The sequence below is a fragment of the Nicotiana tomentosiformis genome, chromosome 4 (genome assembly GCF_000390325.3).
Source record: "Nicotiana tomentosiformis chromosome 4, ASM39032v3, whole genome shotgun sequence".
Lineage (NCBI taxonomy): Eukaryota > Viridiplantae > Streptophyta > Magnoliopsida > Solanales > Solanaceae > Nicotiana > Nicotiana tomentosiformis.
In genome coordinates this window covers 136840046-136912134 of record NC_090815.1, presented here as the reverse complement: position 1 = coordinate 136912134, position 72089 = coordinate 136840046, and the positions used below count along the sequence as shown (strand labels likewise).

The window sequence follows — 72089 nt, the reverse complement described above, 5'->3', positions numbered from 1 at the left end:
AACCCTAAGGAAAACTACTCCATATTCATGGAGAAATTCATCACAAATATAATTAAATAGTAAGAAAGCATCAATCTAACATTACAATCCAAACTCCTATATTGAATTGATGGAAAGATGATGAAATCTTGTGTCTTGTAGCCTCCAATGCTCTCCCAAAGCTTTCGAAGTTAAAAGGCCTCTAAAAATCATGTTTTTGGTGTATTTATATCATATAAGAACGGGCCCGGACGAAATTATCCTTTCCTAGCCGAAGTAAGAGAAATACTCTGTAAAAATTGCACATGCGCGATGCCCCATGCGGTGCGCCTGTGGAGAAGTTCAAAGAGTTAATTTTTACACTCTGCAGGAATTTTGCACTGGCGCCCCGCGCCCCGCAACGCATGGCGCGGCGTGGTATTGCAATTTTCTCAGAATAATTTTTGTTTTCTCACTTTTTGACATCCAGACTTGGTAATCGCCTCGAACGTGATCCCGACTTGATTTCTTGGGCTTTTACTCAGATTTCAAAGCTCCAACTTGTTCAAATTAGCTCCAAACTGTCTTAATAGCTCGGAATCATTTCCTGCAAGGCATAAAACACATAATAAGCGTAAATCACCATTATTTAAGCTCAACCCCAAGTAAAATGCAGTGATTAGAGTGAAAACTATGACTAAAATACGGGTTTCTAGCCTACCATCAATACCCTACTTTGGGACTGTATTATAACGTGGAATGGAGTAATTGGAGTAAAATCTCCTCAATTTTATTGACAAACGACCTTGGAATGAAAAATAAATAAGATAATTGCGTTTTTCCTTAAAAATATTAAAAAGAAAGATTTTGCTTATATAAGCACGTGTTTCAAACAATTAAATGTTTTGAGATCACTGAACCATCTACAACTAGAGCCCTGGTTAGTCATGGGTGATTTCAACACCATCCTACACGTAGAGGATTTACAACACAAACTCTATCTTATAGCACCAGTCACCAATGATGAGGTGTTTCAAGCTCTAAAGGGTATAAATGACCTAAAGGCACCAGGGTGTGATGGCTACAATGCTTTGCTCTTTAAAAGAGCTTGGCCAGTTGTTGGGGAGGACATTACTAAAGTTGTTTTGAAGTTCTTTTCATTAGGATGTATGCATGAACCTGTAAATTGCACAACTATTACTCTCATACCTAAAGTAAAGAACCCTACAAGAGTGTCGGAGTTCAGACCTATATCATGTTGCATTATACTCTACAAGTTGATCTCAAAGATTCTAACACACAGACTACAACAAGTTATGGATATGTTAGTTGATTCTAGCCAGTCTGCATTTGTGCCAGGAAGATGGATTACTAACAACATTATCACGAGTCACGAATTGGTTAAAGGGTACGGAAGGAAAGGAATCTCGCCTAGATGTATGTTGAAGATTGATATGAGGAAAGCATACGACTCAGTGGAATGGCCTTTTCTGGAGCAAATTCTTAATAGCTTAAACTTTCCGGTATTGTTTGTGAGATGGATAATGGTATGTGTTAGTACTGTATCCTACTCAGTTATCATTAATAGTGTACCTACTGCCCAATTCCAAGCAAAGAAAGGACTCATGCAAGGGGATCCTCTATCTCCATTTCTATTTGTTTTGGCTATGGAATATTTGAACAGGCGATTGAAGACATTGAGAAGGCAACCTGATTTCAATTTCCATCCGAAATGCGAGACGCTTAATATAACCCATCTTGGGTTTGCAAATGATTTGTTGTTTTTTTTGTAGAGGAGACCCTATATCTGTTAGAATGATGTTTGACTGTTTTCAAGAGTTCTCTAAAACCTCTGGTTTGTCTGCGAATGCCGATAAAAGCTCCATTTATTTTGAAAGAGTATGTAGAGAAAATCAAACTGCCATCTTGCAGACCTTGGGGTTCTTACAAGGGGAGCTGCCTTTCAGGTATTTGGGGATCCCACTAAGTACTAAAAAGACTAATGTGATGCAATTCAAACCATTGTTGGACAGGATGCTGAGCAAAATCACATCATAGACTGCAAAATTCTTATCTTATGCCGGACGAGTGTAGCTGATAAAATATGTATTATTTTCAATACAAATCTTCTGGTCGCAAGTTTTTGTCCTACCAAAGAAAGTCGTGCAATTGAATGAATCATTGTGTAGAAGGTTCCTATGGACTGGTGGGGCTGACATATCAAAGAAAGCATTAATTGTTTGGGACCGAATATGCTATCCAAAATCTGCTGGGGTCTAGGACTACTTGATATATATGCTTGGAATAGAGCTACCATATGCAAATATTTATGGAATGTGTGTGGGAAAAAGGGCAAGCTTTGGATTCGATGGGTTCATGCCTACTATATCAAACAAGGTAGGATATGGGATGCAAAGGTTGATAAAGCTTCATGGGTGGTGAAAAAATTTTTGCATACAAAAACAGTATTTGAACAAGCTAGATATACTGAAGATCAGGTAACGCAAATGACTATTTTCTCCACAAAAGAAGTGTACTGCAAGATTAGAGGGACTTCCAAAAAGTCGATTGGAAGAGACTAATTTGCAACAATCCTGGGTCACCAAGGTGGGTGTTCATCCTTTACATTGCTATCCACAAAAGACTACTCACCAAAGATAGGGTCGCGAAGTGGAGGCCTGTTGATGACTTGAAATGTCCTCTGTGCAATAATGAAGATGAATCTATTGATCATCTATTTTTCCACTGCCATTACTCTGCTACCATCAGGGACAGGATTTTGATGTGGCAAGGGATTGCTAGAAAGTCCATGGGGTGGCAGGAGGGGCTAGATTGGGTTGTGAGGTATATGTAACTCTATATAGACTGAGGTATATGTAACTCTATATAGACTGACGCTGGCTTGCTATTTATATTGTGTATAGTATGAGAGGAATATAAGACTGTTCCAGCACAAGTGGTGACCTGCTGAGATGCTGATAAGGCAAGTTATCCAATATGTTCAGTGCAGAGGCACGAGGGTACCTAGATTGAATAGGAGGTTGGATAATCTGAGTTTTTACCCTTAGTGTTGGGTAATAGTTGTCTTAGCGTGTAGATTATGTAATGATGTTTGCTGGCTTGGGGCTCAGTGGCGGACGCACATGGTAGAAAGCGGGTTCAACTAAACCCGCTTTGTCAAAAAATAATACTGTATATATGTATAAATTATGATTAAAGTTGCATAAATTTTGTATAAATATTTTATTTGAACTCACTTGACAACTACTATTTTACGACTAAAGTTATGTATTTCTAAGATTGAACCCGCTTAAGGGTGGCAAGTGGGCCGGGCCCGGTCCTAAGTGGGCTTCGCGGGCCCGGTCCTAAGTGGGCCGGTCCTAAGTGGGCCGATCCTATGCGGTCCGGTCCTAAACGGTCCCGGGTTTCGCGGGTTTATTGCTGGAACCGGCTCGGGACCGGGACCACAAACTAACGGTCCCGGGTTAAGTGGGCCGGTCCCGGGCCTAAACGGGCCCAACAGAAACTTTGTATTTTTAATTTTTTTTTTATAGAAGTTAGAGAAAAAAAATAGTAATAAAGATATATAAGCTATATTCGATTTATATACTATATATACATCTTAAAATATATATATATATATATACTATATTATATATACATATTATACATCTTAAAATATACTATATATACATCTTAAGATATACTATATATATATATATATATATATATATATATATATATATATATATAGTATAGTATAGTAGATCTTAAGATATATATACATCTTAAGATATATAAGCTATATATATATATATATATAGTAAGATGTATATATAGTATATCTTAAGATGTATACTATCGAATATGACTTATAAACTATGTATATATATTATAGTATATATATACATCTTAAGACACTATACTATATATACATAGTATATTCGATATACTCGATATACATATATATAAGCTTATATATATATACTATACTATACTATATATACATCTTAAGATATATAAGCTATATTCGATTTATATACTATATATATATATATATATACACACACACCTATATATACATAGTATATAAGTCATATTCGATATATACACAAACACACACTATACTATATATACATCTTATATACACACACACTATACTATATATACATAGTATATAAGTCATATTCGATAGTATACATCTTAAGATATATATAATATATATAGTAAGATGTATATATATTATATGTATAGTATAATATATACATCTTAAGATATATATATATACATATATATATATACACACACACACACTATACTATATATACATCTTATATACACACACACTATACTATATATACATAGTATATAAGTCATATTCGATAGTATACATCTTAAGATATATATAATATATATAGTAAGATGTATATATATTATAGTATAGTATAGTATATACTATATATACAACTTAAGATATATAAGCTATATTCGATATATTCGATATACATATATATATATAAGCTTATATATATACTATACTATACTATAATATATATACATATTACTATTTATATACTATATATACATCTTAAGATATACTATATATACATGTATATCTACTATATATATATATAGTATATCTTAAGATATATATATATCTTAAGATGTATATATAGTATAGTATATATAGTATATCTTAAGATGTATATATAGTATAGTATATATAGTATATCTTAAGATGTATATATAGTATATCGAATATAGTTTATATATCTTAAGTTGTATATATAGTATATATATACTATACTATACTATACTATAGTATATAAGCCGTATTCGATAGTATATATATAGGCTTATATATATATGTATATCGAATATAGCTTATATATCTTATGAGATGTATATATAGTATAGACTATAGTATAGTATAAATATAAACAAAAATATTGTAAAGAGATATTCAAATCAATGCGTTATATTTTTATTATAGCATTAAAAATCATGGCAATATCTTTCTTAGTCTTCCTCCCCCTATGGAATGAGCACAACAAGGTGCTAATACCACCATTGAGAAGAAAAAGAAACTAATCAAGATGTGCCAAAATACAAGTTACATATTAATTTACATGGTATCTCTTACAAATTTCATAAATCCTTCAAGGTCCGGAGGAATTTCCGTTGGTGGTGGCGGAAATGAAGCTTGGTCATCACCGCTTCCAGGCGAAGCATCATCCTCCGCAAGTTCAGCTAGCATTTCTTCGTAAGCTTCGTCTACCTCCGGTTGTGATTCAGCAAGTCCAAAATATCTTCTTTCCGAACGGATCCAATCTCTGAAAAGTACTGATTTTTCCAAGCTCTCCCTCATAGACGCTCTATAATCAACGAGTTGAAATCTTGCTTGACTGAAAACGCTCTCTGATGCTACTGTTGAAACTTGAATAGTTAAAATATCTCGGGCCATCCTTGAAAGAATCGAAAAGTATTTTTCTTTGTCCTTCCACCATTCCAAAATATTAAAGGAGCCGTCGGGATTTACTTCCTCAATTCCCTGTGACAAATAAACTTCAAGCTCATTTAGTTGTGAAAAATCACTAGTACTAGAACCTTGAGAACCCCTGAATCCTGCCCAAGCACTAAGTGCTCTTACTCCCGCAGTTCTTTTAGATGATTGAGAACTAGAAGAAGAAGAAGAATGAGTTGGAACATTTGGTCTAGCACGATCTAATGCAACTTGATAAGCATTATAAATAGTTTGAACATTTATTTTAATTGAGGCTATTGCGTTCGGAAGTTTAGACAACTCCCCATCTTCAAGTGCTAAACCATTATAAACAGTTTCATACCAAAATTGAGGACCTCCTAATTTCATAGTAGGATTTAACAATGCAGCAATACCATAAATAAGGGGAATATGGAAAAAATATTTTTTAAACTTTTTTCTCATGGAATCAATAGCAAGTTGATAAATTTTCCCACCCTCTGAAAAATAATCAAACAAATTTGCAAGTTCTGCAATATAAACTAAACAGTTGGAAATAGTAGGATAATATTGCCTAGAAAATTTATTTGTAGCAATATGGAATTTTTCTAAAAAATCTACAAGCATTTTAACATTAGCCCAATCCGCATTTGTAAGGTGCTCATCATCATCACTTACATAAGCATTAAACGTTGAGTTTATGGGGTTTCTATATTCATATACAACAACTAAACTTTCATACATGTAATTCCATCTAGTTGGACAAGGTTTAGGAACCTTTATTTCTCTTAGGCCAAATTCATCGCATCTTTTAAAATATTCTCTAAGTCTACTTCTACGGTTTGAATAAAAAAGCCAATTAAGAGCCATTTTAACCTTTTCAATTTCAACATTTAAAATTCGCATACCATCACCCATAATTAAATAGTAAATATGACAAATACATCTAACATGAAAAATATTACTAAATACCGGACTTAGTATAGTGGTAAGCAAGGCTACAGCATTTGTGCTACTAGTAGCATTATCCATTGAAGCTGATATTATTTTATCACTAATGCAAAAATATCTACAAATATCCGCAATCGTGCTAGAAATAAACTGCCCTGTGTGACATGAATTAATTATTCTATAAGCAATAATGCGCTTTTGCATTATCCAATGCTCATCAATCCAATGACTGGTAACAGTAAGGTAATCACAGTCATTACCACTTCTACCAATATCAGTTGTAATAGCAAGACGATAATTTATATGAGTAAATAAATAGTGCAAATATTGTTCATATTCATGTTTATATTTATAAATATCACTCTTTACGGTTGTGCGAGGAAAATCTTTATAAGTAAGATTATAAATTTTTCTAATATAATGCACAAAGTGGGGGTTAGAAGGAAAACTATATGGTAAGCACATAACAGTGACCATTTTTGCCAATTCTTCCCGATCTTTTTTTGGATCATAATATAAAATACCACCGGTAACAGTGTTAATTCCCGGTTGAAATTGATTTGACCTGGTACTAAGGTCAGCCTGACTAGGTGCACTTGTCCCCTCAGCCAAAGCTTTCATATGAAAATATCTAGCTTTATCTTGAGGGTGTAGCAATATGTGTCTAGTCAAACTTCCTCTCCCCCCGACTTCCAATATATTGAAAAACTAACTCTTTGCCACAAGTTTTACACTTAACCCTATTTTTTCCTCTTAGTTGAGTAAAAAATTGTCAAACAAGAGATGTTTCTGCCCGTTTAGAAGGTTGTCTAGAAAAAGTAGGGGCACTAATAGGAGGGTCAGACGGGGGACCATTTAGATTATTATTAGTTGGGTTAACTTCAGGAGCATGACTAGTGGGTGTATCATCATCTGGTTGCGTTTCATCGAAATCTATTTCTTCATCATCATTTTCATCAATAGTTGGATTATCATAAAGAGCATTCATATATTCATGGTTTAATTGTTCACCGGGTGCAATATTATGACAAAATTGACTCTCGGTAAATTGTAATAAATTATTATCGCTATCAAGAATAGGAGGTGTAGGACGGGTAACATGTTTGGGTCGGGGAGCCGGAGGAAGTGGAGGAGGAACATATTGGCCACTAGATTCACGACTCTTCGATTTTTCCTTATTTTTACTAAACATATTTTTTAAGGAATAAGCCATCTTAATTAATCAAGCAAAGTAAATAAAACAAACAAAATTATAATATTAAAACTTAAGAGTTGGAACGAGTTTACCAAATTGACGAACAACTTGTTGGAAATTGATTGTCGTTGAAGACTTCAATTCACCAACTTCACAATTGTTTCACAAATTGTAACAATAAAGTAAGCAATAGTAGCAATTATAGAAGTAAATTAGAGAGAGATTGTGATAGATTGATGATTTTGTAAGAAAAATAAAATAATGATGGGGTATTTATAGTTGAAAATAGGAAAAAAGTGTAATTATAAAAAGTTTGGGATTAAAATAAAGTTGGGGGGTTAAATGGCTATTTCAACGGCTATTTTTGACAGCCCAACTGAAAAAAAAATAGCCGTTGGGCCCACTAGGCCCGTTAAGGGACCGGGCCGGTCCCGGGCCCTGGCGGACCAAACGGGCCCAAATCATAGGACCGGCCCACGAGACCGGACCGGGCCCGCTAAAACCGGACCAAACGGTCCTGGCCCATTTACCCGCGGTCCCGAGCCGATCCCGGGCCTGGACCGGCCCATTTGCCAGCCTTAAACCCGCTTGCACAAAATTCTGGGTCCGTCACTGTTGGGCGGTATGTCTAAGTCTGTAGTTTGATTTTGATTTTGAGTTGTACATATTATGCTTGGTAAATAAAATGTTTAGTTACCAAAAAAAATGTTAAATGTGTTTGTCTAGGGAAAAAAATGTTAATTGTGTTCAATTGTACAAGACACAAGAAAATCTGTTAGTTTTATTTTTCACCAATCTGTTAATTATTGAGAAACTAAAAACACAACTTTTTTCTCAAAATAGTAATTAAAACGCAGTTTAGTATAAAACATTATAATGCCGTATATAGTAGCTGACGTGGACCGTAGTGCGTTTAATCTCGCCAAAAATACCCAGAAGCTTGCCTTAGTTCCGAAACCTGAACATGGCGGAAACCGGCGACAGCAAGTCACCGGCAGCTAATCCCAACTCTGAAACTACCTCTCCGCCACCGCCACCGCCACCACCACATCCACTTCAACAGCCACAGCATCAGCCACAGACACCGTCACAGCCACAACTACAACCACCGCCACAAACACCGTCACAGCCACAGCCAGCACCACAGCAACCTCAAACTGAACTTTTGCCCCCAAAGTGTCCCCAACAACTGGAATCCTCCCCAAACCCAACCACCCCCTCCGCCACCGATTCCAAAGACGTGACCCCCACTACCCTCTCTTCCCGCCTCACTGAGCCTGATTATATTTATATCCCCAGCTACTCCCGTAAGTCCCATCTACTCTTCAGCTACTTTTTGTTCTTAAATTTTTTCCCCATATTTAATGGATTGATTAATTAATTAATTGATTGATGTACCCCGTGTTTTTCTTTTAGGTTGGTTTTCATGGAATAGCATACATGAAAGTGAGGTTCGATTTCTTCCTGAATTTTTCGACGGAAGATCACCTTCTAAGAACCCTAGGACTTACAAATACTATAGGAATTCCATTATTCGTAGATTCAGAGAAAATCCCACTAAAAAAATAACCTTTACTGAGGCTCGCAAGACCATTATTGGTGATGTGGGTTCAATTCGTAGGGTTTTCGATTTCCTGGAGACATGGGGCTTGATTAACTACACTGCTAACTCTTCCAAATTGCTGCTCAAGTGGGAAGAAAAAGAGTCTAAGTCTACTTCTTCTGCTTCCGCAGCTCCGCAAAATGCTGATGCTAATGGAACTACTCCCACTGATTTTACTGCCCCCAGGAAGAGACTTTGCAGTGCCTGCAAATCAGCTTGCAGCATTGCCTGTTTTGTTTCTGATAAGGTGATTCCAACAATCTTCAATTGTTGTGGTGTTTGGCTTATCGTGTTTAGAAGGATTAATTTGTTATTTAACAACCTTTGGAATCAAGTTTGAATCTTTTAACTTCTCCTCGACTGGTCATGCTTAATTTTGCTCTCACTGCTCAGCTCATAGGCCATAGCTTCCTACTTTTACAGCTGGTGGTTTCAATTTTGTAAAAAAGTTTTCCCTTTTTTGGGCTTACTCGTAATTGGTAGTTTACTTAAGTGTTGCTAGGACTTGTTGCTATGGTCTAAGAGTTAGATCAACTTTGTTTGTTTAAGTGCAGTATGATTTGACTCTTTGTGCAAGATGCTATGTCCGTGGTAATTTCAGAGTCGGCATGAATACTTCAGATTTTCGGCGCGTTGAAATTAGTGAAGAAGTTAAGACAGATTGGACCGACAAAGAAACTTTGCACCTTTTAGAAGTTCTTATGCATTATGGCGATGATTGGAAGAAGGTTGCTGAGCATGTTGGTGGCAGAAGCGCAAAAGAATGTGTGGCTCGATTTGTGAAGCTTCCTTTTGGTGAGCAGTTTATGGGCCCTCCCGTATCTGCAGAAGTGGATAATGAACCTGGGTCTGAAACTATACTTCTTCCATCCAAGAGAATGCGCCTCACACCACTTGCTGATGCTAGCAACCCAATTATGGCTCAGGTACTAAGTCACATTTCTTATTACAGGAAAGTGTTTAGGACGTTAGATCAGCATGTTCTATTTAGTACCATGACCATGAATATCAGACAGAATCTGGACATCATTAAGTGATAAAAAATTTGCTTGGAATGAAAATGTTTCCTGACCAACGATTCTCTGCAAGTTCAATATAGTTGCTGAACCAACTCCAATTCTAAATGATCAAAGGAAACTTCACTTCTTATGACTTTGGAATGTTATGTAGTGCTGGAGAAAGGCTGCAGGGTTGCTTTGATTAACTTCTATTTTATGTCTCAAAGCAGTTGTTATAGGGTCCTGCTTTCTTATGGACTAAGACTCTTTTGGGGATTTCTTGAAGGGGACAAGTTGATCAAGTAGCACTTGAGTGTTATTCAAGTCAGACCTCAAATGACTCCTTTTGTTTTTGAATCTTACTGCAGGCTGCTTTCCTTTCTGCTCTAGCGGGAAAAGAGGTTGCAGAATTAGCAGCACATGCCGCTGTTACGGCTTTGTCTGATAATGGTGAGGGAATAACGAAAGGGAGTCTAGGATCTCTACCTGGTGTTTTGGAGAAGAAAGGTATCTATCACCACTTATTACTTGTTTTGGTTCTGACGAGAATCCTTGTAACTGCAAACTGTGAGATACTTGAGGCATCTTAAGAAGAATTGTCTAAAGCTTATCTGGTTACAACTCTTGGTTTTTGCAGTAGTGTTATGCTGCAAATCTGCTATGTTAACTAATTTGTCTTCTTTGTGCATTGTGGGCTGCGTTCTGTCAGGGATTTCTGACAATATTTTTGCAGTATTTAAATGCCATGGATCATGTTTACTACCATTGTTGTTTAGCTGGAATACTTCTCAGTCTCTCTATTTTGACAGGATTGGCTTTCTTTTAGAGGGAAACATTAGTGACTTTGTACACAATTAAGTTAGAGTGATTAAACTACTCCTTGAGAACATTAGTGATAATGAGACTAAGATAAGAGGCTTTTGGTGTTCCAATATTGACTATGATGTTCCAATCTCGTTTTTTTCTGAAAATCAGTCTGACTTAATCCTGTCTAGATACTCAGGACTCTAAGGCAACTTTGGGAAATTTGCGGAACTTGCAAATGAGCAGACTTTTCCTAATTGTAAAGACAATAATCTCCCTCGTAGTGATATTGTTGGCAAATGAGGCAGATTTCCATGGAACTGCAATAAAATAAAATAGTGAAAACGATGATGAAACATTCATTTTCCAATTTTACAAACAATAGATCTTCTGGATGGCTCAGTGAACTCCTGCTGTAAATGACACGGTCTTATACTATGCAGAATCGGACGGCACTTCCAATGGGATTGCCAAGGATACACTTGAAAGAGCTCTTGTTGAAGCACGGTCTCAGCTTGAGGGGGAGGCACAGGACCTAGAGAGAGCCGTCTCCGATGTGGCTATCGAGGTATATACTCATACATGAAACAATTGCTAAATATTCCAAATTCCCTTTGATGAGGTCATCGGTGATGCTCAATACTTGATCTTTGTACATCTTTGCTTTCTTGCTTCCGTGCTTTACAGGCCAAGGAGATTGAGGACAAAATTGCTCGTTTTGAGGAACGTGATTTGCAGATGGAAAAGGAGTGGCAACAGCTGATGCAGCTTAAGAACCTGATCTTCTTTGATCAGCTTACTTTGCTGCTAAATAAAGTTGGTTCTGCAAAAGCTGGAGAAACCATTGGGGAGGAGGTGATGAATGTTAAGGCAGAATGACAAATCCCCTGGTATAATATGGTCTCTTAGTTGCTTACCAACATAGTGAGATCTAGTTATTTCATATTTGTCAAATATTAGGTAGTGGCAAATTCTAAGGAATCAGAAAGCAGAATGAATTTCTTTAGCTGCTAACCCCTGTTCTTTTCTATATTTTCTGACTTACATGATGTATTCCCCTCTCCCAGTTCCCTGAGAAGCAGCAACGTTGCCTATATTAAAAGAAAACAATACAAGGGATTTAAAGTCAGCTGGTCTTGCAGAACTTGTAATTTACATTTTTTATTGCGTTTTTTTGTTCAACAGCGGAAACCAATGTATGTAATGCTATAGAGAAAATGATCAAAATGGTCCTTAATGTATAGGGGTTGGAGTGTTTTGGTCCTTGATATATACCACTTAACAGGAATAGTCCTTAATGTATATAAAAGGTGATAGCTTTGGTCCTCAACCCTAAAACTAACAATAGAAAATAAAAATTCTGTTAAATTTAACCCCAATCCCTCAGAAGCAAAACCTGGCAGACCCCTTTCCCTCTCCTCTTCTATCTTTTACCGTGTCAAGCTCTCAATAAAAAGATCCCACCCGCATCTCTTCCACCTTTTCTGTTACTACCAAAACACCCATTTAAAAAGATCCATTCATGTTTGAGAGAGGGTTTGGATTTAAGGTCGTTAATGGTGAATGAGAGAAGAGGAGGGAGTCGGGAGAGATTGGGGTGAAGTTTAACAGAATTTTTTGTTTTCTACTATTAGTTTTAGGGTTGAGGACCAAAGCTATCACCTTTTGTATACATTAAGGACTATTCCTATTAAGTGGTATATATCAAGGGCTAAAATATTCCAACCCCTATACATTAAGGATCATTTTCTCTAATGCTATACCTTCTTAGAGGATATTGTCTTTGCACTTGTTAGCTTCCTGTCCAGTTCTGCTTTTAACTCTTTTCATAATACATTGTTCTCATCCGTACCTTATTAATTTACAACATTTGCAGATAGGGATGGCAAGCGGTCGGGGACGGGTTCTCTCGTAACCCGTAAAATTTCAACCCGCCCCGCCCCGTATAGCTCTTTTAACCCGTATCCATCCGCCCCGCACCACACCCGCCCTGCACCGCCCCGCAACTTTTTTAGTTATATGAAAAATGAGTATTTAAACTCATGCGAAATTTGCTCACTTGCTTAAAAAAAAATTCTTAAGCAATCTTACAGCGACATTCTTACACCCACATTCACCTCATCAAATTGCATTCACACAATTCTTTTTTTGGGCAACTTTCTTTTTCCTTTTTTACTTGTAGCTGACAAATTCAAACGAGGTAGTTGACGAAGAGATGGATCCGATCATGAAGCTTACCGCTTCATTTCTTTTTGTATCTTCATTTTAATTTGTAATTTTAAATTTTTGTATTATTCTTCATTGATATTTGTTATTTCCATGGATATTATGGAAAGAAGTTGAATGCCATCAGACGACTTTATAAATATATGAATCCAATTATCTTTTTTCTGAAAAGCCTTTTTGTTCAGAATATTAAAATATGATTTACAAATATTTGAAATAATAAATAAAAAAATGTGTCATAAGCTAATTGTGAAATTTTCTTTATAAATGCCCGAATAATTTTGCGTTAATTGATGAACAATATTCTTATAATTTTGTGAAAAATGAGTATTTAAACTCACACCCGCACCCGCAAAAAATTAAGTTTCTTTTAGTTTAACCCGCCCCGCACTTGCATATGTATAAAACCGCACCGCCCCTCATATGTCTAAACCTGCACCACCCATTGCCATCCTTATTTGCAGAAAACGAAAGGAATAGATGGGAGTATGGAAATTCAAGCTTGACATTCATCTCCGGTGGTTAGAACCTTGGTTCCTCCCATCGCTTGGGAGCCCTATAAGGGCGTTGAGACCATAGTATGTTATACGACAGTATTGTATGACCTAAAATTTAGATTTAGATTTTTATACAATTAGATTTATGAAAGAAGGGCTAATCTAAGTCAATATTAATATCCGAATGACAGATCTAGTATATTGATGAGGATTGCCGAACGTGTGTTATAAGTTAGCAATATCTTAAAATAATGGTGGAGCAATAAATGATTCAAGAATGTCAAGGATAGCAATAAATGATATTTAAGTAAATAATGAACCACGGTTCACCCGACATGGGTGAGATTTTTTCACTGATTCCTCTGACAATGATGGATAATGATAAGCACTAGAATATATTGATTCTTCTTGGATCGGGAGAGATAAGTAAGAAAACAAGTGTAAAGGCAAACTTTGTATGTAGATGATAAAGAGAGAATCTTTAGAGAATGCCAATATTGTTCTTTGCAAAAGTGTTCAATCCCCTTTCTAGGATTGCATCTCTTCCTATTTAAATGGATACATGGGCCACAAAATCCTAGATAGTACAATAAGAGAATAGTCTAGCGAATATTCTATAGGGAATCTAAATCTTTGAACTATCTGTTACTGCATGCCGAGGACAGGTGCTCGTCCTCGTTCTCGTTTTCCATTTAAGCTACCTCGACCTTATGATGTGTTGTCATGCCCATGCATAGTTGCCCTCAAAGTCTTTTATACCGTTGACCGAGTCAACTATGTGATATGAAGTTTTTCACCCATACAAGTACCTTTCAGTAGAAAAATAAATTCATCTCAAATCAAAAGATTTATTTATAGTTGATCAGTCCTCCACGGCAGAGCTTCTCGCTTTTCATGAATGTATTTCCCCCTCAACTGGATAGGCCTATGACAGTAGAACAAGTGGGGAAGACCTCCCGCATTGATCAATATCAATAAGAATAGAAACGAATAGCTAACATATTTATCCCGGTGAATTTGCCCGAAGAGCTTAGGGCAAGGTTGGATTCTTTTCTATTTGTTTTTTCGTTATGGTACAAACGCATACTGAATCAACCCGTATATCTAGGTAGATCTATTCATAGTTGTCAGTCCTCCACGTCGTGACTTCTCGCTTTTTATGAATGTGTCTCCCCCTCGACTGGATAGGCCTATGTCACTAGAACAGGTAAGGAAGACCTCCCGCATTGATCAGTATCAATAAGAATAGAAACAAAATAGCTAACATAGTTCTCCCTGTGATTTTGCCCGAAGAGTTTACACTAGAGTCAAATTCTTCTTCTAGTATGCAAACACTTTTGGATCACCAAATCTTATTTTGAGATTTGGTTGGTATGTGTTCCTATCTATTAATAGGACTGCAAGCAATAACTGTTTTTCAGCCACAATGGATGCATGTTTATGTCAAATTATTCTCAATCTCTTTCCCTAAAGGTAGAATTTTTTTCTTTCCTTCTCCTTATAAGCCCTTACTCTTGAACTACTTGAATAAGGAGAGCAGTCGTCTAATTCTATAATAAAGATGGACTTTAGAAATAACCATCAATTATAACCCTCACGTTACTTATAAAGTAATTACAGATAAATATCTAATGAGCATTAATTGGTAACTTAGAAAAAAATATTAACTAACAAAATTTTTTTTCATAAAAATATTTTAATAGATCATATGTTTATTAATTTTTTACTAAACATATATTTACTAATCAAAAAGTTAATAAAGTGAAATTAAAATAATAGTCATATAATAAAAAAATTTAAAAAATCATAAAACACGATAAAATCGAACAAATTCAAATCAATATAATTGATTTGGTTTGGTTTAGATAGAAACAGAGTTTAGAGTTTGTTCCGTCACTTCTCATAAAGCTCAAACAGTATAGAAAGCACAGAACTGATCATTACACCTAGCAAAAAGAAATATTGAATTTACTGAAAAGGTCTCAATAGTGGCATTATTTTGCAGAAATCTAAGAAAGACCCCGATGTAACTAGTCGCTAAAACAGGGTCAAAATCGACTTTACACTGCTGCTATCATCGGAGTTGAAACCGGGTTCGTACTGTCGTGACCGATCAGTTGAAATCTCCTAATTTCCCTCTCAATTCCAAGCAACAGTTTACCCAAAAAACAAAACAAAACAAAACAAAAAAAATATGTCGCAGCGACGCGATGATTATACCTCAATAGTTGAAGCCATGACTTTGATCGATCAGAAAGTTAATTTCATGGGCGTCGTCCTCGAAACTAGCTTTCCAAGGAAGACCAAGGGCACTGGTAAAAGCTCCTTTAATTTTCAATACTTTCAAGTTGCTTTCGTTGAAGTCTTTGGCTTTTATTTGTAAAAATTTGAGCTTTTTTCCTTTTTAACAGATTATTTCTGCTTGGTTAAAATCACTGACCAGTCATACCAAAGTCGTGCGCTTTCTGTTAATGTTTTCACTGAGACGATAGAGAAACTGCCTCTGGTACTCAATGCTGGTGATATTATTCTGCTTTTTAACGTTAGGGTAACTCTTCCTTTAGTTTTACCTTTGAACTTTATTTTACTATGTTACTAAAAATCTTGACTTATTTATGGTTATTGCACTTTGTGCAGATGAAAGTTCATAATTCCGTGGTTCATGCTGTGTTCAACAAATACTTCTCTTCGTTTGCTTTGTTTGATGGAAAGTATAGTACAACCTTCCTTCCCTATCAATGTCATGTGCCATATCTTCCTAGGGAGCGGGAAGAGAAACTTATACTCGGTTTAAGGAAGTGGTCGGTTGATCATCCTATTATAACAAGTACTCTCCTTTTCTGGTCTAAATGATCCATGAAAACTTGATATATTTAGGTGTTTACCCGAAAAATCGGATAGAGTTAGATTTGTGTATGGTTCTAAGGACACGTGATATAACTTGATACAAATTGTAGAGTGAAATGTAAATATCTCTATTCTTGCCAAATGGGATGAAATATAAGACATGGAAAAGGAAATATTGATGAACAAGGTAACCTGCCTCCTAAATGTGTTAACATCTATAATAATAAAAATACATAGTGGAGGTCCCATGATGAATTATCTTTTCTTCGATTTCCGCCAAGATTCTCTCCCATAGTGCGGTTGCAACAGCTTTTGTCTGCGAGCTCGATACTGGCTCGAGTTCGATTCTGACTTGGGGTCTCGATTTCGGGGTGAGTATTGGTCGGTCTATGCATCTTCGATTATCTCCGCCTTGCCTTGTAGCTCGATTTGGATATGAGTTCGATAATGATACCGAGCTTGTCATTGATCGGTCTTAAAGCTCGAAGCTCGACGCCCTTACTTCGGACCTCGACCGAGCTTGTCATGCAGATACCCTTTGATCGAAACATCATCGTCTCGACCAGTCCGTACGACTGGCTCAATCGGTTTTGACCGTACATAGATAGTCCCCTCGTTTCTCGGAAAAGGATGTGGCGAGAAACGATATGATTTCCCAACAGGGCTCGGAGAGAAGCTCTCGAGAAGGTCAGAGCTCGGAGAGAAGCTCTCGAGGAGGTCAGAGCTCAGGGCTTCGATATTGGGGCTGAGATTGAAGTTGCCAGGGCGGAGGAGAACAAAGCTCGAAGGTTGGCCTTTCATGAGGAGGACTCCGATGACTCGGGGGAGTCTGAAGATGAGGACGGTGCCGAGAATACGGCCTCCGATGACGATTGAGTCATTTAGAGCCTTAGATAGTTTGCTGCGTTCTTTGGATATCGCTTTCGGTTTTTGTATAAAGAACTTCCTTTTGGCAGAGTAGCCGCCTCTGTACAAAAAATTTGTAAATATAAATCTTTCTTCCTTTTGAAGCAAAATAGCCTTTCAAGCTAAATAGATAGTTTGAATTTTAATCTCTGTTGTCTTCGGACCTTGTGGGTAGTCCCCTTTGCTTTATCGGGCTCGAACATCCTTCAGGCTTAAATAGTCAAGTGTTCATTTGAATTCGAAGAAATGAGTAATTTTACTCGAAGTAAAGTAGCCCGTAGGCGTAATGGTCGAGTGAGTGCTTGCTCGAACTCGAAATAAAAGTAGCCCGTAGGCTTAGTAGTCGAGTGAATGATTCGAACTCGATGTAACGTAGCCCGTAGGCGTAATGATCGAGTGAGTGCTTGCTTGAACTCGAAATAAAAGTAGCCCGTAGGCTTAGTAGTCGAGTGAATGATTCGAACTCGATGTAATGTAGCCCGTAGGCGTAATGCTCGAGTGAGTGCTTGCTCGAACTCGAAATAAAAGTAGCCCGTAGGCTTAGCAGTCGAGTGAATGATTCGAACTCGATGCAATGTAGCCTGTAGGCGTAATGATCGAGTGAGTGCTTGCTCGAACTCGAAATAAAAGTAGCCCGTAGGCTTAGCAGTCGAGTGAATGATTCGAACTCGATGCAATGTAACCCGTAGGCGTAATGGTCGAGTGAGTGCTTGCTCGAACTCGAAATAAAAGTAGCCCCTAGGCTTAGCAGTCGAGTGAATGATTCGAACTCGATGCAATGTTGTCCGTAGGCGTAATGGTCGAGTGAGTGCTTGCTCGAACTCGAAATAAAAGTAGCCCGTAGGCTTAGCAGTCGAGTGAATGATTCGAACTCGATGCAATGTAGCCCGTAGGCGTAATGGTCGAGTGAGTGCTTGCTCGAACTCGAAATAAAAGTAGCCCGTAGGCTTAGCAGTCGAGTGAATGATTCGGACTCGATGCAATGTAGCCCGTAGGCGTAATGATCGAGTGAGTGCTTGCTCGAACTCGAAATAAAAGTAGCATGTAGGCTTAGCAGTCGAGTGAATGATTCGAACTCGATGCAATGTAGCCCGTAGGCGTAATGATAGAGTGAGTGCTTGCTCGAACTCGAAATAAAAGTAGCCCGTAGGCTTAGCAGTCGAGTGAATGATTCAAACTCGATGCAATGTAGCTCGTAGGCATAATGGTCGAGTGAGTTCTTGCTCGAACTCAAAATAAAAGTAGCCGGTAGGCTTAGCAGTCGAGTGAATGATTCGAACTCGATGCAATGTATCCCGTAGGCGTAATGGTCGAGTGAGTGCTTGCTCGAACTGGAAATAAAAGTAGCCCGTAGGCTTAGTGATCGAGTGAGTGCTTGCTCGAACTCGATCCTGTTTGCATAATAAATCTTGAACATAGAATATCGGTAAAGAAGAGGGCTTTCTTTGCAAATCATTATACATGTGTTCATGTTTTGCGTCAGGGCTCGGGCCAACTAAATAAGTATGGTTCGTTTTGACCATTTGGCTCTTACAACGTTTCCTGTCGAGACACTGTTTGTCATGAAATAACGAAGTAACTTCCTTGCACCGAACTTGATAATCATCACATATACGTTCAATGATAAAGCCCCCCAGTATACGAGGTTGATTTTAAAGAGGCCTCGGATACTCAGCAGTAGTATCGTTTTAGGCGTTACACGTTCCAATTGCTTGGTAGTTGATTGCCATTTTATCAGACCGGGTTTGGAGGATTTCCGCTATATGGCCGGTATCGATCTCAGGTCAACCTTTGCTTGGTAGTTCTTTTAGTAACGGACCTAGAAATCAACTGGTCATCTTCGACTCTTATTTTGGATTGATATCGATTGTGTACATCGGTCCAAGTAATAGTTGGGTACTCGATTAGATTTTGATTCAGCCGCCGTGAAGCCATCGAGCTCCGCTCGTTTAGACCTTGAGTGGAAGCTTGAACAACCCAATCGTCTGTGACTGGTGCAGATCCATTCGTTCCATTTGAAAACGAGATACGAACTCCCTTAGCATCTCGTTATCCTTTTGTATTACCTTGAACAAGTCCGACTTTCTGGTTTCGGCCTTTATGGCTCCGGCATGTGCTTTTACGAAGCAATCTGCAAGCATAGCAAAAGAATCAATAGAGTTAGATGGTAAATTATGATACCATACTATTGCCCCCTTTGATAGGGTTTCACCGAATTTTTTCAATAATACAGATTCGATCTCATCATCTTCCAAATCATTGCCCTTGATGGCACACGTGTAAGAAGTGACGTGCTCGTTGGGGTCGCTCGTTCCGTTATATTTGGGTATTTCGGGAATACGGAATTTTTTGGGGATTGGTTTTGGGGCCGCGCTCGAGGGAAAAGGTTTTTGCACGAATTTTTTGGAATCCAACCCTTTTATAATTGGTGGAGCTCCCGGGATCTGATCGACCATAGCGTTATAAGTTTCTACTTTTTTATCATTGGCTTTGACTCGCTTTGTGAGTTCCTCGATCAATTTAGCAATTTCGGGAGTAGTCCCCGATTCTTGCTCATTTGACTTTACTATGGCTGGCTCCGTTCTGTGGTTGATTTCTCGAGGTGGACTGGGCTCCGGCCTGCTTTGTTGTTGGGTTTGGCTCTGCAACTGAGCTATTGCTGCCTGTTGGGCTTGCAACATTTCGAAAATCATACGCAAGCTAACGTCGTTTTCCTCGACGTTATGGGTATCTCGAACTGCAGACTGAGTGCCACAATGGATGCTATTCTCGGGTTCAGCATGGAGGTTCGCCTTAATGGCTACATGCGAATTGATAGCTATTGGCGCTCCGATTCGAGCTCCAACGGCGTTTACAAGTGGCCTTTCGGTACGGGGTGTCAAGTTATTGTTCTCATCTTGAAGACCGGCTCCGTTGTCGATTGGTGAAGCCATTTGATTGGTAGTTAGTCGTTGCTAATCCGAAATCCAAGATATTTTCGGAACCGAGCGTAAAACACAACAGTGTGTTTCTTCAGATTCGTATCAAATAATCACTGTTATCCTTAGCCCCATGGTGGGCGCCAAACTGTTTACCCGAAAAACCGGATAGAGTTAGATTGTGTATGGTTCTAAGGACACGTGATATAACTTGATACAAATTGTAGAGTGAAATGTAAATATCTCTATTCTTGGCAAATGGAATGAAATATAAGACAGGGAAAAGGAAATGTTGATGAACAAGGTAACCTGCCTCCTAAATGTGTTAACATCCCCCTTTTATATTAGAGGGATCCTACTTTATCTATAATAATAAAAATACATAGTGGAGGTCCCACGATGAATTGTCTTTTCCTCGATTTCCGTCAAGATTCTCTCCTATAGTGCGGTTGTAACGGCTCTTGTCTGCGAGCTCGATACTGGCTCGAGCTCAGTATTGGATCGAGCCCTCGGTCTTGGTTCGAGCTCGATTCTGACTTGGGGTCTCGATATTCGGGGTGAGTGTTGGTCGGTCTATGCATCTTCGATTATCTCCGCCTTGCCTCGTAGTTCGATTTGGATATGAGTTCGATAATGATACCGAGCTTGTCATTGATCGGTCTTATAGCTCGAAGCTCGACGTCCTTACTTCGGACCTCGACCGAGCTTGTCATGCAGATACCCTTTGATCGAAACATCATCGTCTCGACCAGTCCGTACGACTGACTCAATCGGTTTTGACCGTACACATTAGGATACAACTTTAGAACCTGAAGTCTTTCTAAAATGTATCTTAGTCGGTGTGGAATCATCCGTTTCCATATAAGGATCAGAGCAACATTCTTACCCTTCTCATGCAGGGAGTGGGGTGAGAGAGTGATAACAACAACAACAACATAATACCCAGTATAATCCCACATAATTGGGGGGGGGGGGGGGGGAGGTGAGAGAGTGATAGATTTCCTTTTATAACGACTTTAATTCAAAGATCTGACTCTTGATATGCTATAATTACCTTAATAAATTTTCAATCTTTGAAAGATATCAGGGAAGGAGACGGCTTCAATTTGGTTTGCAAGGTAATACTAGTACGTGTACTCTTTATTAGCATGGCCTCCATTAAATTTATTTTGAAAATCAGTCAAGGAAACACGTTGCTGTTTTACGTGTATATATGAATAGGTTAGAGGATGAACTGCAAACCCCACTTCCTTTAGAGTCGGTGCCAGTTTGTCTGCCAAGAGACAAATTCACTGAATATTTTCATTGCAAATTTTGATGGCATGTGCAAGATTCTGCGTGTAGTTAGACAAGATGAGTGGATCCTTCTTGTGTGGGATGGAACTGACACTCCACCAGTTGCTATTAATGCAAGGTGAGTGTTATATTCATGCTTTTGATTGACCATCACGTTAGGTTTTCTTTTAGAGGATAGTATTCATTATTTCCTTTTCAAGTGGAGGTACTTTGTTGCACAAGAAGTACTGGTATAGTTGTGAAGTAGATTAGTTTAAACGCTAAGCTCCATAACAAATTTTGCCTGCAATTCATATTTGAAGTGGACCTCTTGAACTAATTGCATATCAGATTGAGCCATCCAACACTTGCTCACTAATTTTTGCGTTTGATTATGAAAGCTTTGTAAGTGTTTACATAGTTTTACGTGTATATATGAATAGGTTAGAGGATGAACTGCAAACCCCACTTCCTTTAGAGTCGGTGCCAGTTTGTCTGCCAAGAGACAAATTCTGCAAATTGCCATCTCTTGGAACTGTGCTGAGGGTAACTCTGGATTGTGGCAATGAGAAACTTGGAATGAACGTGCTCAGGACCAATAGATGGGTGAAAATTGATAACCTAAGATGTCAACTTCTTGACTCACTGTGGCATGCTGCCCTCTTCCCGACTACTAGGTTTTGCTATTTGCGCGATGAAGATCACATTGTTTCGCAGCGCATGAGGTTTTCTTCTCTGATATTTACATATTTTCTTGTAATTATGTGATACAACATAGTGCGTATCTAGAGGGGGGTGGGTGGGGGTCCGGGATCATGTGAAACCCATGTTCCCCTCTCTAGATCATGTATAGTAATGTTATACTTTATTAGAAATATTTAAATATATATATGTGCACCCAAGCTCAAAGTATCATATGATCTGATGGTTATTGAGTGCACCTCTATAACTGAGGTTAAGAGTTAAATCTTATGTCTATCTTGTTATTTTTTCTTTCTTTTTCTAGAATTTGGCATACCCATGAGAGATGGACATGTCTGGTGTCACTTCTTGCGTATTAATTAAGTACTTTTTCGTCTTTCTTTGTTTGGTGTGTTCTCTCAAAATTTCCAAGTCCGACACATTGAGGAGTATGTATGTGGAGTATATATATATCCACTCTTCGTAATAGTGCACCCATCTTCCCAGAATCCTAGCATGTCCTGCGTAGTCACTCCACAACACGTTCTCTTGTAGCATTGTAACTAATGCCTATTGCATAATCACCAGAACATCTAGTTGCAGCTTGAAGGTGTCATGACAATTTTTTTTTCTCCATCCAGTGCCGTGTTTTGCATCTCCATAACTACATCTACAAGTCTCATATCTGTAGGGAGTTTGATAAGCGTATCAAATCTAAATGGGGATGGATGCCTCTTTCAGCCTTACCTTGGCCAACTCATGTGACAGGTTTGATTGATGTGCTCACAACAGATCTCCATGTTAGATCTATAATAATATATACCAGCATTCGCCTAATAATACTTTGTTATAATAAATTTTCAGTGACCGACTATTCAGAAGTGCCCTTTGTCTCCTTGATGAGAGCTCTTGTGAATCCCAAGGTATCTTGCTGCTTCATAAAGACATTCATTTCTTCTTTTCCCTTTTTCTTTCTACTATGTGTTAGAGAGTTGTATTTACTCATTCAGTTCTTTTATGTCTTTGCGAATAATACATCTTCATGCCTGGTTGTTGCACTCAGGCATTATGAGACTTCATTTGCTATTGGACTTATTGCTGAAGGGCTAGAAATGCCCATGAATAGAGATGTCTCATAGGGGCTTGTATCCAACTGGGTGAGGTATTCCAGTTTGATCGGTTTGGATTTAGCTATGTGTTATCTGTTCGTTGTCATTTGCTTTCAGTGGCTTCTATTGTTGTATTTGTTTGCCACTTTAAGTTTGATTTTTCAAGGCTCAGAATAAGGAGAATGAAAAATCCCTTTTTATTGTCATTAATGCTGGTTAAGTGGGTACTATGTTTATGCTTGCACTAGTGATAGTTGAAAACAAAAAAGAAAAAGGGGGGGGGGGGGGGGGGGGGAGTTTTATTCCATTTATTTATGTCGTTGTCCAGTAGGTTGACGGTTATAGGATGTGTAGTTTGAGATGATTTTGTAATGGTCATGTGTTGGACCATATACTTGACATATTCAAAGTTATATCATTGAGCTTCTACCTTGTAGGTGGTCGGTAAATTCCATTGTGTCGTTCGGGTTGTGGCATCATTTCCTTGGATAGTTGAGGATTTTCGCTCCCCTTCTGGCGTTTATAGGATCAGGTTAACCATAGAGGATCCTACTGCCAGAATCCGCGCCTATCTATATGCTGAGGATGCGGTACCATTTTTCTTTATATTCAGTTTTAGTTCCAATTTATGTTGTGAATATCTCAGAATGCTTCATTAGGACTTTTGAATGGTATTATCCTAATGAAAAATGCTTTACGCTAAACTTCATAGCAGCTTATTTTGGTAGATATGTCTTGTATTGTCTTTAATGAGATGGTTGATTAGGTATAGATTGAACTTTTTGGTTGATTTGGCTTTATTCTACATCAACTTTTCCATTCAATAATATGCAAGGCAGTATATGTTTATTGTGCCCAGGCTGATAATTCTAACTTCCGTTTACTTCATTTACCCAGGAACAGTTCTTTGGTGGCTACCCTTCTCTCGATGTGCTAAGAAGAATGCGAAATTTGTTGCTTGGAATTTCTGAAAGTGGTGGTGATAGTGAAAGGAATGAAACTTGCAGGAATCCACCCTGGATAATGTGTTGCTTGAAATCCTATCACATTAATGACAGTGATATCTGGGGAAGCAGGAACTTTCGAATTTTTGCAACCACGCTGAAGATGTAAGCAAGTGAAACTTGTATATTTACAGTGTATATGTAAAGCGCCAAACATGTTGCCTCCATGTGACCAGGAGCGTGGAAACAGCCTCTTGCAGAAATGCAGGGTAAGGTTGCGTACAATAGACCCTTGTGGTCCGGCCCTTCTCCGGACCCCGCGCATAGCGGGAGCTTAGTGCACCGGGCTGTCCTTTTATGTAAAGCGCCAAACATTTTTTTTTTTTTTTTTTTGTAAATGTGGTGCATGGTGCTGGTTTTTGCAAAACTATGTATCACCCTTTTTGGCTTTATAAGTATCTTATTCCTGAAGCTCAGAATACTGAAAGTAACCAAATGTATTTTGCTTGTAAATGTTAGCAGTTACCTTTTCTGTACAAGTACGCTTCAAAGTTACTCCGTAGTAAATATTTTGGTGCTGAACAATTCCACATTGAATGTTGTATCAGAACTCGAAATGATTATCTCTCTTGCTATTGGGTAGTTTAATCTTCTTTTCTGTATAAGCGTCATGGTTAGGCGTTGGATCTTATACATGATTTTGCAATTCTTGCTTAGTTAACAAGTTAAGTATTCACACAATTTCTCACCTAAGCAGGATAACTCCTTTTCATTTTGACGTTTTGTAATATTGGTATATTAATATATGTATATATATTTATATATAATTGTTAAATGGGACATCCTTCTGGATACTAACACACCTTTTTTGTCCTACAAGAGCAGTTAAAACTCTTTCTCATTACATTAACATTTCCGAACATAGTTTGCCATGACAAACAAGAATAATGAAGATAATTTGCCACGAATCGCTAAATATGAAAAAAAGAAGAAGCTAAAACACCAATTTTCCTAGGACGTGCGTTATAAAACTTATTCCAGAACTACCCCATGCACGGTTACAGTTTTATCATTCAGTATTAGTATATAGCAATAGATTTCTAAATAGATGCGCATATCTATAGTACTAGATCATATGACAATGATAAGAGCAATTCACTTTTTCTTTTACATGAAAACATTAACCCAAGTGACTAAACGGATTCCATTTATCTACTAAGTAATACTCCAATAAAATTATGCTACTCCACTGTCAAGAAATAGAGTTCAAGATACAATGCATACCTAATGTTTAGTGTGAATTCGAATCCTTAGTTTTTTGACAGAATACTAATCTATTTAGTAATTACTTAAAAGTTCCTTGTAATAGTATCTCGGTTAAAAGAACAATTTTAGTAGGAAAATAATTTCAACGGTAGGAATGTAGTCCAACTTTGCAAAATGGGAAATTACTTAAATAATGTATTTAGTAATAGTATCTCGGTTAAAGCAACAATTTTAGTAAGAAAATAATTAAAAGTCCAATGATGCATTTCATTCAATATTACTAAATTGTAGTAGTTAATTAATTTACATTATTACCTTAAATTTAAACATAGCTTCGGTACGTCATTAATTTTAATGCTCTTAATGGAAAATTCGAATTTGTGTTTGTATTTTGTTGAAGAAAAATGTATTGCATCCCCTCAAAAATAACTAAATTACCAAAAGAACAGATTTTCAAAATTTAGGCTTTTGCTACAAATAGCCTTTTCCTCGACTTATTTTCTCCATTCTCTTCTGTGTTATCTTGCATTCTTCGAAAAAACAAATCTCATTTTTCCGGTAAGAAAAATGATTTTCCTTATTTTTTCTTCTGTTATATTATTTTCTAATGAATTTCGAGGTTTTCTCTAAAAAATTTATGTATTTCGCGAAAAGAAAAAGACAGATTATTTGGATGTTAATAGTTTTTTTTTAATGCTATTCTTTTAAGCGTTATTTACCAATTCTTATTTTTAGTTTGCCTGATCAGTTAAAATTTTGATAAATCTGCAGTAGTTATAGGGTTTAAGCTAAAACGTGTAGCTTTTGCGATTTTTCTACAATTGGTTTGAGTTATTCTCTTATAGGAATTCAGTTTGATCCAGAGGGTTTTTGCTAATCTGAAAAAAAAAATGACAACTTTCATTTGGTCCTTTATTCAGGTCAATTATGGAAAACACATTCAAAACATCAGCATCTCAGACAGACGGAGAAATGAACAGAGAGCAGCTCACCTCCGCCGGCGCTGGCGTCACTCCGGCGACTGTTCCTCCTGCAGTTGCTCAGAACACTCACTCGTCCTTCGCTTCTCCGCCGCCCCGTGCGTACCCGTCGGCGGATCTCACCGATGCCGGTGCTGGCGTCACTCCGGTGATTGTTCCTCCGGCAGTTGCTCAGAACACGCACTTGTCCTTCGCTTCGCCGCCGCCCCGTCCGTACCAATCGGCGGAGAGAGCTACCGCTACCGGTGCTGCGCTGTCAAGTGTGAACTTGAATTCATCTGAACAGATGACAAAGAAGAGAGGGAGGCCAAGAAAGAACGGCCCAGATGGGATCGCGGTTGGTCTGATGGCAGCTGCTTCGGCATCCGCCGCCGTAACTCCGCCGCAAGGACCGGTTTCTTCTGCGGCTGCGCAGCCTGTATCTGAAGGGGGACCGTCGAAGAAACCCAGAGGCAGACCCCCTGGCTCTTGCAAGAAGCAGCGACGTCGAACTTTTGGTAAATCCCTATATTCTCTCATGTGTCAGTACTCCTATTAATAGTTTAGTTTAATGTTCTAATAAACACATGCACACGTGTCTTAGAATATAGACTAGAATGTTTGTTGGTTGGTTGACCTGTTCTTTTGTTTCCCAGTCGGGTTCAGTCCAAGTTTTGTTTTTTTATCTCTCTTTTGTCATTTTTTTAGCTGGTATAAAACATATATATGGACGTAAAATATTGAGTATATTATATGTTGAGGACGGCAAAAATATATGTAAAAGAGTTGGGCTATGTCACCGCTTATAATTTGTAAAAATATTTTGTGTGTTATTTTCGGATCTCTTAAAAATAAAAATCTGTAAAACTAAAAAGAAATTTGAAAAGAGTGATAAAACCAATAAAATCTATTTTTGCAATCATTTTCTTTCTTTTTTGATCTTTTTTTTTTTTAACTCTTGAGAGTGACATGTCACACATTTCCCATACTGCTTTGGTTTATTCCAGCATCATTATTTTACGACTTTTGATAAAAAGTTTCAAATTGCAGGATCGGCAGGTTCTGGTTTTACAATTACACCTCATGTTATCACTGTGGAAAAAGGAGAGGTTACTTCGTTAGCCTTTTTGTTTTATTTCTTTAATGCCATGAAAGTCATCTTGATCCTTGAATTCAAATTTTCTGCAGTAATATTAAAGAACCAAAAGAGAGTAACTAATCAAAATAAATAAAAAGAACCCAAAAGAGTAACTGGTCCTCCAATGGAGAGAATTTTTTGTTTTTTATTTTCTTGTGAAAGGGCAGAAATAAACCATCTACAGATATCGTTCTTATATATAGAAAGATTTGAGTTGAGGTTAAAAATAATGATAACCAAGAACGCTTTTAAGAATATTGCATATTATAACTCTCTTTACAAGTTCTAGCAATACTTAAATGATTTTCTTTTTTTGATAAGTAGTACACCCCTAATATAATAGTAATAGTAACTCCATAATGGGGGCTCAATTTAACAATGTCTTTTAAATGGATAAAGGAGGATGCATTGAATTGAATACATTGCAGCTAGCGGACCAAGTAACCGAGGAAAAAGAAACTAATAAGGAGAAAGAATCTTTTTCAATGTCGCTGGCTTATTTATCAGCATACATATCCAAAATCTATTTGATCTTTGGATCTCGACAGTGTCTCAAATAAAACAATTCAGAGTAAAACTGCATACAATAGATCCTTGTGATCCGATCCTTTCCTAGACCCCGCGCATAGCGAGAACTTAGTGTATCGGACTGCACTTTTTATAGAGATAATACATTCACTTATACAAGGAATTTGCTTAGAAGTCTACCAGAAAGAGTTACCCCATGTTACCGGTTTGTACTATTATTAGCTTGTTGGTTACTTTACGAAACTCTATATGTTAGCTAAATGGAGTAATAACTGTGAAAACCACACTCTTGGGGCTCTAATTAACAGATTTCGGCTAATTTATAGGTGATTTAGTACTTCTTGATCTAAGTCAAACTTTATCCTGAATGAGTATATGTAATGCCTTGTGATACAAGATGATTGACTTCTTTGTAACTACTTTTAGTTCTTCCATTAAAGTTTTGAGAGAGGTGTATGACATAAATATTTGAATTCTTGCTAGGGCCTTGTATTTGCATATCATAAATTGTAGTGGCGAATTTCAGATATTTACATTGCATGCATTAGTTATGATTTTACTAGTTCTTTATCATCTTTTTTTTCAGGACATAGCACAAAAAATAGTTTCATTTACTCGGCAAGGTCCAAGAACTGTTAGCATCATGTCTGGCTATGGTGTTGTATCCAAAGTGGTGCTTGTACGAGCTGCCACGACTGATGAAACTGTGACACATGAGGTTTTTTTCCCCCTGTATTGTTTTCCCATTTCGTATTGATTTAGTTTTTCATGGTTCCACTGTGCCCGCCTTAACACTCATTGAAAACCTTTTGATTTGTACTATGCACTTTAAATCTCTTTTATAGAGCGAGGAAATGGAAGTTCATCCTCATTGTAAATTTTCATTCAATTGTTAATACACAAAAAACAAAGTGGAATGAAAGCAAAAGATTCATATAGGCAATACCAACTAGTTGGGATTGAGTCCTAGACATGTTAGTGTACTTGCATTACGTCCGGGATTTGTCAAGATTCCTTTTAGTTTGTCCAGAGATCTGCATATTAGTAGAAAATGCATAGAACTATAGGATCAGAGAACCCCTAATTTGTCTTAGAAATTAATTACCGAGTGCGGAGATGAAACATGTCAAATGAATATTTAGGAGTCATTTAAATTAAATATTGTGCAAATGGTGTCAAACACGAATTATAGAGTTTTGCACTTTGTACAAGTTACTTCTTTATTTCCCCTTCTTAGAATTTCAAAAGATTCATGCTCTGAATTTCTTGTGGAAGTGTCTGATTCCCCTGATGGCGGTTTTCCTCTTTTTTCTTTCATCACCTGATGGTTTAAGAAGTTTAGTTCTAGAACTTAATACTTTCCTTTCTGGTTTACCTTGAGAGATGGTTTAGGAGTTATTATTCTAAGACTTACTACATGTCTATTTCTTTATTCAGCTACATTCTACTTCTGCAATTTCAACACAGTTCATACGGATGTTAATCCAAATGTGTTCTCAACTCCTTTCTGTGTCCGAAGTTATGTGATGCATTTTTTCCAAATTGCACTTCTGCTGATTAAATGTGCGTCTGTTTTACTCTTCCAGTATGCTTATCCTAGATAAATTCATAGACTTGAGTACGTATGATGTTTGCCTCTTGTAGGGACAGTTCGATATAGTGTCTCTATCTGGTTCCTTCAGGGAATCCATAATTGGCGATGAGGATAGCTGGACGGGTGCAATAACCATATCTCTAGCTAGAGATGGATTGGTGTTAGGTGGTAACGTGATCGGTGATCTGACGGCTGCATCAACAGTCCAGGTTTGCATTCTTTGAAGCCTTTATGAAGTTTCAGCTTGTGTACTACTAAATCTGTGTTAGTTGGGGCAGGAACTTACGTAGATTAGGATGGGAAGATTTTCTTGTATTTTCTCTACATTGCACTTGTTCTTGTCCTTATCTTTGTGTCTTGTTCTTCTGTTTCTTTTCAAGTTCTGAGAATTATTCCCTTTTCACTAATGGAGTATTATTCTTTCTTCTGACAAAGAAAGTAATATTTGCATGTGCATCCTGAAAAGGTTATATTTCTTTGCTGAGTAGTGACTTTTCTAGCCCGGATTTCCTATCATATTTTTACCAAGAGCACTAGAAATAGATTGCCTTGACCTCACTGGATTTTAGGAAGTGCACTCAAACTCTCAAAGTAGTAATGATAAGCGTAATGCAGAGGCCAATGGCATGGTCCTGGAATCAATTCTGCCATCTTGTTTATTATTTTATTTATATTTTAGATGTATATAACACATATTGAACATCTTTTGTCGGGAATTTTTTTCACTTCTTTCAAATTTGAACATCCTTGGAAAAATTACTAGCTTCGCGCCACTGCATATGTCATTGTTTGCATAAGCACTAATTTGATGGCTTCTGTTCTAGATTATTCTTGGCACTTTTGTTGAGGAGTCGGAAAGAGCCAATAGCCCACCAGCCCATGGGACTTTTAGCGAGTCGTTTGGGCGCCCAGGCAGCCCCCTCAATCATGGAGATTCCAACAATGCGAACATGCAAGGCATCTCAAACATGCCTTAGAAGTGAGTGCGTTCTGCTCGCTTCAGATACTGGACATAAATGATGCGTTCTGCATCATTTATCCCTCACTTTTAATGCTTTCGAAGTGGTTTTATTGATAAAAATATGTTTTGTGACTTAGTTATTGATTTTTAATGTTTAGGTTGCCAACAAATGTTAAAGGAAGCGAAGTAGAAAGATTTTGAACTGAATTTGAAGAAACAGAAGAAGTTCTGCACGCAGGCCTGAATTCTTGGCTATAAGCTGAGGGTATCTTTTGGAAAGCTTTATTTTCTGCTGCTATCTTTCAACTTGGACTTGGAAAAGAAGAGTTACCATTGAAAAGTGCTCCAGTCCTGATTTCACGGCTTGTTGAAGATTTTCTTCTTTTATGGATTCTTCTATGCTTTCTACTTCGGTTTTGTTTTGTTTGAACGTTTTTAGGCTAAGTTTTACATCTAATGTTTTGATGAAACTTTTTGTGTTGGATGATTCTTAAACAGTTCGTTGATTTTATTTATATAATTAAATGTTTTGCAATATTTCATGCCTTAGTTCTCGTTTATACTTGGAAAAGATTTACATGATTTTGGACAGCTAATTATCATCACCTCGGGTTAAGGCATTTGTATACGGTTAAAACCGAGCCCACCCAATTTTACTATTTGATCGAGACCGGGAGGTTGCATCGAAGAATGGCCTCGCAACAGAACAGACTAAATCACGAGGATAATGTACCGAGTTCAGAATCGAGGTACCTGTCGAGATCGAGGCTAGTAGCGATCGAAGCCAAATGAGACAGACATCGAGCAAGATCGAAGATAGCACAATAACAGAAAGGCGAGATATCCGCGACTGGTCGAGGATCATGGCGTAAATCTCGAAACGGATCAAAGCAGAAACGGTTAATTAGTTAATCATGAGATTTCCTTCTGTAATTAGAATTATCCCATAAAGTGGAATTCTTCTACTATTTAAAGGGGGGTTCTAATCATTTGGAAGACACATGGTTCACAGATATCAAAGCAATATAATTCTCTTTCTCGTTTATACTGTTGTTCATCAGCTTGTTATATTTTAATTGTTCTACATCAACCAGTTCGAGGGTATCCAAACTTGAGGGCTGAGTTCCATTCTAACACTGGTTTGCTTTACTTTATAGTTCATTTCTGTTATTAATTTTCATATTTATCAATTGGTATTAAGTGAGATCACGTGTCCTTAGAACCACATTATAAGTTTAATTGTTATCCAATTTTAAGGGTAAACAGTTTGGCGCCCACCGTGGGGCTGAGGATAATAGTGATTGCTTAATACTGATTCCGATAACACACACTGCTTTACACTTGTTCTCGTAAGAATCTTTGTTTTCAGGATAAACATGTCAAACTCACAAGCAGTGCCTACACATGGTGACGACGACCTCAGATTCCATGGAGAAAATGACAATATAACCGCCCCAGGGATCGAGGCGCCTCAGGCTGACCTCGAGGGAGCACCAATTGCAAATCCCATCAATGTCAGTTCACATGTCGCCCTAAATGCAAATTTGGGCGTTGATCCCGAAGGTAGCATATGCAGGGAAGTTCGATCAGGTGGTCGAGGTATGCAGGGCGGAGAAGATGGTGGAATTTCCCTCCAATTGATATTCGAAATGTTACAGGCTCAACAAGCCGTTATAGCACAACTACAAAATAAGCATCGAACACCGAATAGGACCGAACTAGAAATCATCCACACGACCGAGCCTGTGCCGGAAAGGTCGAACGCCAACGAATCGGGGACTGACCCTGCCATTATGAAAATGCTCGAGGAGCTCACTAAACGGATTGAATCGGGAGAAAAGAAAATCGAGGAAAATGACAAGAAAGCAGAGACATACAACTCCCGGGTTGACCAAATACCCGGGGCACCGCCGATTCTAAAGGGTATGGATTCAAAGAAATTCCTACATAAGCCTTTCCCTTTAAGTGCGGCTCCGAAATCCATTCCGAAGAAATTTCGAATGCCAGAAATTCCTAAGTACAATGGGACCACCGACCCTAATGAGCATGTCACTTCTTATACATGCGCAATAAAAGGGAATGACTTAGAAGACGATGAGATTGAATCTGTTCTACTGAAGGAATTTGAAGAAACCTTGTCGAAAGGAGCAATGATATGGTATCACAATTTGCCGCCTAATTCCATCGATTCCTTCGCCATGCTTGCAGACTCCTTCGTAAAGGCACATGCCAGAGCAATAAAGGTTGCGACTAGGATGTTAGACCTCTTCAAGGTGAAACAAAAAGACAACGAAATGTTGAGGGAATTCGTATCTCAGTTCCAGATGGAACGCATGGAACTATCACCAGTCACAGACGATTGGGCTATTCAAGCCTTTACTCAAGGTTTGAACGAACGAAGTTCGGTGGCATCACGACAGCTAAAGAAGAATTTAATTGAATATCCAACAGTAACCTGGGCCGATGTACATAATCGGTACCAGTCAAAGATCAGGGTCGAGGATGATCAATTGGGGACCCCTTCCGGTTCCGTTTATCCAAACATGCTCGTCGGCAAAACTCAAAGGGATATCGACAGAGAACCTCGGTCGAACAGAGATTGGTATCAACCATACAACGCAAATCGTAGAAACAGCGGCCCATGACGCAATCCCACCCGGAATGATCGAAGGAACGATCGAGGACAGAGCTCTCGAGGGTTCATGAGCAAAAGTGGCTTCGATAAACATGCTGATCCCACATAAGCACCACGATTATCAAAATACAACTTCAGCATCGACGCATCAGGTATTGTGTCAGCCATTGGGAGAATCAAAGATACTAGATGGCCCAAACCCCTACAAACCGATCCATCCCAAAGAAACCCCAATCAAATATGCAAATACCATAGTACACATGGTCATAGAACCGAAGACTGCAGACAACTAAGGGAGGATGTGGCCCGTCTATTCAATGAGGGTCACCTTCGAGAATTCTTGAGCGATCGAGCTAAAAACCATTTCAGAGAGAGGGAGACAAACAGGAAAAATGAGCAGGAAGAACCACATCACATGATTCACATGATCGTTGGTAGGGTCGATATTCCACAAGGGCCCATGTTCAAACGCACTAAAGTATCAATCATCAGGGAAAATCAAACTTGAGACTATGTGCCAGAAGGCACTTTATCATTCAATGATGATGAAGCAGAAAGGATCTCACAACCCCACAACGATGCTTTGGTAATCTCTATCCTTATGAATAAAATTCAGGTTAAACGTGTTTTAATTGATCCAGGAAGCTCAGCCAATATTATTCGATCGAGGGTCGTGGAGCAGCTCGACCTACAAGATTAGATCGTACCCGCAGCTCGGATTCTCAATGGCTTCAACATGGCGAGTGAAAAAACTAAAGGTGAAATCATCTTACCAGTAAATGTTGCCAGAACTATTCAAGAAACAAAGTTCCATGTGATCAAGGGGGATATGAGATACAAGGCACTGCTCGGAAGACCCTGGATTCACAACATGAGGGCGGTCCCCTCAACCCTTCACCAAATGCTGAAGTTCCCAACACCGGATGAAGTAAAAATGGTGTATGGGGAACAACATGCTGCCAAAGAGATGTTCGCGATCAACGAAGTAATTTTGGTATCGACGCTTTTGTTAACAAAGGGATCAGAGTCCAAAGGAAAATAGGAAGCTAAATAGCAACCACAGCCACCAGCCTCGACTCAGTCGGAGAAGCAGGGAACGGATGAGGACGATGACTACTGGACCCCTCGATCCTTCATAATCTCCGAGGATTCCGACGCCACCAAATCGATAGTCGAAGAGCTGGAGAAAGTCATACTGATCAAGCATCTACCCGATCGAAAGGTATACTTGGGTACGAGGTTAACCCCCGGGCTTAGGGAAAAACTCATTAAATTTCTTATCAATAATATGGATTGTTTTGCTTAGTCCCACCTAGATATGACAGGGATTCCGCCGGAGATCACTACACATCAACTGAGCCTAAACCCGAAGTTCCACCCAGTAAAACAAAAGATAAGGCCCCAGTCCGAGGTAAAACATGCATTCATCAAGGACGAGGTAGCCAAACTTCTCAAAATAGGATCCATTCGGGAAGTAAAATATCCCGAATGGTTAGCAAACGTAGTCGTAGTCCCTAAAAAGGGAAATAAACTTAGAATGTGCGTAGACTATAAAGATTTAAATAAAGCATGTCCTAAAGACTCTTTTCCTCTGCCAAATATCGACCTCATGATCGATGCCACAACCGGCCACGAGATCCTTAGTTTTCTCGATGCCTACTCCGGGTACAATCAAATATAAATGAACCCGGAGGATCAGGAAAATACTTCATTCATCACTAAGTACGACACCTATTGTTATTATGTAATGCCATTTGGACTAAAAAATATTGGCGCCACTTATCAACGCTTAGTAAATCGAATGTTCAAAGAACAAATAGGTAAATCAATGGAGGTTTATATTGACGATATGCTAGTTAAGTCCCTGCGAGCAGAGGACCATTTGACACATTTGCAGGAGACCTTCGATATACTAAAGAAATACTACATGAAACTCAACCCGAAAAAATATGCATTCGAGGCCAGCTCGGGCAAGTTCCTCGACTTTATGGTATCAAATCGGGGGATCGATCAACCCAGATAAGAGCAAGGCAATCGAAGACATCACAGTCGTGGACATTGTTAAGGCCGTACAAAGATTAATAGGGCGCATACCCGCCCTAGGCCGATTCAAATCGAGGTCTTCAGATAGAAGTCACAAGTTCTTCTCACTGCTCAAAAAGAAGAACAATTTTGCGTGGACCCCGGAATGCCAACAAGCGTTGGAAGAATTAAAGCGGTACCTCTCGAACCCGCCAGTGCTTTATACTCTGAAAGCGGACGAGCAACTCTACTTGTACTTAGCAGTCTCGGAAATCGCGGTAAGTGGGGTCCTAGTTCGAGAAGTGCAAGGTACGCAATTTCCTATTTACTATGTTAGTCGAACTTTAGGTGAAGCCGAGACCCGGTACGCACACTTAGAAAAATTAGCGCTTGCCCTAATATGCGCCTCTAGGAAATTAAAACCATATTTTCAGTGTCACCCGATCTGTGTGGTGACTACTTATACCCTTCGCAATATTTTGCATAAGCCCGAACTTTCGGGCCGATTGGCCAAATGGGCCGTCGAGATCAACGGGTATGATATCGAGTATCGACCCCGAACGACCATCAAGTCTCAAATCTTAGTGGACCTCGTGGCCGACTTTATGCCAGCCCTCGTACTCGAGGTCGAAAAGGAACTATTATTAAAATCGGGTACATCATCGGGGGGTGGACCCTCTTCACAGACGACGCTTCGAACGTGAAGGGGTCCGGACTATGCATCGTTTTGAAGCCGCCCACGGGTAATACAATTAGATAAGATATCAAAACTTCCAAGTTAACTAACAATGAGGCCGAGTATGAGGCCATGATTGCAGGTCTCGAGCTAGCTAAAGGTTTGGGAGCAGAGGTCATCGAGACCAAATATGACTCCCTGCTTGTGGTTAACCAAGTCAATAGAACCTTCGAGGTTCAAGAAGATCGGATGCAGAGGTATTTGGACAAACTACAGGTGACTCTACATCGGTTTAGAGAATGGACCCTACAGCATGTGCCTCAAGAACAAAACAGCGAGGCCGATGCCCTTGCAAATTTGGGGTCATCAGTCGAAGACAACGAGATTAGCTCGGGGACTGTCGTACAACTTTCAAGGTTAGTAATCGAAGAAGGCCACGCTGAAATCAACTCCACAAGTCTAACCTGGGATTGGAGGAACAAATATATCGAGTACCTAAAGAACGAGAAGCTTCCATCGGATCCTAAGGAATCGAGGACTCTACGTACAAAGGCCGCACGATTCACATTGGCCGAAGATGGAACACTATATAGAAGGATGTTCGATGGACCATTGGCAATATGTTTGGGACTAAGAGATACCGATTACGTCCTACAAGAAATCCACGAGGGCACCTGCGGAAATCATTCTGGTGCCGAATCATTGGTTCACAAAGTCATCAGAGCAGGATACTATTAGGCCGATATAGAAAAGGATACAAAAGAGTTTGTTCGAAAGTGTGACAAATGTCAAAGGTATGCGCCGATGATTCACCAACCCGGAGAGCAACTCCACTCAGTCTTATCCCTACGGCCATTCATGAAATGGGGAATGGATATCGTCGGCCCTCTACCATCGGCCCCAGGTAAAGCTAAATTTATTTTGTTTACGACTGACTATTTCTCTAAGTGGGTTGAAGCACAGGCTTTCGAGAAAATTAGAGAGAAATAAGTCATAGACTTCATCTGGGACCACATTATATGCCAATTCGGGATGCCTTCTGAGATCGTATGCAACAATGGAAAGTAATTCGTCAGCAGCAAAGTGACAAAGTTTCTCGAAGATCACAAAATAAAAAGGATCCTGTCGACGCCATATCATCCTAGTGGGAACGGACATGCCGAATCGACAAACAAGACCATCATTCCTAAGGGAAAATGGAGAGAAATATTTCCCGAAGTCCTTTGGGCGTATCGAACAACGTCAAAAATCCAGTACGTGGGAAATACCGTTCTCTTTAGTATGTGGCGCCGAAGATCTGATCCCAGTTGAAGTTGGGGAACATAGCATTAGGTTTCAATATGCAACATAAGAGTCAAATTGTGAGGCTATGAATACAAGCCTCGAATTGCTAGATGAAAAACGGAAAGCCGCCCTCGTTCGAATGGCTGCACAAAAACAGCATATCGAAAGGTACTACAATCAAAGAGCCAATCTTCGACACTTTAAAATCGGAGACTTGGTTCTGAGGAAGGTCACCCTCAATACTCGAGACCCAAACGAAGGAAAACTTGGCCCGAACTGGGAGGGACCGTATCAGGTCCTCGATATAATCGGAAAGGGATCCTACAAACTTGGCATATGAACAGCGAACAATTACCAAACAATTGGAACATATCACTCCTCAAACGATATTACTGCTAAGGTACGACCTTCTCCATTTTCGTTTATATTTTATACTAACCATTTGCAGGTGTTTAATCGAAGACACCAAAGGATTCTTCAAACACAAAGTCCTTAGGTCTGAAAGCACGCGTTGCACTCCTTTTTCCTTAGACCGGTTTTTGTCCCAAATGGTTTTTCTAGTGAGGTTTTTAATGAGGCAACCATTGTTCGTGCTAACTTAGAGCAATTCAACAGTATCCGAGGCTCCTTTACAATCAACCTCGAATACTGGGGGCATCACCCTCGGATAGTTACAAGGAAAATACTTTGTGTCGACAGGGTCTTGATAGGTAAAGGACCAAACAGTCAAATGAACCGTGTCCATGTAGATTACTCGAGCCCTAATGGCAAAACATATAAGCATGTATAATCTATTGAAATAAGTATTTTTCCTTACCAGATGTTCCATGCCTCAGAGAAATTTATACTTTACAATTTCATACTTATGATCTATTGTGGAAACTGGCTTAAGGTCCGATCATAACTGAAGTTCAAACAATTTACCCTATACTCGGGGACTGCCGTCCAAAATATCGACATGATCGAATTACTAAATCTCGAAATCGTAAGACCTTAAAAAGGCAATCCTCGATTTTATAGGCCACGGCTACCCCACTCGGGGACTGACACTTCGAACGAGTTCGAAGTATAGCATGGAAACAAGCCTACTGGGCAAATCCCAAACTAAAGGCTACGGCCAAATTAACACGGTTCGGAGACATCTGAATTTCGTTATAAAATAGGCCTTCAAATATTCTCATAAACCGGTTAAAAAAGGCAACCCTCGGCTGAATTACTAAGGGTCTCGATAATATCGACCCTCGAAAAACCCTAAGGGGTAGCGAATTGTTTGAACTCCCGGACAATTTTGTGCTAAGGCATAACAAAGCAAAGGATTTCGATAACACCAATCCTCAAAAAATCTAATGGGTACAAATTTATCTCGTGCTAAGGCATGACAAATTTTTATGATTAATTTTTCAAGCCGAAAAAGGGGAAAAGCCATTTTTTGAGCCCATATCGGCCTAATTCAAGAGCCTAATGGCCATTTTATTTTTTGAGTTCGAGAAATCGTCCTTACTCAACTAAAACCTAAGGGTCACTCTACTTTAAGTTCGAGCAAGTACTCACTCGATTTTAAAGACTACACTGGTCCGACTTCGGTCTAGTGGCCTAAAGTCCCAAACTTATGAGCAAAATCTCCATAAGGCATGAAGGCATAAATGAAATAGAATTTTTACGAGGCAGGAAATAGAATAAAGACAAGTCAAAGTGAAAAAAGATCTTTTATATATAAAATATTTACAAGGATCGATCAGGGTCCCGCACAAAAATCAAAAAAGAAAAAGCCTAAGATTCCTAATTTTCCTCAGGGGCAGCTTCCTCTCCATCGAGGTCCTCCCCATTCTCGGACCCGCTCTTGTTTCCATCATCATCAGAAGAGGCCAGCGCTCTAGCATCAGCTTCATGCTCTTTAGCCTTTATTATCTCGTCGGTAAGATCGAAACCTCGAGCATGGATCTCTTCGAGGGTTTCCCTCCGAGATTGTCATTTGGCGAGTTCAGCAATCTAATGTGCTCGAGTTTGAGCGGTCTCAGCTGCCTCTCTCGCTTGGATTTGAGCGGCTTTAGCATCGGCCTGGTAGACGGCCACGATCGCCTCTTCATCGGCCTTTGCCTTTTCGGCTTCAGATTTTTCCTTTGCAAGTTCGGAAGCCAACTGAGCCTCGAGCTCCTCTATTTTCTTTGCCTAAGTTGAGCTCTTCTCCTTCGTGCCTCGAAGATGACTTTCGACCGATGATAATTGGGCTCGAGCAACATCTTTTTCAGCAGCAAAGCGGTCCATACTTGTTTCTACCCCAAGGTCCGCCTTCATCATGCTAACCTCATCGTGGAACTGCTCGATCCTCTCGACCTTCTGCTGCAGCTGTGAGATTTAAATGTTAGCCACCATTCCCGAATTGAGCCTATGAGCTTTTAAGATTTTCATTACCTGCTCTATCAGGTCGGTCTGATCTTGGTGAGACTTGCCCAACTCGGCTCGGAGGTCCTTGATCTCCTCTTCTTTTTGCCTACTGAGAAGTTTAAGGGCATTTCTCTCCTCCACGAGCCCTCAAATTTTGGCCTCACATCGGCTCAGCTTTGCTCGGGACTTTAAGAACGCCTCCTAATGGAGCGCCAAAGCCTATACGGAAAAAAGAAAGGAAATTAGACAGGAAGAGAAGAAATAAACTAAGTATGATATCGACAAAGGGAGTTGAGACTCACCCGATTCAAGGTTTGTTGAGCCTCAACAAAAAGACTCGATGCTTCACTCAAGTCGGTAGCATCCTCGACCCCGATAAATTAATCACAGAAGGGGTCGTTCCCTCCATGGGCCCCGTCTACTTCGGGAGTCCTTGTAGCTTGGGCCTCCCGAATTGCCTCATCGGAAAACGCAGGGAGAATCGGCGAGTATCCAATATCTATTGCCCCAAGTGAGCCACTTGGGGCATTCTCCTCGCTGTGAAGGGCCTCGGAGCCTTCAGACATACCCGCCTTTTGCTCATCTCGGCGGGAGGCATCTTCGATCTTCTACGACTCGGGGACTTTGACCGAGTCCTTTTCCAAGACCCCCTCGGTTCGAGGCGGAATCTCCTCAACCACCAGCGACTCATCGTCCTTTGGGGCCTCGATGGTTTTCTTCACTCGGGCCACCAGTTCCGAGCCATCGTCTTCATCCTCTTCTTCTTCCTCCCTTAGCCGTTGAATCACATCAGCAGGCAGGGCAACGGTGTATTTCTTCGGCTTATGAACCGGATTCTTCTTAGGCTTTGGATCCTTGGAGGTTGAGGTCCTTTTCCTCTTCTTATCCTTCACTGGCTTCGAAACCGGGGTCGAAGTCTCCTCATCACCAGACGGGGGCCTCATGACCGCATCCTTGCCCATGCCTATACACGAGAAAATCGAATAAGTAGAATAAGGGCATCTTAATCAAATCAACAAATACACAAAAAATGGGCTTACCATGATTCTTAGCCTCCCATCGGCCCTTTGCTAAATCGCGCCATGAGCGCTCGGCGTATGTAGAGGTCGAGGCCAGGTTCCGAACCCAGCTTTCGAGGTCGAGAATCGCACGGGGCATCTAAGCGACCGCTACATCATGGAAAAAGACATCAATGAGAAAAGACAAAGGAACAAATAATACATGGAAGCTAACAGTGAGACAGTACTTACGATTCATGTTCCATTTCTCAGAAAATGGCATCTTTTCGGCTGGGATTAGGTCGGAAGTCCTCACTCGAACGAACCGACCCATCCAGCCTCGATCCTTGTCCTCGTCTATACTCAAGAACAACACTTTGGTAGCCCGACGTTGGAGTTTTATTAACCCGCCTCGATAGAGGCGAGGGCTATACAATCTGATAAGGTGATCGAGGGTAAAAGGGAGCCCCTCGACTTTGCTCACGAAGAATCAGAGCAGAATAACAATTCGCCAAAAAGAAGGATGGATTTAGCCTAGGGTTATTTGGTATTGACGGCGAAAATCAACCATGACGGGGTCAAGGGGGCCCAGCGTGAAAGGGTAAATGTAAACACTTAGAAACCCTTCCACATGGGTGGTGATGTCTTCTTGGGGGGTCAGGATCACCACCTTTTTTCCCTCCCAGTTGCAGTCTTTCTTTACCTGCTTAAGGTATCCCTCAGTTATCGAGCACATATACCTTGACATTGGCTCGCATCGACCAGGAATCGACGAGGCTTTATCGGTCTTAAAATCGGAGTTTAGCGCGCTCCCCCCAGGAATGCATTCCTCAAGACGGGGCTCCATCGGCGTTTTCCTGCCGACTGGTTGAGAAGATGAAGCAGCTTCTTTTTGTGGTACCGTTTTCGATGTTTTTGCTATTTTTGTGTAAGTTTTAAGAAGAGGAAAATAATAGGACTTGGCGTTTGAGAAAGGATTAACAGCAAAGCCTGAAGATTTGTAAAAGGGAAGAGCTTAAGAGATGTAAAAACTTTAGAGATTAGAAGGAAGTGAAAGTAAAGTTTGAATCAATGAGGAAGTGGTCTATTTATTGGATTCACGGCGACGGTTCAAAGGCACTAGTGGCCGACCACCAACTAACACTCATTAATGACTTGGGGAACTGTACTGACGGGACGTTTCGGTCACTCCTATCGCTTACGTCACGAGGATGATGTCATTACAGGTCGAAGTAGAAAATCGAAGGCTCAATTCGTTTCTTGTCATTTCACTCTAAAAAACGAGGGGACTATCTCTATACGGTTAAAACCAGGTCTGCCCGATTTTACTATTTGTCCGAGACCGAGAGGTTGCATCGAAGAATGGTATCGCAACAGAACAGACTAAATCACGAGGATAAGGTACCGAGTTCAGAATCTAGGTACCTGTCGAGATCGAGATTAGTAGCGATCGAAGCCAAATGAGACAAACATCGAGCAAGATCGAAGATAGCACAATAATAGAAAGGCGAAATATCCGCGACTGGTCGAGGATCATGGCGTAAATCTCGGAACAGATCAAATCAGAAATGGTTAATTAGTTAATCATGAAATTTCCTTCTGTAATTAGAATTATACCATAAGTGGAATTCCTCTACTATTTAAAGGAGGGTTCTAATCATTTGGAAGATACATGGTTCAGATATATCAAAGCAATATAATTCTCTTTCTCGTTTATACTATTGTTCATCAGCTTGTTATATTTTAATTGTTCTTACATCAACCAGTTCGAGGGTATCCAAACTTGATGGCTGAGTTCCATTCTAACACTGGTTTGCTTTACTTTATAGTTCATTTCTGTTATTAATCTTCATATTTATCAATTGGTATTAAGTGAAATCACGTGTCCTTAGAACCACATTATAAGTTTAATTGTTATCCAATTTTAAGGGTAAACGGTATTAATTATTGATAGTTTGTTTGGCCAAGCTTCTCCAAGGCCAAAAGCCATTATTTAAAAAAAAAAAAAAAAAAAGAAAAATCAAAGTTGAAGTGTTTGGCCAACCTTATAGAAGAAAATAAAAATGCTTTTAAGTAAAAGCAAAAGCAACTTTAGAGAAGCAAAAAAATGTAGCTTCTCTCTAGAAGAACTTTTGAGAAAAATACACTTATAAGCATTTTTTTACAGCTTGGCCAAACTCTAAGTTATGCTCAGATGTATTTTTCAAATTAATTAGTCAAACACAAACTGTTTCTCACCAAAAATACTTTTGAGAAAAAGCACTTCTCAAAATAAGTTGATTTTAGAAGCTTGGCTAAATAGACTATAACTCATCAGAGAAATATTAGAATTGGACAAGTTAACGGTGTCGTTAATAAGATTTGGCTGATAATTTGGGGATTCACCTTAGGTTGTTTAGCCCTGCAATTTCCACCAACTCTATCTTTACAGTTTTTAGAGATTTTTAGACCGACAGTTCAGTCAAGTGACTAGAATTAGGACGTGATAAGTTTTCACCGAATATGGAGGCTGAGTGCTATTCTACTAATTCCAAAGGACTGATTTATTTTAATATTGTAAACAAGGACCATAAAAACCTTCTGTCATGATAATAGAATTAGTGGAATACCAGTTTGATATACTAGTGATTCTGCATTTTTCTAAAAATGTTTATCTTTTTCTTTAGGTAACCTTAGGACAGAATGTGACTATCTAGTTTTGTTTAAGTTGTTGTAACATGGTACTATAGATTATTAAGGTACTACAATCTTGTATTTTGGTCTTGTAAACCTGTTATCTTATCACAGTCTAGACCCTATCCATATTTTGCTACATAGCGGGAATCAGAATCCAATTGCCATTGGTGCAATTTCACTAGTCTAATGAATTATCAGAAATAACTCTTTTTACCTTTTGGAAGCTCTACCCTTGCGCTCAAACTACTTTTAATAATTAAGAGGAAGATAAGACCAAAATACAATTATGTCCCAATCTCAAACAAGTTAGAGGTTATAATATGAAGCCTCATTGACCATGTCGCTCCATTTAAACACAATATAATACAAAATAAAGACATAGTCTCTTGAGACGACCAAAAAACCAACATTATACAGAACAAAGTCATAGTTTCTTGAGACGATCAAAAAAATGGAAAAAAAACGTTGTAGGTATTGAAAGGTATCATAATTTCTCAACTTGATATGATTGCACTTACATGTTTCATAGTTAAAACCGACGAAAGAAGTATGATAATCCTACTTTTTAGCTCTCTTCAGCAGGAGTCTTAGAGAAAATACCCCCAAAGCAAATGTCTGCCAAAACCATGCTTTTGCATTTGCAGGATCTACTGTTTTTGCAAGATTCCATGCATATATTGCTTCACCTGCATGTGCTGTAGCTGCTAGAACAAACATTACTTTCAATGCCAACATAGAGCGAAAGAAGAAGAGGCCAATTGCTCTAACAAAGGGAATGGGTCCATAATCCGGCAAGTATGCAGCACCAAACAGTGATAACATTCCGATCACACAAAACAGCCATGGCCATATTGTAGGTCCATCCAAACTCCTCCTTTTTCTTTCTTGCCAATATGCGATAGTTGCAGCCATGCCCTCTTTAGAACTCACCAGTGGAACATATCCAAGTTCCTCCTTTGCTTTTAGGAATGAGAAGAAATGAGTGACACCAACCTAGCACAAGCAGAAAACCAAAAATCAGCTACAATTCTACCTCTTATACAATTCTAGAAAAATGTGAGTCCATCACAGAATTCACAATTGGGGGACAAGTTTGAAACAAGGTGTCGACATATGTGTAAACAGGCAGGGGCCACCCAAAAAAAAGGTCTTAACGCAAGGTCAAACAATTAAAGTATCTTACCATTGGACAGTTTTTTTACCAATAAAAACGATCTTATTACAGAAAGAAAAAAATAAATTGGATAAATTTGCGTAACTAGGTATGCGCGAGTCATGGGTATATTGTCAATTCTATAATAGTAAGGTCATTCGTCTAGAATAAAATTGCACAGAGTATTTACGTAGTGCTAATTAAGGCATTAAACGAACAATTTTTCATAAGAATTATATCAGTCAAGGAGTTATAAAGACTTACGGGAGAAGGAAAATCCAAGTGAATGGCTAAACTGAGAAAATTGGGGAATGAGAGAGAAACTAATGAAAGAGGAAAATATAAGTATGTCTTTTGGTAAACTACTTGAAATTATAGGACTCATTATACATCAATCTAAAAGGAAAGCAAAGTAGAAAAGGTTAATGAAACCTCTAGGCAGAAATATTAATGGAAGTAAAGGGGGTACAATGGCCCCTATGAACCACCTCCCCCTTGTTCCACCCATACAGTGCAAATAGATTTATCTCTGTAGACTTTAACAGGTCAAAGAGTTTCAAGCCCGTCATTTAACTCTTGGAAATATGTTGGAAATAAAAGTCCTGATATAGGGGCCAGGGGAAACAAGACAACAATCAATCATTCGTTCTCTAAGAACAGGAAGTCATTGCTTTTGCCTCAGCATAATCGCCATAACAAGAAAATTGTTCATGCCTATCTACTTTTAAGACAGTTCCCTGAAAAAGCCAATGAATCCTATTCAGGTCTGTTCATAGAATAAAAGAAACAATGATGGATTCAAAGATGAAGTACAAACCTTATAGACTTCAGCAGGAAGGATCAGAGGTTGAGGAAGCCACCTACGATTTAACCAAGGATGCAGGATGGAGTACAAGGCCCAGAAAAAATTTCCCAGAAGAAGAGCTTGAGAGACAGTTAGTGATGTCTTTGGTAGGTCGTAATCCAGGCTTTTCAGTAAAGGGCGAAGGAACTCAAAACTGTTGATCGGAGACCCTGCAATAGAAGATCAATGATGAAGGAAGGTGATGCAACAAATAACAAATGCTCTGCTCAGTGAAAATTTTGTACTCTGATAAGCAATTAATTGGTCCAAGATCCATGCTAAAGTCTCTGGAGATTCCCGAAGTCATAATCCTAATCAAAAATTACACCTCTACTAGGTCCAAGACTCCACATTCCTACAGAACAAATATAAGACAAGGAGTAATTACCATCTGATATAAAATAAGGTTGACCAGCAGCAACTGGATGCCCTTTTCTGCCAGGGATGTCATCCAAAAGTCCCATGCTAGCCAATAGAAGAGCCAATACAAGATTGTCCACGTACACCCAATCTGATTTCACAATTGGTGAACCAATTTTAAACGGAAGCAGACCTAACTTTGCAAGAGTTATGATCCTCGGCAGGTGCCTTTCTTCACCTGGCCCATATATAGCAGCTGGACGAATTGCACAGGTGTAAAGGCATTTGCCATTCTTCTTACTGCACAATGAATATAGAGAAGAGAGAAAACAACCATATAAATTATGTCAATACAACTTGGAGCTTCAGTTCTATGTGTGAACCACAATAAATATGCGAAAACACACACATTGTACACAGGTAAATCGGCAGAGATGCAGGTACATAAATTACATATTTCTTCTCTTTTAAAAGTTGGTTGTACTATCCATTAGGAAGTGAAGATATATGGAACTGATTATGAACTGCTTTTAATAACCAAAAAGAACACCTTTGGAGTATGTTGCACTTTTCTTATTGTATCTATCTTACCAAAACATTGCAGAACATGGAAAAGTAAGGAATTAACCAAACGGCATTACTGCCATACTTTGATTACGGAGCCAGGAAACAGAATTTAAAAAATCCAAACAGTTATTGAGTGATTACACGAAGCATTTACAAAAAAGGTTTTGGTAGCTTTCTGGTTTACATGTCTGCACTAGGAGAAACTGATTGAAAAAATTCGCAGGCGAAAAGCTGATGAGGTTTTGCCCATTTTAATGTGCTTTCCATCCGAAGGAAATCTTATTTTCCAGTTAACAAAAACAATCTTGTAAATTCAACTATCTAGCCAAGACATCAGCTATCTTCGATAGTATGTAGCATGTGATTTGACGTGATAGTTCAGTGCAGTCAATTCGGAGAGAAATAGAAGAAAAGTGTGAAACTTTAATGCATCTAGGGAAAGGGGATGACTTATATGTGTAGTTTCTATTCCATTATATACATAAGAGTGAAGTTCAACGGCACAAATTGTCAGGAAATAGGAGAGTGGATTGTGAATGAAAATGTTCCTGCAAAGTTTACTTACTTGAAGGGACGACCATTACTCTTTAGGACTAATTGTTCAGCAATGGATTTGCTACGTCCATATGGATCAACATGGTCATCGATAGGGAAATAAGGTAGGTTTTCATTGCCATTAACAATTTCCTTACCACCATAAACGACATTACATGTGCTCACATAAACAAGCCTCTTAATCTGATGCTCGAGGCAAGCATCAATAATGTGGCAGGTTCCATTTATATTAACCTCATCAACACGACTATATTGGAGCATTTCTTTCCCCGACATGCCATAGGAAGCAAGATGGAAAACACAATCTGCCCCTCGTAGTGCTCTCTGGACATCTTGTTTGTCTGTTATATCCCCTGAAAATTTGAAATTACAGCAACTTGAGCTGCCGCAGAAAATATTTCACCGAAACACTAAAACACTACAAGCGGACTGTAGACTAGTTTTCAATTTTCAATTTTCAATCAATCAATTACGCCTCACCAAATAAATTTGGGATAAACTATCTCTGAAGATATAGTGCCGGGTCTATTTACTGGTTATTGCTATTGTTTTCATCTATTTTCTGGCTTTTATGTTGCTGTTATTATTCCTTTGGTTTCTGGTGCTGATATATTGTCTCTTCTCGTGTTCTTGAGCCGAGGGTCTTTCGGAAACAACATCTCTACTCCCTCGGGGTAGGGGTAAGGTCTGGGTTCACACTAACTCCCCAGACCTCACTAGTGAGATTTTACTGGGTCGTCGTCGTCGTTGTTGTTATATCTCTGAAGAACTGTATCTGTTATGCTCTATTTAAATCCATTTTATTCGAATAATTCTAAAAGCTGGTATCTTTTCCCTAACACATCTCCTTTCTTGATCCTTTTATTACTTATATGTTGATTGGAATTGATAATTCAGATTAGCCAAATGATACCAATCTTAACAGAAACTACTAATGCTTGTATTGATAATCAGCAAAGAAAAAGGGAATTTCTTTTAACAACAATCAGATGAATAAGACGTATAACAACAGCTTTGACCTACACAATCAATCACCCAAATTGGATAACAAAAGTTGACTCATTTACCTTGGACGAAATGAATCCCATTTTCGCGGAGTTGAGGGGACCAAGGAGAATGGGTTCGAAGATCAAAGGCCTTAACAATACGAGCACCCCTTCTGAGGAGCTCAAGACAAAGTGCGGAGCCAACGAAGCCTAATCCACCTGTCACTACGAAACTATTGTTCTCTATCCCTTCGTTCTCGCTCAGATGCATTCTCTCTCTTCTGCTAATTACTTACACCTAACTACTACAATTACAAAGCTACTCCCCACCGCTTTCCAAATTTGCGCAAGCCTTCCCTCATTTCTGTGTTTGTTCTTGTCTGAGTTGGAGACTCGAGAATGTTTGTTCTTTTTTACACGAGAACCGCGTCAATTTCATATAGTCGCATTTATCAAATGCGATTTGCAAGAACGTGACTTATAAATCGCATTTGAAAATACGACTTATAAGTTGCCTCCATCTACGGCGATTTATAAGTCGCATCCAGCATGGATTAATAGGTCCGAAGCCACATTTGGCCATAAGCCCTAATGGTTAAGGGTGTCAATAGATGTTTGAAAATCGACTAAAGTGATCGAACTGTACCGCACCAAATTGATTTTTAGGTTTTTTTTTAAATAAAATCGTAAATTTTTATATAAAGATATAACCATACCGATAATTATGGTAGATTTTTATTTTATGAAAATAAACCGAAAAAATAACGAACCGTACTGAATAAATTTACATGAGAAAAATATATTTATATATTAAGTTTTAAAAAATAAAGCATTAAGTTTTTCTTTGGGCCTTAGAATTATGAAAACGGTTAGAAGGCAACAAGTAATTAAACTCAAAATCCTAATTTTCAAACTTATTATACAACTTCTATTGAAACTAACCTATTTTCAACATATTCACTAGCAAGACACAAGGTATTCTAGTGATTATGAGTAGCATACTATAATGTATTGAATATGTTTCCTTTTGTATGATTTTAAATTTATATTTTCGAATATTTAATCTTCTATAGACTTTATTCTTGAGTCTCAACTTGCTTAATATCTTTCCACTCGTATGAGTACAACCAACTCAGCAAGTAACAATAATAAATAAGGAACTGAAAGTAGTGACGAGCTTCTCAGCTAAGTCCAAATACAGTACTTTCCAACATAAAAAGGGTAGGCATGCTCTCAAGTTCAACATTTAAGATTTCACTAAAATTTCATAACAAGTTTGACCGAAACAGAAAATAATTTTTTTTCGAAAATTTTAAAATAATGATATATGATAGCTGAAATGCAGCAAATAATGAAAGCAATGCATCCTCTCAGAGTAACAGTCACTCAGTCCTCCCATTCACTCCAACCTCACAATCATTATTTCCTCACAATCACTCATTCCTCACAGTCACTCATCACTCGGCACTCGCACTCAGTAGGTACCTGCGCTCACTGGGGGTGTGTACATGTCACGACCCGAAATTTTCCACCTTCGGGACCGTGATGGCGCCTAACATTTCACTTGCTAGGCAAGCCAACGTTAGAATAATATTAGCCCTTTTTAAAATAATTTTAAAATAATTAATAACAAAGAAACAAATGCGGAAGTAAGGTCTAAAATATAGTGAATAATCCATAATCATAACGATGTCTAAATACCATCCCAGAACTGGAGTCACAAGTGCACGAGCTTCTAGAATAATACAAATAAAGGTCTGAATAAAATTCAAATTGTTTGAAATATACTACACAGCTGAGATAATATAGAAGGGGACTTCAGAACTGCGAACGATGTGCAGTTATACCTCAAGTCTCCACTGGTAGCTGTATCCGGGCAAATCTACAGTACGCCATTGGGACCAACTCCGAAATATACACAAGGAGTGCAGAGTGCAGTATCAGTACAACCGACCCCATGTACTGGTAAGTGCCGAGCCTAACCTCGACGAAATAGTGACGAGCCTATGACAAGACACGTATGTAAACCACATGTACAAGTATATACCAATACAAAGTAACAATAATACAACAAATGACAATTTATAAATTGGGAGGGAACATGCGAAGGGGAAGGATATAATAATTTCAACAAGAGGAGTGTCACTTAGCAGCCAATTAATTTATCAACAATAAAATGAGCAAATGATAATATGAAAATGGCACGGCCCGCCTTTCGTGCTTTTACTCTCATTTGACACGGCATCACCCTTCGTGCTTTTATACTCATAAATGGTACGGCAACACCCTTCGTGCTTTTACACTCACAAATGGCACAGCAACATCCTTCGTGCTTTTACACTCACAATGGCACGACAACACCCTTCGTATTTTTACACTCGCAATGGCACGACAACACCCTTCGTGCCTTTACACTCATAATGGCACGACAACACCCTTCATGCTTTTACACTCTTCCTTACCATGAAAATAATAATATAAATTCGGAAGAGTATTTAAGTGCAGGGATATGCACTTATCAATCAATTCAATACCAAAATACCGACTTCACCTTCCAAAATATTCATCAATAATTAAATGGATAATAATTTCATGAATAATGATCAAATAAGCATATGACAATTATTGCAGGAATCCAAGAATTTATATTTGACAAGAAATATGAGTGAAATAATTAATATAATAATTAATTCATGATTTTAAACGATTTATGATTTTTCAAGTAATTATGCAAACAATTAATTTGACGACGTATAGACACTCGTCATCTTGCCTATACGTCAATACACATGCGTCTCACATAACAAATAAATTAAGGGTTCTATTCCCTCAATTCAAGGTAACCACGACACTTACCTCGCTTTGCAACCAAATTCAAGAATTCAATAAACCTTTGCCTCGCGAATTCGTGTTCGAAATTCTCAAATCTAGTCATAAACAATTCAATATACTCAATACAAATCGTAGGAATTAATACCATATGAATTTACTAATATTTTGGATTAAAATTTAAAATTTATCTCAAAAATCAACAGTGGGGCCCACATCTCGAATCTAAAAAAACTTACGAAATCCGAACACCCATTCTGATACGAGTCCAACCATATAAAAATTATCCAATTCCAATGTCAAATGGACCTTCAAATCTAAATTTTTTATTTTTGGAAAGTTTTACAAAAATTTCAATTTCTTCCATCTAAATCCGAAATAAATGATGAATATAGACATGGATTTATGAAATATAATCACTTTTAGTTATAGAACACTTACCCAATTCAAAGTCGTGAAAAATCCCTTTGGAATCGCCAAAATCCGAGACTCAAAACTCAAAAATGAGTAAAAATGACTAAAACTCAATTTTATGTATTCTGCCCAGTATTTTCGCATTTGCGGGCTATATTTTTGCACCTGCGGCCTCGCATTTGAGAGACAATGCTCGTATTTGCGGAGTAAGGCTGGCTAGCAGAGGACCGCATCTGCGGACCTTCACATCGCAGATGCGACTGCGCAGAAGCGTGAAGGAAGCCGCATAAGTGAGACTTGTGCATTTGCGGTCTCTCAGCCACAGAAGCGACCTCGCACCTGCGGCCAAAATTGCGCAGGTGCGATACACCAGAACCAAACCTGAAATTTATACAAAAATAGTCTGAAATTCACCCGAGCCCCTCAGGACCTCGTCTAATTATACCAACCAGTCCCGAACATAACACGACTTACTCGGGGTCTCAAATCACATCAATATATATCGAAATTGCAATTCACACCTCGATTCGAACTTTTAAGTTTCAAACTTTTCAATTTACAAAACTTGTGTCGAAATATATTAAATAAATCTGGAATGACTTCAAATTTGGCACACAAGTCATAAATAAGATAACAGAGTTATTTCAATTTTCGAAATCGGATTCTGACCCCGATATCAAAAAGTCAAATCCGTGGTCAAACGTTTGGAAATCTAGCCTTTAAATTACTATTTTCCGTTAAATGATCATAACTTGAACTAAGGACCTCCAAATTAAATTTTCGGGCATACGCCCAAGTCCCAAATCACGATACGAACATACCGAAACTGTCAAAATACTGATCCGGGTCCGTTTGCTCAAAATGTTGACCAAAGTCAACTCAGTTGAGTTTTAAGGCTCTATTTCATATTTTAATCCATTTTTCACATAAACAATTTTCGAAAAATTATACGGACTGCGCATGCAAGTCGAGAAATGATAAATAGTACTTTTTGAAGTCTTAGAACACATAATTAATTATTAAATTTAAAGATGACTTTTTGGGTCATCACAGTACAGACTCCGGAGGGGCTCCTTCAGCCCAAGCGCTATATTAAGCCAATCATGGCATAAATCAATAAAACATGTTACGGTGTGCAGCCCGATCCACAAATATTCTTATAATTAGGCCCTCGGCCTCACTCAGTCATCAACCTCTCCAGTCTCTCTAGCTCTCAGAAATCATGATAATCAGCCCAAAATTGATAATATGATGTTTTAATAAATAGCAACAGAGACTGAGATATGATATGAAATGAATAAACATGACTGAGTGTGAAATTATAATTTGAACATATAATTCAAATACAAAAATGACCCTAGTGGGTACCAATAATAACAACATATGTCTAAGCATGATTTTTAATACGAGTCTCAGCTCAATTTTTCCTAACACGTAGAGATTGTACGGATATCAACAGATAATTCAACTGCACAGTTTTATGGAATTTGACCAGGTTATAATTCCTACGGTGCACGTCCACACGCCCGTCACCTGGCATGTGCGTCACCTCAAAACCAATCACATAACACATGATCCTGGGTTTCATACCCTCAGGACCAAATTTAAAACTGTTACTTACCTCAAACCGTATAATTTCTTATTCCGCTATGCCTTTGCCTCATGAATTGACCTCCAAACTCCTCGAATCTAGCCACAAATAATTCGATTCGGTCAATAAAAATTGTAGGAATTAATTCCATATGAAAATATAATTTTTCCATAAAAATCCAAAATTTTATCCAAAAATCACATCTCGAAACCCGACAAAAGTTATAAAATATGAACGTCCATCCAACCACGAGTCCAACCATATAAATTTCATCAAATTCAGACATCAACTCGACCCTCAAATCTTCAATTAAAGTCTTCAACAAGCCTAATTCACCCATACATATCCCTTTTATCCTTAATAGATTTCATCATTGGCCTTTAAGTCCTAATATAGGTTATATGATTCAATATTTAATTATTATTAAGCTATTGAAGCACTAGAATCACCAATCATCCTAATAAGATTCAAAAATTTAATATTCATCTTCTTCTCCATTCAAGAACCCTAACTCATAATACCCATTTCAAGGACTAGCATAATTCTTCAACCAATTGATACTTTCTAATTCACAATACATTCCAAATACTTAATCCATAGTTATATTTAAGTGTAGGGTGGAGAATTTACCTCTTGTAGCTCAAACCCTAATTTGAACCCTTTTGAATAATTTTTGAAGATTAGAGAAATCCCTATGAATTTCAATCCATGTAGATATTAATACTACCATTAACTAGTGTTAATCCATTATAAAAATATCATAAAACTCACCTTTGATGTGTATTTGGATTGAGGATGCTCCACCTTCTCTCTATAACCCAAAACTTAGCCAAAAATATTATCTTTTTCTCTCTCCCCGAACCTCCCCTGCTTTATAGAAAATGAGCTGCGTAGCCTACGCAGATTGGCTACGCAACTTAACCATCCCCTTCATTTCCATGCTGATTTTGCCTACGATGAGCTATGTAGGCTGGCTGCATAGCCTACGCAGATTGGCTACGCAGCTTAACCCTCCCGTTCACTTCCATGCCGATTTTGCCTACGCAAGACTCGCATAGCTGTTCTATCACCCTTTAGTAAAAATGTCATAACTTCTTGTAGAAATCTCCAAATGACGAACGGTTTGATGCATTGGAAACTAGACTCAAAGGGATTTAATTGGATAGGTTATACACCATATAACTTTTCATATCTTGAGAGTTATACTCGTTTGAAGTTAGATCTTATGCAAACTCCCTTTAAACTTTATCCCATCATATAATTTTCAACTTGACTTAGCCTTAGGGCTCTTCTTAGACCCTAAATTATTTTTAATACACCTTATACATATATTATCATGATCAATTGATATCATTCAAATTATCAGTCTTGTTCATACCCGAATTGATATAATTAGCACCCACCAATCTTCTTAATGGTCTTAAAATACTTACAATTTTTTTTGGGGTGTTACATTCTATTAGGACAAATGCATGGTAGAAGAGAAATACTGAAAGTAGGTTAATAGTTTATTTAATTAGAAAACTATTTACAAAATAAATTGTTAAATAAAATTAAAATCTTTAATGTTGAAGAGTTTTATCAAATATTCTTACTTACAAATAGTGACCTGAACAACCCACTATATTCCAAAGGTGTTATTCAAATTGTTAAAAGCAAATTGATGTGTGGTTAAAATTGAAGTGGAATTAAAATTATTGAGCAAATTATGATTCAATTGTTCTTTATATTAATAACTCCCAAAAGTGGGAATATGTTTGTTGTCAATAAATCTTCAAGTATGTACATATTAGTTCGTATTTCGATTTTAAAATGGTTAACGTAATAAGTAACTTTAGGTTGATATAAATTGATATTGTAAGATGTACTTCTGTTGATAACAATAATATATTTTCTTTTGTAATTTAAATTAAGATATTATTAAATATATTTCTATTAATTATTATTTTATATAGTGTTATTTATTTTTGAATCATGTTATATTTTTGTTTGTTTGTATCACTGACTATATGTGGAGTTATAATAATTGAATTTCTACTAAATATTATTCATATGCTATTTTTAATTTATAAGGTTTAGCATAATCATATTATTATTCGCATATCGTGCGGGTACAAATACTTTACTTTGTAAAGGAGAAACCTCATTTTTTGGAAGTCATTATATATATGAGAGAACTATAAATGAAAAGTTAATTTCACCCATTAAAAAATTGCTATTCTAGAACTATTGATTCCTAGATTTGAACGGATCTAGTTTTGGTGTTAAAGCAACCTAAACGCTTAAACTAATAAGCATATGTAATTAACTGTGTCGTCGAAAATTAATATTTTATGTCTAAGAAAACAAAATGTACCAGATTAGCAATTTTAGAGAGAAAATATTGGATTCAGCCATAATTCAGAAAACTTGTCGAGGACAATTATAATAATGTTATTTGTGTTTTATTAGTATAATCTTGTTAATGTGTATCGTTTATTTGCTTCTTTAAATGTTGACATCACTTGTAAAAATTCAGAAGCATAAGTTGAACCAATTTCTATTTCTTCTTGATATAATCTATATCTATATCTATCTATGTCTATACTATATTAAAAGCACGAATGTCTTTACCGAAATATCGTTCGCCTTTTTTATCCTTTAAAATATATTTTACATTGGATAAAATTGTAAAATCAAAAAACTTTCCTAATATTTAGAAATTATAAATAAAAAAAATCAAATATAATTCAGTGTTTAATATCTTCTCCTAATAAGAATACAAAATATTAAATACATAACAAAATACAAAAAAGTAGGAGATTGTTTTTTTGTTGGTTTCGACTTTCGAACAAGGAAATTTCACGATCTCGTGTAATATTTTTGTTCTTTGTCCTTTTTGTTTAATCATAAAATCATAAGTATTGTTTTTGAAGCTTTGTTGTTAAATTTATTTATTTCTATTTTTAGAATTTACTACATCATTGGGTTTTTAAAATAGTAATTGCTGCGGGAAAAATAGAAGTTAATAACTTTCTTAGAATTCATTACCTCAATGCACATTCCTGTTAAATAGATGGAAAATGAATTTGTTTTTGGTAAAAAAGAAACTAATATTATTACTAAGAAAGTTTATTACATAATTTAACTTTACAAAACATGACTTAGGTTTGAAATTCATCTTGTAGATGATAATTTTTATAATCGGTTACTAATCTGCCGGAACTGTGTCGGAAGCTTAAGTCTTAGGATTTTGACCGTAGTCGGAACTGTGTGAAGACGACTCCGGAATGGAGTTCTGTCGGTCCTGTTAGCTCTGTTGTGTGATTTCGGACTTAGAAGCGTGTCCGGACTGTGAATTTGAGGTCCCTAGCTTATTTAGGCTTGAAATGGCGAAAGTCAATTTTTTTTGGAGATTTGGACCGGTAGTGGAAATTTTGATGTCGGGGTCGGATTCTGATTCCGGAAGTTGAAGTAGGTCCGTAATGTCAATTATGACTTGTGTGCAAAATCTGGGGTCATTCGGACGTGATTTGATAGGTTTCGGCATCAGTTGTAGAAATTTAAATTTTCAAGTTCTTTAAGTTTGAATTGGAGGTTGATTCGTGATTTTAGCATTGTTTGATGTGATTTGAGGGCTCAACTAAGTTCGTATGGTGATTTAGGACTGGTAGATATGTTTGGTTGAGGTCCCGGGGACCTCGGGTGATATTCAGGTGCTTAACGGATGGAAAAATTGGACTTATGCAATTCCTGAAGATTTTCTCGTTCTGGTGTTTTCGCACCTGCGAAAGGGAGACCGCAGGTGCGGACTCGCACATGCGGAGTTAAGGGCGCAGATGCGCTTTTGGTCATGAGTGCCAGTAATCGCAGGTGCGACGCATAAGCCGCAGAAGCGGAGCCGCATCTGCGGAAAGGTGATCGCAGAAGCAGAATGGAGAAGGAAGCTGAGTTGGCCATGTTTCCGCAGAAGCGAACGGATGAGCGCAAATGCCCGTCCGCAGGTGCGAAGTTTTAGCCGCAAAAGCGGTTGCGCAGATGCGGCTATTTATGTCGCAGGTGCGGTCATGCCTGGGCAGAAAAGAAAAATTCGAGGGTTTGATTTCATTCTTCGTTTTTGGACTTGAGAACTTGGAATTTGGCAATTTTTCAAGGGATTTTCAGATGAAGCTTCGGGGTAACGATTTCTAACTCGTTTTTTGTTGTATTTCATTAATCTATAGTTATTTTCTTCATTAAATTTCGGGTTTGGATTGAAAATTTAGGGAAAATGGGAAGAAGTTCTTCAACTAAGATTTATGAGTTTTGATTGGGATTTAGATATCGGATTTGAATAATTTTGGTATGAGTGAACTAGTGAGTGAATGGGTGTTCATATTTTATGACTTTTGCCCGATTTCTAGACATGGACCCGAGTCGACTTTTTAGGACAGATTTCAAAATTTTTATTAAAATCTTGATTTTATTAATTAGATTAGCCTATTATAGTTGTATTTATGATATGTAATTGTTTTGGCTAGATTTGGGCCATTCAGAGTCAGATATTCGTGGGAAAGGCATTGTGACAGATTGATTGAGCTTGGTTCGAGGTAAGTATCTTGCCTAACCTTGTGTGGGGGATTTCCCCTTAGGATTTGAGTCTTCTATGTTGATTGTAGTCCATGTACGCGAGGTGACGAGTGCATACTCTGACTTATTTATGAAAAGTTGGCCTTTTAGGGTTCTTAGGTCCTTATATCCACTGAGTATGAAGTTGTTCTTGATATGATTAAGTTCCTATTTACTAGTTTCACCTCTACATACTTTAATTTGAATTAATTGCTTCAGGATTCACTCTTATTGCCTATTTGACTTAACTGAAGATTTTACCTCTTCTATTGTCATGTTATCTTTTCATAACTGCTTATTTTTATTTGGAATTATTTGACTAGTATTAGCTTCCCTGTTGTTGAAATGTATATTGTGGGATCGTTGCTACATATTAATTTTCCCTTGTTGAGTTGTTCTCTTTACGCCTAACATCCTTTACGGTGGTTATTCCTTGTGAATTGGTTCTATCGTTTCTTTGTGATTTAAAGTTCTTGAGTTGATTTACTTGTCATACTTTGTATTATTTTCATTGTTGTACTTGTTATTGTGATGCACGAGGTTTCTGCCGTGCGGTTGTGGTTATTGTGATGCACGAGGTTTCTGTCGTGCGGTTGTTGTTATGGGGTTGCACGAGGTTTCTGCCGTGCTATTATTACTATTGATATTTTCACATGCGGCATGATAAGGCGGGATATATATATATATATATATATATATATATATATATATATATATGTGTGTGTGTGTGTGTGTGCGTGTGTGTGTGTGTGTATGTTTGGGTTGCGCATGTGGCGAAACAAGGTGGGAACATTGTTATGCACGTGTGCGAGACAAGGTGGGAACATTGTTATGCACGTGTGCGAGACAAGGCAAGCACTTACTTTATTATTGCACATGTGGCGAGACAAGGTGGGAACATTGTTATGCACGTGTGGCGAGACAAGGCAGGCACTTACTTTATTATTGCACACGTGGCGAGACAAGGTGGGCTATGTCAGGGATTGATTTGTGATGATTTGTGTCGGCCTGGGGGCATTCTTGTTGTTGATATTTGTGTAGTGGTACACTTACCTGTGTGAGCTTTATCTTGTGAAAGCTGTGAAAAAATATTCTATGTGTTGTCCGTTCTTTTTCCTTATGATTATTTCCTGGTATGGACTATGTTAGGACACCTAAACAAGCATACACGTAGTTAAGCACTTTTATCGTATAAGAGGTGTTCTTGATATTGTTGAGCATATATGCTCACCCTTGTTTACTTGCCTTCTATGTGAGAATGACTCTATTGGCATGTGAGTCGTCAGTGCAGTTACAAAGTGTAATGAGGGCACATGATGCCAAATGTTAGGGTTCAGGTATTGAGACCCGTGAGTTGTGATTTGTCCGAGGTTCGGTACCTCGTGGAGTTTGATGACTAAAACCTGACGTAAAAGCGGTTGTAGTTGTTGAGTTATTACTTGTCCTTTCTGTATTTGTGATTCCGGATGTAGGTTGTGTTCCATTCACTTTTCTGAGTCATTTTTATGGTATTCCACTGATACTTGTTGTTTCCTTTCTTATTGCCATTCTCGTGGAGTTTGATGACTAAAACCTGATGTAAAAGCGGTTGTAGTTGTTGAGTTATTACTTGTCCTTTCTGTATTTGTGATTCCGGATGTAGGTTGTGTTCCATTCACTTTTCTGAGTCATTTTTATGGTATTCCACTGATACTTGTTGTTTCCTTTCTTATTGCCATTACTTATTGCGAGCCATATTGCATAGTCTTTATGTAGATATCATATTTCTGTTGTTCATATACTTATACTTGTTCAGTTTATTATACCAGTGAGTGTCTTGACTGTTCCTCGTCACTACTCCACTGAGGTTAGTCTTGATACTTACTGGGCATCGCTTTGGTGTGCTCATTCTACACTTCTGCATATTTTTGTGCAGATCTAGGTATTTGTTCGTTATGCGTTGTGTGGGTCGTTGCTGTGGAGACTCAAGGTAAACTTGCTGCTGCGATCGCAGGCTTCAAAGTCACCTTCAAGTTTTCGTTTTCCACTGTTTATTCTTAATTCTGGACAATTGTATTTCAAGTTTTCTAGAAAATACTCTGTAGAGCTTATGACTTGTACTACCGGTTTTGGAAATTATAAATTTTAAGAGATTTCTATTTCAAATTGTTAGATGTTATTTAAATAATGTTGTTGTTTCAATTAATGTTAGGCTTACCTAGTCCCTAAGACTAGGTGCCATCACGATACTCAAATGGAGGGGAAATTGGGTCGTGACAAGTTGGTATCAGAGCTCTAGGTTTATAGGTGCTACGAGTCATAAGCGAGTTTAGTAGAGTCTTGCGGATCGGTATTGAGACGTATGTACTTATCTTCGAGAGGCTACAAAACTATTAGGACAGTTTCACTTCCTTCATTCCTGGCATACGAGTTCATTGATCTCGGAGTTTGAACTTTTATCATTCCGTTCTCTCACAGATGGTGAGGACACGAGCTGCAGTTCCTGATGACGTTACCCCCGGAGAAGATGTCGCTAGGGGCAGAGGTAGAGGCCAACGAGGAGCACGTGCCGCATCTAGGGCACCTATCAGAGCAGCAGTTGAGGAGCCGCAAGTAGCTCCAGTTGAGGGGCAGGTACCGGAGGCTCCTGCTATTACCCTATACTTCAGGAGACCTTAGCACAGTTCCTGAGCATGTTTGGTACATTGGCTCAGGAGGGGTTGATTCCGGTTGCACCAGCTATTTTACAACCTGGGGGAGGAACCCAGACTCTAACTGCCTACACCCCTAGAGCAACGAGTTCATATTGGTCAGGTTCCAGGTGTCATGGAGACACAGCCTGTGATTCCAGTTCAGCCCGTGGTCAGGGCAGCAGCATCTGAGGAAGAGCAGCTTAGACTTGCAAGGTTCAGGAAATATGACCCTCACACTTTCAGTGGTTTTGCTTTAGAGAGTGCACAAGGTTTTCTAGAGGAGTGCCATCGCATTCTTCGCACTATGGGTATTGTTGAGACGAGTGGGGTTGCTTTTACTATGTTTTAACTTAAGGGAGCGGATTATCAGTGGTGGCGGGCATATGAGTTAGGCAGCCCGACCGATGCAGTTCCACTTACGTAGGTGCAGTTTTCAGAGATGTTCTTGAGAGAGTTTGTACCTCAGTCCCTTCGAGAATGATGGCGCGCAGAGTTTAAGCAGTTGCACCAGGGCACTATGTCAGTATCAGAGTATGTCGTGAGATTCAGTGATTTGTCCAGGCATGCACCTGCTTTGGTCACTACAGTTAGAGAGTGTGTCCGTAGATTCATTGAGGGACTCAGTCATGATATTTGGTTTAGCATGGCTCGAGAGTTAGGGTCAGATGTTTTGTTTCAGCAGGTGGTAGGGATCGTTCGCCGCGTAGAGGGCACGTGGGATCAGGAGAGAGAGGACATGCGGGTCCATGAGGGAAAGTACAAGCGAGGTCCAGAGAGAGAGGACATGGAGTCGAGGAGGCCTTGTAAACCAGAGAGATTCACTGGTCCTTATTTTAGAAGCAGGGTACGACATGTTAGAGGTTTTGCGGGTCAGCCAATTCAGTTTGCACTTCAGGCCTCACACAGTGTTTCAGGTGCTCATGGGTCTCAGAGTTCCCGTACCACACAGTTCCCACATCCACGTCAATAGAAAGGTTGCTTCGAGTGTGGAGATACCAGCCACAAGGTGAGAGATTGTCCTAGACTCCGGACAGGTGTGTCACAGCGGAGTATTCAGGCGGATAGAGGGCGCCTAAGAGGGGAAGGCCCGGCCCGTTGAGGTGTCTCATATAGTAGGCTGGAGGCTGCTGCCAGATGATGTCATACATGTATGCTTTTGATTTGTTACAGAGGGGCACCATTCATATTTTGATTCGGTTCTGCTTATCGGGGCGAGTTCCCCTATTTGTTGTTCCACCTATGGGTGAGGTCATGACTCAGTATTCTGTATATGTGTTCCACCTATGTGTTTGCCGTGTCTATCGTTGTTTTAATTCATTATTGAAAGTTACGAGACTAGAAGTGAATTCATGTTGTCTATTATGGCAGGTTTGATGTGATTCTTGAGTAATTTGGTTACGAATTGTAATTTGATACTCTACCGGGGTGAGAGTCCAGTAAGTGTTGTGATTTTATTGGCAGAATTGAGTTAGTGGAAGATTTCCATTGGTATAATGTGTATTCGACTTGTGATTCAGAGTTGAGGGTGAGACCCTCGCGATTCCATGTGATTTGATATGTTTGAGCCGAGGTGCGTGTCGCGGTGGAAGTTATATCAAGATGAGATTCTTGTGATTTATTCATATACTTTGATTTTTCCTATTTAAATTGATTCGTAGTATGGTACTGTTAGAGAGTTGTGCATGTCGAGCTTGTTTGATATTTCTCTTATGTGTTTCTCTTTACGTATTCAGTCATTTGCGTTATGTGCTTCTTGAGTTTTAGCTTGCGGGGTGTGCGCCGGTGGTGTCAGTTGTGACTTGCTGATTCAGGTGTATAGTTATGAGGTCTTCATATTTCTTGCATCATTGTCAGCGTTGTAGAGGTTTGAAACTAGTTCTAACGGATATGGGGCTAATTGCTGGTGTTGGTTTTGATTATGGGCAGCTATTGTGATCAGAAATATCATTTTGGGCCTATGTGTGGCGTGTCATATTGAGTGGTCATACCTTGTGGGTGTAGGCATGAGTTGTTTCAGCTGGTTGAGACTGATACCGGGTATGGATTTAGAATCGGGTCTTTAGATATGAACGGAAGGTGAGAATTTTGACTCTAATGCTTATCGGTGTTAGTAGAAAGAATAAATTACAGTTGAGATGGTTTCGCCAAGCTTATGTGGATTGAAGTGACGTGGGGTCACTCGTAGGTGTATGTTGGATATGTACTTTCAGTTATTTGAAGACTTCGAGGACGAACGTTTGTTTAAGAGGGGAATGATGTAATGACCCGACCGATTATTTTGAGAATTTAAGTCATGTTCTGCGACATAAGGACATGAGCAGCTTCGTATTATGTGTATTGACTTGCGTGCGTGGTTGAATTCAGTTATCGGATGATTCAGAGTGATTTGGAACACTTAGTCCCTAAAACGAAAGCTTAAGTCTTAGGATTTTGACAGTAATCAGAACTATATGAAAACGACTTCGGAATGGAGTTTCATCGATCTCGTTAGCTCCGTTGGGTGATTTTGGAATTAGGAGCGTGCCCGAACTATGAATTTGAGGTCCCTAGCTTAATTAGGATTGAAATGACGAAAGTCGGATTTTTTTGGAGATTTGGACCGGTAGTGGAAATTTTGATATCGGGGTTGGATTTTGATTCCGGAAGTTAGAGTAGGTCTGTAATGGCAATTATGACTTGTGTGCAAAATCTGGGGTCATTCGGACGTGATTGATAGGTTTCGGCATCGGTTGTAGAAATTTGAAATTTCAAGTTCTTTAAGTTTGAATTGGAGGGTGATTCGTGATATTAACGTTGTTTGATGTGATTTGAGGGCTCTACTAAGTTCGTATGGTGATTTAGGACTGGAAGGTATATTTGGTTGAGGTCCCGAGGGCCTCGGGTGAGATTCGGGTGCTTAACAAATGGAAAAATTAGACTTATGCAATTGCTGAAGATTTTCTGGTTCTGGTATTTTTGCACCTGCGGAAGAGAGACCGTAGGTGCGGACTCGCACATGCGGAGTTAAGGGCGCAAGTGCGCTTTTGATCATGAGTGCCAGTAATCGCAGGTGCGACGCGTAAGCCACAGAAGCAGAGCCACATCTACGTAAGGGTGATCACAGAAGCAGAATGGAGAATCAAGATGAGTTGGCCATGTTTCTGCAGAAGCGGACGGATGAGCGCAGATGCGCGTCCTCAGGTGCGGATGGGTGTGCGAAGGCGCGAACCTGGGAGTTTAATGAAACTCCGTAGTTTTAGACGCAAAAGCGATTGCGCAGATACGGCTATTTATGTCGCAGGTGCGGTCACGCTAGGGCAAAAAAGAGAAATTCGAGGGTTTGATTTCATTCTTCGTTTTTGGACTTGAAAGCTCGGAATTTGGCGATTTTTCGAGGGATTTTCAGAGGAAGCTTCGGGGTAGCGATTTCTAACTCGTTTTTGATTGTATTTCATTAAACAATAGTTGTTTTCTTCATTAAATTTCGGGTTTGGATTGAAAATTTAGGAAAAATGGGAAGAAGCTCTTCAACTAAGATTTCTGAGTTTTGATTGGGATTTAGACATCGGATTTGAATAATTTTGGTACGAGTGAACTAGTGAGTAAATAGGTGTTCATATTTTATGACTTTTGCCCGATTTCTAGACGTGGACCCGGGTCTACTTTTTAGGACGAATTTCGGAATTTTTATTAAAATCTTGATTTTATTAATTAGATTAGCCTATTATAGTTGTATTTATGATATGTAATTGTTTTGGCTAGATTTGGGCCATTCGGAGTCGGATATTCATGGGAAAGGCATTCTGACAGATTGATTGAGCTTGGTTCGAGGTAAGTATCTTGTCTAACCTTGTGTGGGGGATTTCCCCTTAGGATTTGAGTCTTCTATGTTGATTGTAGTCCATGTACGCGAGGTGACGAGTGTGTACTCTGACTTATTTGTGGAAAGTTGGCCTTTTAGGGTTCTTAGGTCCTTATATTCACTGAGTATGAAGTTGTTCTTGATATGATTAAGTTCCTATTTACTAGTTTCGCCTCTACATACTTTAATTTGAATTAATTGCTTCAGGATTCACTCTTATTGCCTATTTGACTTAACTGAAGATTTTACCTCTTCTATTGTCATGTTATCTTTTCATAACTGCTTATTTTTATTTGAAATTATTTGACTAGTGTTAGCTTCCCTGTTGTTGAAATGTATATTGTGGGATCGTTGCTACATATTAGTTTTCCCTTGTTGAGTTGTTCTCTTTACGCCTAACATCATTTACTGTGGTTATTCCTTGTGAATTGGTTCTACCATTTCTTTGTGATTTAAAGTTCTTGAGTTGATTTACTTGTCGTACTTTGTATTATTGTCATTGTTGTTGTTGTACTTGTTATTGTGATGTACGAGGTTTCTGCCGTGCGGTTGTGGTTATTGTGATGCACGAGGTTTCTGCCGTGCGGTTGTTGTTATGCAGTTGCACGAGGTTTCTGCCATGCTATTGTTACTATTGATATTTGCACATGCGGCGTGACTAGGCGATATATATATATATATATATATATATATATATATATATATATATATATATATGTATGTTTGGGTTACGCATGTGGCGAAACAAGGTGGGAACATTGTTATGCACGTGTGCGAGACAAGGCAAGCACTCACTTTATTATTGCACATGTGGCGAGACAAGGTGGGAACATTGTTATGCACGCGTGGCGAGACAAGGCAGTAACTTACTTTGTTATTGCACACGTGGCAAGACAAGGTGGGTTGTGTCAGGGATTGATTTGTGGTGATTTGTGATGGCCTGGGGGCATTCTTGTTGTTGATATTTGTGTAGTGGTAAACTTACCTGTGTGAGCTTTATCTTGTGAAAACTGTGAGAAAATATTCTATGTCCGGTCCATTTTCTTTCCTTATGTTTATTTCCTGGTTTGGACTATGTTAGGACACTTGCACAAGCATACACGTAGTTAAGCACCTTTATCGGATAATAGGTGTTCTTGATATTGTTGAGCATAAATGCCCACCCTTGTTTACTTGCCTTCTATGTGAGAATGACTCTATTGGCACGTGAGTTGTCAGTGCGATTATGAAGTGTAATGAGGGCACATGATACCAAGTGTTAGGGTTCAGATATTGAGACCCGTGAGTTGTGATTTTTCCGAGGTTGGTACCTCGTGGAGTTTGATGACTAAAACCTTTTGTAAAAGCGGTTGTAGTTGCCTAGTTATTACTTGTCCTTGCTGTATTTGTGATTTCGAATGTAGGTTGTGTTCCATTCACTTTTCTTATTGCCATTACTGTATTGCGAGCCATATTGCATAGTCTTTATGTAGATATCATATTTCTGTTGTTCATATACTTATACTTGTTCAGTTTATTATACCAATGGGTGTCTTGACTGTTCCTAATCTCTACTCCACCGAGGTTAGTCTTGATACTTACTGGGCACCGCTGTGGTGTGCTCATTCTACACTTCTGCATATTTTTGTGTAGATCCAGGTATTTGTTCATTAGCCGATGTGTGGGTCGTTGATGTGGAGACTCAAGATAAATCTGTTACTGCGTTCGCAGGCTTCAAAGTCACCTTCTAGCAAACACTTTGTAGAGCTTATGACTTGTACTACCGGTTTTGGGAATTGTAAATTTTATGAGATTTCTATTTCAAATTGTTAGATGTTATTTAAATAATATTATTGTTTCAATTAATGTTAGGATTACCTAGTCCCTAAGACTATGTGCCATCATGATACCCAAACGGAGGAAAAATTGGGTCGTGACATAATCTGTCACTGAATAGGATTAGCGATGAAATTGTCCATTGCTAATTTTTATTCTTTTTGTAGTTGACTTGTCTAGGATACATGGTACCTCGATGAATTTTTATACGAGATTAATATAAAATAACGGGATACATAATTGTAATGACCCAGACGGTCGTTTCGAGTATTACAACTCATCTCCCCATTTAATGCTCAAATTGTGCTTTACTGTGGTTATTTGACTTGCCGGGGGTAATTGGTTCGGGTCTGATGAGGTTTTGGAATGATTTGGAACACTTAGTTCCAAAGTTTAGAACTTAAGTTGAAAATGTTGACCGGATGTTGACTTATGTGTAACGACCCCAGAAAGTTTTGCTAAGGAAATTAAAGTTTCATGGTGCCAAACTAGGCTTACGTGTTTGAGAATTGTAGAAGGTGAGAGAGGTGCGAGCATCTTAGAGAGAGAAAGTGAAGACCTAGTCATTTGTTCATCAATTCTTGTTCAAGGCTTGAAGATTTCACAAGGATCTTTCTAACCCTACTCTTCAATTTCGAGTTTGGGTAAAGATGGGTGATTGGGAGTATGATTCTTGAGTGTGAGAGTATTATTTATACATACACGTACAAATAAGGTTTGTGGAAAGATTGTAGAGTTCAAATGGGTAAAGATTAGGTTGAAAATGGTAGAAATCTTCAAAGACTTTAATTGAAGATTTAAGGGTCGAGTTGATGTCGGAATTTGGTGAAATTTATATGGTTGGACTCATGGTTAGAAGAGCATTCATAGTTTATAATTTTTGTCGGGTTCCGAGATATGGACTCCACGGGCGATTTTTGAGTGCAAATTTGGATTTTGTTGAAAAATTAGTATTTTCATATAGAATTAATTCCTATAATTTGTTTTGACTGAATAAAATTATTTGTGGCTAGATTCGAGGAGTTTGGAGGCTGATTTGCGAGGCAAATGCATTACAAAATAAAGAATTAGACGGTTAGAGGTAAGTAACAGTTCTAAATTTGGTCCTGAGGGTATGAAACCCCAGATTCTATGATATGTATTTGGTTTTGAGGTGACGCACATGCTTGGTGATGGGCGTGTGGGCGTGCACTGTAGGAATTGTGACTTAATAAATTCTATAGAACCGTGTGGTTGAATAATCTGTTGATATCCGTATATTTTCCACATATTAGAGAAATCAATCTATAAATCATGTTTAGAACATGTATTTACACTGTAGGGACCCACAAAGGTCGTTTACTTGTTGAATCATCTACTAATTTGTTGTTTTGCACTCAGTCACAATTTTACATGCACATTTCATCTCAGTCTCTATTGTTCATTATTGATGCGTCATATCATTGTTGTTTGGGCTGCTTATCATGATTTATGAGAGCCCGAGAGACTGGAGAGGTTGATGATTGAATGAGGCCGAGGGCATGATTGTGAGGATAAATATGGGATCGGGCTGCATGCCGCAACATGCTTCATTGTTATATGCCATGAATAAATTCTTATAGTGCTTGGGCTGAAGGAGCCCCTCCGGAGTCTGTATACATCCCTAGTGAGTGCATGTACCTACTGAGTATGAGTGCCGAGCGCTGAGTGATTGAGATGAATGAGTGACTGTAAGGAAAGAATGATTGTGAGGTTGGAGTGAATGGGAGGACTGTGTGACTGTTGCTCTGAGAGGATGCATTGGTTTCATTGTTGTTACACTTCAGCTGCCATATATCACTGTTGTGGAAATTTCTGAAAGATATTATCTCATTGATATGAAATTACTGTTGAGTTTTAAATGTTGAACTTGAAAGCATGCCTATCTTCTTATGTTAGAAATTACTGTAATTGGACTTAGCCGTGAAGCTCGTCATTATCTTCAGCTCATTATTTAGTATTGCTACTTGCTGAGTTGGTTGTAATCATACTACACCCTGCACCTCGTGTGCAGATCCAGGTACGCCCGGACACAGTGGTTGCTAGTTTTTTGAAGCTTTATCCATTGGAGACTATCGAGGTAACTCATTGACGTCCGTAGACCTTAGACTCTCTTTTCTTTTAGTTTTTGTATTGTTCTATATTTTCAAACAGTGTTTTATCAGTCAGACATTGTTATAGTTTAAAAATTCATATACTCAGTGACACCGGGTTTTGGGAGTATTTGTACCGGTATTTGCGAGATTTCTTTTGTGTTGTATTTAAATATTATATTTTCAAACTTAAAGGAAATCATGATTTATTGAGGTTGTCGGCTTGCCTAGTATTAAGATAGGCGTCATCATGACATGTGTGATTTTTGGGTCATGACAAGTTGGTATCAGAGCTTAGGTTACATAGGTCTCACGAGTCATGAGCAGGTTTAGTAGCGTCTTGCGGATCGGTACGGAGACGTCTGTACTTATCTTTGAGAGGCTACCGAAACCTTAGAAAAACTTCACTTTCTTGTATTCTGTCGTGCGAATTTGTTGATTCCGGAAACTAAATTTCTGTTATTCTATTCTCTCATAGATGGTAAGAACACGTACTACCAGATCGGATGGTCAACCACCAGTGCCACCAGCTAGGGCCACAAGAGTTTAGGGTCGTGGTAGAGGTCGAGATGTAGCTCGTATAGAAGTGGGAGCAGCACCTGTAGCACCACTAGTTGCTCTAACTAAGGAGCAGATTCTAGATATAACTGAGCCGACGGGACCAGCTCAGGCACCAGCTGTACCTATTGTGATTTCAGGCCTTCAGGAGGCTCTAACATAGATATTGACTATTTGCATAGGCTTTGCTCAGGTGGTTTCAGCTCAGGCTGCACCAACCACTTCTCAGGTCGGAGGAGGTACTCATAGCCCTATTGCGCGTACTCCAGAGCAGGTAGTGCATGGACTTCAGATACCTGGGGCACTACCAACCCAACCGGTTGCAGCTGCTCATGCCCCGGTAGTCCCCGTTATGGCAGATGATGAGTAGAGGAGACTTGAGAGATTTGGGAGGCTTCGATCTCCATTATTTATCAGTGCAGAGTGAGAGTATGCTCAGGGTTTTCTGGATAAGTGCTAGTGGATGCTTCAGACAGCGGGTATTCTGGAAATCGGTAGGGTTCTCGTTCATTACTTTTCAGTTTTCTAGGACTGCTTTCAGATGGTGGGAGGCTTATGATAGGTGCATGCCGATCGGTGCAGTACGACTTACATGGCAAGAGTTCTCTGTTCTCTTTTTGGAGAAGTTTGTGTTGCAGTCTCGCAGGGAGGAGCTGCGCAGACAGTTTGAGCAGCTTTTCCAGGATGGTATTTTTGTGACCCAAAGAGATGAGATTTTCTGAGTTGGCTCATCATGAAGTTTGGTTGGTTCCCACCGATAGGGAGAGGATTAAGAGGTTCATTGATGACCTCACATATCAGTTGCGGTTACTTATGACTCGGGAAAGGGTGTCTGGTGCTACTTTTGATGAGGTTGTTGACATTGCTCTGCAAATAGAGATGGTTTGTAGCCAGGAGCGAGGAGAGAGGGAGGCTAAGAGGCCTCATGGATCGAGTGGTTTTATCGGTGTTCCTTCAGGGGGTTAGTTTTACTACGGCATGGTCCATCCTTACAGAGATGCTCAGGCGGGTCGCCCAGTTCACCGTGGTGCATCATATAGCCATGGTTCGTACAGTTCTCATCAGGGTCAGTCATCTCTCAGTGTCCTTCCAGCCCAGAGTTCGTCCTATTCTCCTTCAATTAAGGGTAGGGTCAGTCATCTCTCAGTGTCCTTCCAGCCCAGAGTTCGTCCTATGCTCCTTCAATTAAGGGTTCATTTGCACCAGGTTTTTCTAGTGGTTATTCAGGTTCTCGGGGCCCGATTCAGTCCTCACCACCACCAGTACTGGGGGGTTTCTTTGAGTGTGAGGAGTTTGGGAATATTTGGAGGTAGTGTCCTCGTCACCCGGGAGGTCCAGTGCAGCAGAAGAATCAGATTACGACTTCATCACCAATTACTTTGCCACCCGCTCAGCCGTCTCAAGGTAGGGGTCAGTCAGCTAGGGGTATCCCAAGAGGGGAAGGACGATCAGGTGACGGTTAAGCCCGATTCTATGCTTTTCCCGCTAGGCTAGATGTCGTTTCCCCAGATGCATTGATCACATGTATTGTCTCAGTGTGCCACATAGAGGCTTCTATATTATTTTACCATGGTTCTACTTATTCATATGTATCATCATACTTTACTCATTATCTGGATATGCCCCGTGAGTCCTTATTTTCACCTGTTCGTGTATCTACGCCGGTGGGCGATACTATTATTGTGAACTGTGTGTATCATTCGTGTGTGATAACTATTGGGGGACTGAAGACTAGAGTTGATATTTTATTGCTTAGTATGGTTAATTTCGATGTAATATTGGGTATGGATTGGTTGTCTCCATGTCATGCTATTCTGGACTATCACGTAAAAACTGTGACATTGGCGATGTCGGGGTTGCCGAAGGTCGAATGGAGAGGTTCTCTAGATTATGTTCCCTGCAGGTTAATTTCTTATTTGAAGGCTCAACCTATGGTTGGGAAAGGGGTATTTTTCATATTTGGCCTTTGTGAGAGATGTTGATGCCTATACTCCTACTATTGATACTGTACCGGTAGTGCGAGACTTTTCGGATGTATTTCCTGCAAACCTGTCAGGTATGCCACCCGATAGGGATATTGATTTTGGTATTGACTTGGTGCCGGGCACTCAGCCCATTTTTATTCCTCCATATCTTATGGCACCAAATGAGTTGAAAGAATTGAAAGAGTAACTTCAGGAACTTCTTAATAAGGGGATTATTAGGCCTAGTGTGTCGCCTTGGGGTGCATTGGTTCTGTTTGTGAACAAGAAAGACGGTACTATGCGAATGCGCATCGACTACAGGTAGTTAAACACAAAGTTACAATCAAGAACAAAGATGGTATTGATGATTTATTTGACCATCTTCAAGGAGCGAGGGCATTCTCCAAAATTGATTTGAGATCTGGGTATCACTAGTTGAAAATTTGGGATTTAGATATTCTAAAGATGGTATTCAGGACTCGTTATGGTCACTATAAATTTCTCGTGATGTCTTTTGGGCTGACCAACGCCTCAGCAACATTTATGCACTTGATGAATAGTGTATTCCATCCATATTCTGATTCATTTGTTATAGTATTTATTGATGACATCCTGGTGTACTCACGTAGCCAGGAGGAGCATGCACAACACTTGGGTATTGTATTACAGAGGCTGAGAGAGGAGAGACTTTATGCCAAATTCCCTAAATATGATTTCTGGCTTAGTTCAGTGGCATTATTGGGACACATAGTGTCCAGTGAAGGAATTAAGGTAGATCCAAAGAAGATAGAGGCAGTTTAGAGTTGGCCTAGGCCATATTTAGCTACTGAGATTCAAAGTTTTCTCATCTTGGTCGGTTATTACCATCACTTCGTGGAGGGTTTCTTATCTATTGCGGCGCCTATGACTAAATTGACCTAGAAAGGTGCTCCGTTCAGGTGGTCGGATGAGTGTGAAGAGAGCTTTCAGAAACTCAAGACAACTTTGACTACAACCACAATATTGGTGTTGCCTACAAGTTTAGGTTCTTATATATATATATATTGTGACGCGTTGCGTATTGGTCTTAGCACAGTACTGATACACGACGGTAGGGTGATTGCCTATGCGTCCAGATAGTTAAAGGTACATGAGAAGAATTATCCGATCCACGACCTTGAGTTAGCAGCTATTTTTCATGCCTTGAAGATTTGGTAGCATTATTTGTATGGTGTCCATTGTGAGGTTTATACCGATCACCGGAGTTTACAACATTTGTTTAAACAAAAGGATATTAATTTGAAGCAGCGGAGGTGGTTAGAGTTGCTTAAAGATTATTATATCACCATTCTTTATCATCCCGGAAAGACCATTGTGGTGGACGATGCCTTGAGTCGTAAGGCGGAGAGTTTGGGCAGCTTAGCATACTTACCGGTAGCATAAAAGCCTTTAGCCTTGGATGTTCAGACCTTGGCCAACCAGTTTGTCAGATTGGATATTTTCGAGCCGAGCCGAGTCGAGTTTTGGCTTGTGTGGTTTCTCAGTCTTATCTTTATGATCGTATCAGAGAACGTCAGTATGATGACCCTCATCTGCTTGTTCTTAAGGACACGGTTCAGCACGGTGATGCCAAGGAAGTCACTATTGGTGTATTATGGATGCATGACAGTCTATGTGTGCCTAATGTAGATGTTTTGCATGAGTTGATTCTCCAGGAGGCTCACAGTTCGCGGTACACCATTCATCT

At 38.9% G+C, this 72089-nt stretch overlaps 4 protein-coding genes across 5 annotated transcripts; 3 read left to right on the top strand and 1 right to left on the bottom strand.

Annotated features, from left to right (window-relative positions):
• Positions 1–8474: 8474 nt before the first annotated feature.
• On the top strand, positions 8475–12120 carry LOC104115802 (SWI/SNF complex subunit SWI3B). Its single transcript, XM_009626510.4, has 6 exons — positions 8475–8893; positions 9003–9436; positions 9744–10115; positions 10556–10694; positions 11435–11559; positions 11679–12120. The coding sequence occupies exons 1-6, from the start codon at positions 8551–8553 to the stop codon at positions 11868–11870; spliced, it is 1605 nt and encodes a 534-aa protein (XP_009624805.1). The 5' UTR covers positions 8475–8550; the 3' UTR covers positions 11871–12120.
• Positions 12121–15606: 3486 nt separating this feature from the next.
• Positions 15607–25021, top strand: LOC104115803 (protection of telomeres protein 1a-like). The gene is made up of 10 exons (XM_018777553.3): positions 15607–16029; positions 16126–16262; positions 16352–16542; positions 21440–21503; positions 21717–21799; positions 22104–22385; positions 23033–23109; positions 23206–23264; positions 23888–24040; positions 24348–25021. Exons 1-10 carry the CDS (start codon positions 15909–15911, stop codon positions 24561–24563), a joined length of 1383 nt encoding a protein of 460 aa, XP_018633069.1. The 5' UTR covers positions 15607–15908; the 3' UTR covers positions 24564–25021.
• A 551-nt stretch (positions 25022–25572) lies between these two features.
• Positions 25573–31375, top strand: LOC104115805 (AT-hook motif nuclear-localized protein 10). 2 transcript variants are annotated; one of them, XM_070200310.1, is made up of 7 exons: positions 25573–26218; positions 26581–27137; positions 27670–27728; positions 28872–29003; positions 29930–30088; positions 30704–30858; positions 30999–31375. In XM_070200310.1, the coding sequence occupies exons 2-6, from the start codon at positions 26588–26590 to the stop codon at positions 30854–30856; spliced, it is 1053 nt and encodes a 350-aa protein (XP_070056411.1). In that variant the 5' UTR covers positions 25573–26218; positions 26581–26587; the 3' UTR covers positions 30857–30858; positions 30999–31375. The 2 variants fall into 2 exon arrangements, with proteins under 2 accessions (XP_070056411.1, XP_033517094.2); XM_033661203.2 differs by lacking the exon at positions 25573–26218 and having other exon boundaries at positions 26228–27137.
• Positions 31376–43829: 12454 nt separating this feature from the next.
• LOC104095523 (uncharacterized) lies at positions 43830–48394 on the bottom strand. Its single transcript, XM_009601665.4, has 5 exons — positions 48063–48394; positions 47006–47348; positions 45902–46173; positions 45487–45683; positions 43830–44509 (listed from the first exon to the last, which is right to left on the bottom strand). The coding sequence occupies exons 1-5, from the start codon at positions 48250–48252 to the stop codon at positions 44075–44077; spliced, it is 1437 nt and encodes a 478-aa protein (XP_009599960.1). The 5' UTR covers positions 48253–48394; the 3' UTR covers positions 43830–44074.
• Positions 48395–72089: the final 23695 nt, after the last annotated feature.

What these genes read in the sequence shown, in the direction of transcription:
- LOC104095523 (XM_009601665.4), bottom strand. Translation starts at nt 48,252, where the DNA reads ATGCATCTGAGCGAGAACGAAGGGATAGAGAACAATAGTTTCGTAGTG. An exon ending in TGGGATTCATTTCGTCCAAG is followed by an intron (nt 47,349 to 48,062) that starts GTAAATGAGTCA and finishes TCAAATTTTCAG; the next exon opens with GGGATATAACAGACAAACAA. An exon ending in TTCCTGCTGAAGTCTATAAG is followed by an intron (nt 44,510 to 45,486) that starts GTTTGTACTTCA and finishes TGCTTGTGCTAG; the next exon opens with GTTGGTGTCACTCATTTCTT.
- LOC104115805 (XM_070200310.1), top strand. Translation starts at nt 26,588, where the DNA reads ATGGAAAACACATTCAAAACATCAGCATCTCAGACAGACGGAGAAATG. An exon ending in TCACTGTGGAAAAAGGAGAG is followed by an intron (nt 27,729 to 28,871) that starts GTTACTTCGTTA and finishes CTTTTTTTTCAG; the next exon opens with GACATAGCACAAAAAATAGT. An exon ending in ATGAAACTGTGACACATGAG is followed by an intron (nt 29,004 to 29,929) that starts GTTTTTTTCCCC and finishes TGCCTCTTGTAG; the next exon opens with GGACAGTTCGATATAGTGTC.
- LOC104115803 (XM_018777553.3), top strand. Translation starts at nt 15,909, where the DNA reads ATGTCGCAGCGACGCGATGATTATACCTCAATAGTTGAAGCCATGACT. An exon ending in AAGGAAGACCAAGGGCACTG is followed by an intron (nt 16,030 to 16,125) that starts GTAAAAGCTCCT and finishes CCTTTTTAACAG; the next exon opens with ATTATTTCTGCTTGGTTAAA. An exon ending in GAGCTCTTGTGAATCCCAAG is followed by an intron (nt 23,265 to 23,887) that starts GTATCTTGCTGC and finishes TCTACCTTGTAG; the next exon opens with GTGGTCGGTAAATTCCATTG.
- LOC104115802 (XM_009626510.4), top strand. Translation starts at nt 8,551, where the DNA reads ATGGCGGAAACCGGCGACAGCAAGTCACCGGCAGCTAATCCCAACTCT. An exon ending in TTATATCCCCAGCTACTCCC is followed by an intron (nt 8,894 to 9,002) that starts GTAAGTCCCATC and finishes TTTTTCTTTTAG; the next exon opens with GTTGGTTTTCATGGAATAGC. An exon ending in GCAACCCAATTATGGCTCAG is followed by an intron (nt 10,116 to 10,555) that starts GTACTAAGTCAC and finishes ATCTTACTGCAG; the next exon opens with GCTGCTTTCCTTTCTGCTCT.